Source organism: Falco cherrug, chromosome 6 (assembly GCF_023634085.1).
Source record: "Falco cherrug isolate bFalChe1 chromosome 6, bFalChe1.pri, whole genome shotgun sequence".
Classification (NCBI taxonomy): domain Eukaryota; kingdom Metazoa; phylum Chordata; class Aves; order Falconiformes; family Falconidae; genus Falco; species Falco cherrug.
In genome coordinates, this window is record NC_073702.1 from 38,003,544 (window position 1) to 38,075,632 (window position 72,089).

General features: G+C 43.1%; 1 protein-coding gene across 1 annotated transcript; it reads left to right on the forward strand.

The window, feature by feature from the left end:
• The first annotated feature begins 314 nt into the window (after nt 1-314).
• DACT2 (dishevelled binding antagonist of beta catenin 2) lies at nt 315-31,360 on the forward strand. The gene is given in 6 exon segments (XM_055714123.1): nt 315-492; nt 16,857-17,387; nt 17,390-17,814; nt 23,637-23,769; nt 25,217-25,504; nt 28,701-31,360. Coding segments are annotated over 6 exon segments (3,345 nt in total). The 3' UTR covers nt 30,491-31,360.
• The last annotated feature ends 40,729 nt before the right edge of the window (nt 31,361-72,089 follow it).

The window sequence follows — 72,089 nt, forward strand, 5'->3', positions numbered from 1 at the left end:
GGAAACAGAGGCGCTAAATAAGCCTCTCCTATAACCTGGGTGTGTGGGAGCACTGCACAGTAATTTATTGACTATTTTGCAAAACTCTGAAGGCTTTGTTTCATCTCAAGGCAGAGTGGGAAACTCCAGAGTTGAAGGAGACAACAGCTAAAAACAGTCACACTGGAAAAAGCTACAAAGGCGTAGGTGAGGGTGTATTTGTAAAACAATGTAATTGAAATATTTCAGCAGATAACTTTTGCAGACAGTTCACTTTAAAGCTGCTATGTGTAGTACCCATGTAGGCCGCATATTTTTTTCATTTCCTCCCACACATGATCATTGATGGATTTGGAGCAGTAACACTGCTACACGCCTCCTGGGATTCTTTCCCTCTTGCCGATCCCGATCCCTGCCCCGAGCGACACCGGGGACGCCGCCTGACGCCTTTGCGCCACCTGCTGGCTCCCAAGGAGCTTGGCAGGCAGCTCACACGGATTGCACAGAGTGCTGGTGAGATGTTTCCATCGAAATATCGATGATAATTGTCTTGTCCCTGAGAGGTAATAGTCACTCAGAACCCCAACTCACTTTTTTTTTGGCCCTTCCCCGTCCCCCCGTCCCCCCCCGCTATTATCATAGTCAGATTGACCTCCAACAGGTCACAGCCTATTCAGGATTTCTGCAATTTCCAACCCTTTATGTCACCTCCCTTTGGTTTTAAAATGTTCCAGTGCTTAATTACCCCAGTTTCAAAAAAGTATGCCTTGTTTCTAATGCCTTTTATCTCCAAATAATGTACTGTTTTTCCTCTGAGATGGAAAGGGGTCTTTAAGAAGCCAACACAATGAAAAGATAACGTTCTTTGTCTTTCCACAAAGACAGCATACAGAGTAGTCCATGCATTCCCAGGCTACTTCCTGGATGTGAAACGATATATAATTAAACACCTTCCTCAAAGCTGAAGAAAGGACCAGTGTCTAAAAATGTCACCTCCAGCTGCTGGATGCCAAAGACTTTGTGAGAGAAAGGCTCCTTGCCTAAAGGCTGGAGATGTTCGGCTGAAAGCCCCTTCTGAGCACAACCAATATACAGTGAAAGGAAGCCTGAGGCTACCAAAAACTACATTTCCAGATCTGCCAGCTTAATAATTGTCTAAGATATTTGATACTGGATTAAGGGGACATGGCCATAACAGTAACTATTTTGCCTTTAAAACTAGAGCCCACTTATAATTTGATTAAAATAAGCAAATGCTTTTGCAGTCTGAATTAATATACTTGGTACCCCAATTAAAAAAAAAATAGCTTATGTTCAGCTTGTTGTTTCTGGTGGGAGAAAAAAAAAAAAAACAAAAAAGGAAAGCTGTTACTGGAGTTTCGTGTAACAAAAAGTCAGCCATTGGAACAGCCACAGGGGAGAGAGCAAAAGTGCAGCTAGCTGAAATGCATTTCTGACAGTAACTAATACTGGATGCTAAGGGAAATATATATGTAATGGTGCAGCCTGAGAGTAATCCTTTCCACTGTTTCCACACCCGTTCTTCAGCAATCAGCAGCTGTGAGTTCCTGAGGTGATGGATGCACTCCAGCTACATTTAACAGCCACCAGTGGACCAATCCTTCATGATTTTTTCTAATCTCCCTTTGTCTAGCTATGTGAACTTTAGTCTCCACAGTATCCTGTAGCAATGAGTTCTTCAACCGAATTGTGTTGTGCAAAAAGGATTTTTTTTCTACTGCTTCTCCACTATCACAAGCGTAATTTTTCAACCACCCTATAAAGACTTCCAGGCAAAAAAGTAGCTAGAAACTCAACTCCCTAATGTAAAAATCCATAAAGAAATTAATCCTTTGAAAATGACATCTTTGCCTTTTAGAAATCTCTTTTTAAAAGGCAAGAACTCATTCCTTTTTCCTTGACAAATTATCTTTACCATGAGTTTGCAAGTCTAAAGGATCACAGGAGGAACACGCTGTCAGGAGGTCATGATTAGAGAGACGCAAAATGCACCAAAGCCACCTTCTGCCTGGGCTCACTGTATGCTGCTCAGCCACCTTAAGGACAGAACCAATAGTTACTCATGTGTCTCTGGTGCTACTAGGTGTGGGTTTGCTTTATGGATTCATACCAGAGATGAAAACCTTACCTTAAACCTGTGTGTGCTCTAACGCTTTTTAGGCATTAACACTCTTTCAGTGTACTACGCACACCCTAACAATTGTGTTTTACACATCAACACACACATATAAATGTATATAGATGCATGTACATAGATACAGTAGTTAGATTTTTCCTTTTAATTTAGTAGTTTTGAAACTATTCTAAATGGAATATCATTCAATGCCCATTGCTGCATATAAAACCCAGTAAACAGGGAAACTGTTATCTCCCTTAAAAGTTAGCTTGAATAATTCCAAAGCTTTTCTTGCTATTGTTATCCCTTATTTGGGATTACATATTTTAAATGTCGCCTTCTACAAATGAACACACTAGATAAAGTATTTTTCTTGCAATATTAATTAATCATGCAAAATTGCTTTTAAGTGCCATCCACGCTAAAAGGGAATTCATACAGCATATATAAATGTATTTCCATGTTGGTAAGATCTTTTATCTACAACTTGCACAGTTCAAAACAATGATGCCACAACATGGCACTGGTTGAAAATATTTGATGGAGCATTTTTTATTAGAATATGCTGTTACTGGCAAAAGAATTTTGTAGCATCTTGTCGGTTTTTATATAAAAGCAGTTATATATAAAAGATGTACATAACATTAAAATCAAAATAGAATATTTGTGATTGACTCCTTTCTGGAATATTGTCCTGACTTCCTCCTTTTGTGTTGTTTAAATTCACCAATATTTCATTAACCTAACACAGGCAGCTTAACTCTGCCACTTCCTACCTTTAGACTACTTAACTTCCCAGCTTTATTCAAGCAATAAATATCAAAGTGTGGCTACGAACACTGGTACAGTTTAGTTTCATACAGTCTATTTGGGTTTTCACCCACACAGAATTTACTTTGCCCTGGTCCTTTGATAGATGGTTGGCAACTATAGTCTCCCCAGACGCGGTGCAGTCTGGTATTGTGCCATTAGGTGTCACTCTGGACCATGCAAAAGAAGACCAAAGCCTGAAGGAGCATCTTCCCATCAGCAAACATAACCCCAGTTTCAAAAGAGGAGATACATCTTCCAGGACTGCATCTTACCCATGTGCCCTCCCCAGTATGCACACCTCGGCTTCCAACTCCGCGCTCCTACGCAGGCACTGGCGGTGCTAACACAACAGCACACATTGGAAAGCAGGTCAGGTGCCATACAGCAAAAACTCGGTCCTATCCTTTTATTTCATGAAGGAACAATTTCTAAGGTCCGTAGTTTTCAGTCACACAGAGACACTACGAAAAACCACGGCTGTAGGGTGTTCCCTCGCTCCCTCTGGAGGGCCGAGGGCAATGCCGAGCACGGCATCAGAGCTTAGAGCAAATATCCAGCAAATGAGTTGTTTGGTGGATCGGATCTGAAGCCAACTGACTAACCACCCTATTCCTGCACTGCTTCTTTTGTCTTCTGCTTCTTTTAGTCTTTTTGGTTGCTCTGCTTGTTTGTTTGTAGTTTTCTCCTGACTCAGTTGTTCCCAGTGAAGCATTTCATCTGTTTGGCAACTCCCCCAGGGGAAGCGGGGAGCAACGGTAACTTTGATCTTGTCGGAAGTAATAGCAGTGGCAAGGTGAGGTGCTCCCACATCTGCTGGGTGGATTCTGCTGATGCTGAAATCCTGGGGCAGGGGGGAAACCCACATACCGACTTCTTGTGGCAGCAGGATCAGAGTCTAACTGCACTTACTTATATTCCCAACCTTACAGTCTAAGACATCACAGAACTTTATGCACGAACTGCAGGGAACACAGCTGCCATGTCAAAACAGGACAAATTTTAAAAGCCCCCAGATTTCCTGCTGACATGACTGTATTGCACACAACAGCTGTGGAGTTTTGGGCCCATCCTGGCATTTCAGCCAAAGGGAAAAGTCCTGCTTGGAATAAGACTTTTGCCCATTGCCCCATAGTTCCACTAATTCTAAGCAGCTCACAAAGACCCGAAGGTGGGGCATCTTTGAAATACTTCATAATCTAATCACATTTATTTCATTTCAGGCAGAGCACCTCATATGTTGCAGTAAGATAAGGTTGGATTCATTTAAAAGGAAATGAAAGAATTATAACACCCAGAGGTTATTAAAGGTTCTGCTTTTTGTAGCAGAGGCATTAATACCCTCTCAGAAACCACACCGCATATAGACACACAGGGAAAAGCCAATAGAACAGGGGCTTTAGGTATAAGCCCTGAGAGCCATGTAAGTGAAATTCACTTTGAATCAAGCGAGAAGCATAGCACTGTCAGGCTGAGAGCTCACGTACCAGAAATGACAGCTTTCATTGGAAAACCTCACCCAGAAACCAGTGACATAGGGAAGCAATTCTTATCCCTCCTCCAGAGATGGGTACTCAGAGCACAAGTTCCTGGTGGTCACATCGCATGGCTGTGCTGTTTTAGGGGGCTCCCAGTGTGCCTGAGACAAAACGACAGGCACGAACACAGGCACCAAGGATGTGGGAGTGCTGCAAAATCTACCGTTCCAAATCCAGCCTGGTGTGTAAACATTGACTTGATATTAGCATCAGGTAGGAATTGTTCTGTGGGGTAGAAGTAACACATTTCAAACGGAGGCATTTCAAACTGAGGTGGCCCATTTTCCAACAGAAAACCGATACTTTTCAACTCCTGTCACCATCACCTTTACCATTACAAGGGGCAAGCTGCTGCTCTGCATGCTGGAGAAAGGATGGCTAACTTGCACCGCAACCATTCTCCAGAAAATCTGCTGCATGATTCAGCTGGTGTCCTTGAAGGCTCTGAGGGATGTCTGAGGCAGTTGTCTTCTCAGCCTGTGAGACAGTAAAGTGTGTCTTTTTGTCCCACCTTCTGCAATGTTAGAAAGAGGAGTGAGCATCTTCTTCTCCATCATACCCCCTTGAGTCTCCTCTTCTTTCCTCATTTTCCCACATTTATCCAGGGGACAACCAGAACCTCATCCCAAATCTCTGTCACAGTAAAGTAATGCCTGCTGTCTTCTCTGCATCTCACCTTATGTGGTGGACAGAAGAGACAATGCCATTCATTTCAACATGGCTTCCAGAGGACTATAAAGAAAACAGTCGTCCTGTTGCTGCCTTCATTTGATGTCCTGGGAGGGGTGGGTTACTGTCTTCTAGCTAGGATGGATCTGCAATGGAATACATTGATTAGCAAACAGGAAATGCACACAAAGAAAATCTAGTCTTCCAAATTTTCTGTAGAAAGAGCTTTACAGGATTTAGACAACAATTTGCTTCCAAAGGAGATTTGAGCATCTGATTTAAAATATTCTTTTCTGTCCAGATGAAATATTTCTTTGGGTCCCCACACATGCAGAGATACTTTGGTTTTTGCAAGTGTTTCTGTGTTTATCCTTAATCTGTACTGCAGCTGGTGAATCAGTGTTGTTTTACAGGTATTAAAAACATTCAGCAGGGTAGCTGCTAGCTAAGGTTTCAGACTCCTGATAACAGATGGCAGATGTTCTTCCTGGTAGCAACAACAGCTAAAACTCAATAGCAGCTGCCTCTGTTTTGGAAGAGAGAATGGAGAGAACTTGATCCACGCTGATGTTTGGAGAGGGCTGGTCTTAGGGCTTCTGGCATACCTAGCAAGGTTAAAAAAGCACTAATGTCTCACTTAAGGTCAGAAGAATAGGGCAAAAAAGATCTACCTTGCTGCTAAAGTCGATTTGGGCACTAATTTTGCAAGGCAAATTTTGGGTGAGGATTTCTGCCATATATCTACTCTGTTGAGAAAGATCTTCTGAAGAATTGTATCTACTCAGAAAAGAGAGGAAATTTAGCAGTGCTTCAGGGAAGAAGAATCTGGGAAGCAGGAATGGAAAGGCCTGATGGACAATTTCACCCTTGTAAATGGAAAGAAAAGAGTCTGTACTACTTGATCTTACTTTACTCATGCTGCTGCAGAAGGCACAGATGTGAGAGAGCTACGGTGCCTCCCCGGCAGGCTTGCACAACGCTCCCAGGGGACGCCCAAGCCATGGTGCAAGGCCATGAGCTAGCACCACAATTACAAACAGCACGGCTGTGCTAGAGCAGTGCTGAGGCACGAAAGAGCTCAGGGACACCAACACAATGACACTCACACAGTCCTGCTAGGACCTGAAGGAGTATCTCTGGACACGTACTGCACTGACATAGCAGTTCGCTCCAGATCTCCAAAATGGCACAGTGATCCCACGGTCAGTGAGAACAGAAAGAGCAGCAGTCTGTCCTGAGAGTGAAGAATGTCAGATCTGAGACACGAAGAGCAAACATGTGCAGATAGGAGAAGGACAAGCCACCAAATCCAAACATAACCTGAGCAATTTTTGGAGGTTCAGTTAATCCCTTAAGTGACTTCGGATTTCCTCTATTTTTCTCCATGTCATTCAGGATTCCTGACGGTGGTATTATTTTTTTTCTCTATAATCATTCTTAAACATCTAGCTGCGGAAACACTTTCAAATAGATGCTGCATCCTCAAACCCCTTCTCCAAGCTCCAGGTTAAATTAGTGTAGTGGGACAGGTGGTCAGGCAAAGCTTTGACTGAGATCTAGAAACGCCTGCCCCTTGCTGACCTAAAAGCAATGCTTGCCTTGTGGCACTGTCGTACTTTGGTTCTCACACCATTATGTTTGGCAGTAACTGTGTCATGGTCTACAGTGTTGTATAAACATAATAATTACAAAGGCTCCCACCTGAGGGGTAAATGCTCCTCTGAAATTCCTTTGCCAACTCTTTGGCATTGGTATTTCAGAGAACACATGTGCCCGCAACACCAAAGCACAATTATCTCAGTTAGCGGAACAGGAGCATGAACAGCAGCACTAGCAATTCCTGCGGTTGTGCTGCATCCACTCCCAATGGCAGCATGCCTGTTGTCCAGAAAACCTATTATCAATCACAGGAGACTGTTTTACAGGCAACAGGTCAAGCTCAGACCAAGCTTAATTCCCTGGACATTTTTCAAGCTGGATTCATGTATGCTCAAAGTGGACCTGGCTGAATATCTTTAACAGACAGATAATTTATATGTAGGGAGTACTGAGTCATTAATACGTGACATTTTCTAGCAGTGCCATAGCTGAAATACACTCTAGTGTTACTTGTGCTTCTCTAGGAATTAGAGTGGCATCCTTTGGGAGAACTTGTCTGCTGTCTCAATCCTGATGCAGATTTAACCCAGCACCCTCTTGACATAAGCCTCTTTCAATTCTATAAGCTCCTCTGCTCCTGCCCATCCTAGCAAGCCCTCCACAATACCTCTAAAGAGGAGTGTAAGAACATTCAGCAGGAGGTGAGTCTCAAGATACATATTTTATAGCCTGGCACAGGTGGGAAGACTACCTGGTATCACTGCAGCCAAAAGGACAGCAAGACAGGTAAGAGATGCCGTGTATGCTCACCTTCTTACATCAGAAAGACATGTGGGAAGAGACAAGGCCACGTGAGTCTCCTGTGCCAAGGGATGAGATGTTACGTATGGTAGTATGTACAGAACAGTAATACGTATTTCACACCACACCAAATCATCTCATGTCCAATGAACTGTCTCATATGTCTTTTTGCAATCAAATTATGATTAAGGACTACCTGGACATGGATTGAGAATATTTATAATACTTTAAGAGATTTTAAGAACCCAGTATTTTATAAAAAGCTCCAGTTAAAATTTCCTGTCCCCTGTCCCAGGTGTTCACATGGCAACGTACTTTGCAATTAAACTTGTCTAATAAAAATCCAGTTAAGAAGGTAACCAAGGAATCTTCATAGGCACCTGGCAATAAACATAAATTTGCTGAAAAGGAATAAGTTGTAGAGAGGATGACATAGCAAGGTCGGGGCATAGATAATGTGTATGTGTGTGTGTTTGTTCACAGCCTATTCACACCAAAAAAAATTGTGAACAGACATGTTAAGCAAAGCACAAACTGCACAGCCTCAGTAGAGAGGAATTAGAGATCAGCTATGCATCTCCCATTCATCTTCCCCATCCTGGAATGTGCAATATGTGCTTTAGCCCATCCCATTGCTGAGCACACAGTGTCTCAGTATGCTTGTAAGTTTTCCATTTGTTTTTTCCACGGCTCGCTAAGGACTTATAACTGCCCCGATCATCACCATGCTGCAAAGATGATGATGAATTCAGCAGACCCTACATGCAAATGGTAGTCCATGCAAAATGCTAGCTGATGGTACAGATACGCAACTGGAGTTTTGCAAACCTGCTGGTGTTGCATTACATGCTGAAAATACAGTCTCGCAGAATAAGCACCATCTTCCTGCCAGCACAGCTCTTCCTCTGCAACATGCCTAAGAGCAAAGAACCATTGTCTGTAAAGTAATTAAATTTTGTTCAGTAGCTAGTTTAGTTAACCTTTATAGGAAAGAAGTAAGTAAGAAATATCACTATTTTCATTTTCTACTGCTCTTTTTAGACATGACAAAATGAAGCAAGGCTTTGTTGAGAAAAGCCTGCCATAATATTGCTCCACTGATACGTTTAGCAATGCTGCAGTGGTATGATGTATACCAGTACATTTTCCCAATTTATAATGCTGAAGCAATCTCTGCTATGGTTTTATCACTGACCTAGCTATGGGGCCCAGACAGGCTCCAGCTTTGGGAAATGGAGACACAATTGAAGCTCTGTGATTAAGCCTTTCAGGGTAGACTCAGCAGGAAAGCGCGCTCCCCAAGGCATGTTTTGCGTATGTCTGCTCCTTCTTACAAACAGAAGCAAAGGAATAGTTGCAATGGTTGAAATGCAGGATCCAGTATATGAGTTTTCATATACTTCCATCCTAGTGAAAGGAAAGGACTTAACATTATAGGAATGAAACAAGGAATTTGATAAGGTTTCTTCTCCCATCTCAGATTGATGCGCTTCTGTGGGGATACACACATCTGCACTTTCTAAAAGAACTCATTTAAGTGAAAACATTTCCCAGTCGCCACAGTGCTCAGTGTGATTCTTACAAGCCATCGTATAAATCTTATGAGCTCACAAAACTCACAAAAATATCCCTACTAGCCATTCAGGTCAGTGGAGCAAACTGGATCTGCCCTATTTTATCTCTCCTAGAAAAGAGAATGTACTTTAAAGCATGCCCAATAAAATCACAGTCCTCGCAAATCAGCAAGTTGTCTTGTTTTTTCTGCTTTTTAGTGAAAGAACCCAAAAGGAGCAGGCCTATGAGCATCCAGCAAGCTAAGGGTGCGTTATCTGAATACGTTCAGTGCCTGTTAGTCAATAAAAGTACATTACCATGCCATTCTCCGCATTGCAGTCTAACCCCCACTACCTGCACAGATTTCCAATGCAAATAAATACAAACACTAGCTAAATCAGCATGCTGTGAAACTGTAAGAGAAATTCCTCTTTCTTTCGATGTTTCTCCTGAATATCCTTAAGCTAACTATTTTTAACAAAAGGTGTTTTGTTCTGAATGCCCTGACCCAGAATTTGCAGAAGTATTTGGCAAGATCAGAATTAATGGGTCTTTAGGCTTCAGTTTAGCAAGATACTAAGGCATGTGTCTAATTTTAAGCACAGAAGTAGTGCTTTTGACTTCAGTGGGACCACTGACCTTTTTAAAGTTAGGTGAGTGTTTACATATCTTGCTGAATAGGTGCCTTGGGGCTTTCTAACCATAGGTCCTAAAAACTTCTGCCATCCTTAACTAAGCTTGTCAATACATCACCATGAAAGGACCCCTTTTTGTCCCTCTTTTCTCTGGCATTGTGCATTGTGGTTTTTTTCTCAATGGAAAAACTATATGAGGTTGGTTTGCACTAACTAAACTTTAAGCTACATCTGTGCAGAAGAAGGGTAGTGCCCTTCCTTTATAAGACTTCAGAGTTAACCAGTGGAATCCTGAAGTAGGGCAGGAATAATACTCTATACTCTGGAACTGCACACTGGCATGAAGCTTCTCCTGTTGGAAACACATTCCTTTTTCAAAGAAGGAGACTCAGAACCTTACACACACCAGGTTTTGCTTTGTTTTTCAGAGAAGTATGTATGGAACTTTGAAAACAGAAAGATCATAGAGCGTTTCACACACATGCACACATATACACACATGAAAAATGGTGAAAAGACAAATCCACAAGCAAATGCTAGTTAAGAATCTAATGTGAAACATACAATGTGAAATATAAAGCATGGAAAAAACAGTCCTCCAATTGGTATAACTTTAAAGGCTTTGATGGATTAATTTCTTAATGGTGGACAAGTGAAGGAAGAAAACTGAGATCACTTGGACTAGAGGAAAATAAAAATTATAAATGATTAATCAACAAAACAGCAGAGACTGTGATTCCAAATATTTTTAGAAGACAGCTGTGCAATCCAAAAGTATTTCTGTGCATCTAAGAATGAGAGCGTACCCTGGAATGAGGGGTCACCTGGCAATCTGGCATACAAACAGAAAAGGTGGCAGCTTGGATATGCAAACATGATCAGTTATATTGAAAAACCATTGAAGGGAAAGAAGTTAAGGAAAAGCAATGATGAAGAGCAAGGACTGAACTGGGAGGAATGTCTGGAACTGTATTGCAATGTTGCTGGAATTCACATTTAACATTAATGACCAGGAAGAAGGTTTTGAACAATACTGTAATGATGTGAACTTGCTAAGCATTATGAATGATAATGAGGGCTGAAAAATATTGCTGCGGAGCCAAAGGAAATCAGAAGGACAGGAAGAAAGTGAGGTTCTGATGGGAAAAAAATACAAGCTATAATGTATGGGATTAAATATGAAAAGAAGGGAGGCTGTGAGAGAGAATTAGGTTATAAGGCAGTCAGTTCTGAATTTTCATCAGGACGCCAGTGAGGGAGATCAATGGGTATAAAAGAAGATACCACTCAATGTGAAGAAATGACCATCATTCTTCTTGGCTTCTGATGCAACAGCACAAGGCAGACTGTGCCCTGCTCTGTGTGCCTGATTTCAGGTGAGCATTGACCTGCAAACTGTTCTTAGCAGAAGCTGAGGTGAAAAAGCGCAATCAGCCCCAAGTGAGCACAACCCAGTGCAAGGCTACAAGCCTCCTTGTAGAGGAGGGCTCGTGCCGGCAGTGACAAAAGAGGCGCAGCCCGCAGGGGCAGCAGAATGACCCTGCTTCCAATTCCTCTTTGCCTGTGTCCCAGCCCAAGCAGCCAGCCTGGCTCCTTCCATCACAACCGAGGTGAGATTTTGAAGTGACGGGGGAGGGCTGCTGCCTCTCTTAGCAGCAAGTTACTGATAGCTCCTCTTCAAAAACCTCCCTACTCCTGTCCTGTGGGACAGCCTTCTGGCCCAGGTCCTCCCTTTTGGGTCTGTCCATCCCATGGCAGAAGCACCCAGCATCCACATTTGGCATCTCATTCTTAGAGAAGACAAATTGTTTCCTTTACTCCCAAAGTCTTACACCAACTTAGTGTCCATGAACACGTGGAGGTGCAGTGACTCTCTGATCACTGGCCCCAAGCCAACTGTAGTCAGTACATGTGCCCCCCCAACACCTCTGGTTACAATCTATTGTAAACTTAGACCTCTTGCACTTCAAATGGTTAGTTCTTCATGTTCCTCCCTGTTAGTTTAGAACATCAATGTTTTCAAGATCCTTTGCAAGAAGCCATTATAGCTACACCAAATTTTATCACACTTTTTCCACTCTCTATTAGGTTCCCACATCTCCTATTCTTTCTGAATACTGATGCCCTTAACTGTTTTCTGACTTAACTCTCAGGCTTTTGCCTCCAGATTCATCCTGGCTATGGTATGCCACTCTTTCTGCCTACCTGGATTTCTGGTCCCCACCACTTTCTCCATTTGCCTGCGTATTCATGCTTCTTGAGTCCCCATCTGTACAACATTGCTCATGTGCCTCTCCAGTTTACCTATCTATCCACAGATTTATGGACATGCACACATTTCTACATGGTCCAAAATATAGGCTTGTAGTTCCAAAGATTTCAGATGGAGAGCATAAACTGGAAAGAGACAAGAAAAAGCACTTTCATGCTATGCTTCTAACAGCCCTCAGCAGAGCCTCCTCCCTCCTCCCTTCCCTGCAACCCCCACCATTGTGCTGTGAGTGTCACAAGAGACTCAGTCTGCAACCCTGTGAAAAATAAACAGAAATAAGCACAAAACCAGATGGACATCTCTTAATCCCTGGTAGCTGAAGGCAGGATTTTGCTAGTGTTTTTAAAAGATTCCTCTTTCTAAAGACCTCCATCAATTCAAATCTGTTTTTGTAGCAGAAGCTGTGTGTCAGCTGCACTCTCACTTCCTTTTCCTTATCCATATAGTTCAAAAAGTCATTTTTTCCAATTCAAATCAAATTCTCTGAACTCTGCAAAGAGACCTTCCCACTAGTGACTTGTTTCTTTCTAATTAAATAAAATAATCCTTCAGACATGGGCTTTTAAGAAGAATGTTTTCAAAGGCAGCTGCTGTGCTAATTAGACAAAATGCCTGGATGATGGCAATTTACTTACAAGCATCTCACAGAGGGACATACAATCCTATGCATTCTCTGGCAAACAGTGCTAGTGCAGAAGTAACACTACCCAGGGCAACGTAAGGGTTTAGGCGACTTTCAGGATATTCTCAATGGTTGACCTTAACATTTCCAAAAAATGGCAGAAGGCTCCATCCCATGTCACAGAGGAACCCTGTACCACTAAGCAGTGCCTTGGATCTTTTACGTGAAAGGATATACGTTCAGTACATGTCTTCTGGAGCACACAATAATGATCAACAAGTATAAAAATTGCACTTTGCCTTATCTTGAACAGGATAATGGCTTGTGTCAGGCTTGTCTCAGTCCACATGTGACTGCTCTGCATCCTCCAACTAACCTTCTAAACATCTGCCAGATGTCAACAGCTTAGAAGATTCCCTTCAGCAGTGTCTCTACATGAGACTCTCAGTAGGATCAATGGCAAGAGGGTTGTGGAGTTCCCAGGAACAACAGCACAACACAGAGGACAGGGAGGATGGTGGGCAAAGTGAGGATGCTGATGCATGTACTGAGTTTCTGTCATGTCAAGAGGTAGTCCTAAACAAACAGATTCTTCGTCAGCTATTGCTATGCATGGCAATGTCAGTACAGGCTAAAAACACAATAAAATAAAGCTGAAGCCTATGTAGTAATGGTACCTCCACAAGGTAATGTTACCAAAAAACCCCTTTGAATTATTTTTCACCACAAAACATAAGCAAAGGTGGGAAGCAAACTGCAATTTAGCTCTTGAAGTTGTCTGGTATACAAAAGCATTTTGTGTACTCTGGACTTCACCCAAAGCAAACATTCAACTACTTTTAAACACATCTGGAGGTCAATAGAAGTTGTCTTACTCTTAACATTAGTCCCACACAAACTGCCTAATAAGCATTCACAAAACAAGGAGTAAAGTAATTTCTGTGGTCACATGAATGATTTGGCTTCACTTTCAAGTTCTACCACAGATTTCCTGTTCGATCCTGTGTAAAAGGGTTAACCTCTTTGTACATCTCCATTTGCCAAACAGGGTAAATAACACCTGCCTTCTTTCTGGTGGTTTATGAGGCTCTGAGGGCATGTCTCTACCACAGGTGCAGGCACACCCAAGCTGGCTCCATATGAGGAGCACAATTAGTGTTTTTTCTAGGGATTCAAATTAAAATGCCCAGTATTCAACTTACCAAAGTGCTGAGTTCTCAGAACTGCAACTAAAGTCAAAGGGAACTCTGTTTGAAACAATAAAAGAGATATATATTAACTGCGTACTACTAAGTACACTAAAAAAAATCAGGCCAAAGGCATCTCCAATGGGCACCTAAAACGAGCAAGCATTTCTGAAATGAAACTCAACACCTCCGGGTCCCTCCTTGAAAACAAAAACAGCTTTATACCTTTTGGGATGTTGTGAAGACATTATTCATTCATACCGTAAGACACTTAAAAGTGAGAATGCCAAGTATATTTTTAAAAAGCAAAAGAAAATTCTATCGGCAGCGCACAGCTTAAATGATCTGCAACAAATAAGGCGTGGGCTGGAACATGAGGACAGAGGACAACGAATAGTCGCCCACTGATCATCCATCTTTGATTCTATACACTTATTGAGGAATAGACCTGTGAAACAACACTGTGTTATCACATCATACAAATCAGGACCTAAAGTCAGGTTATGTAGACAGCTTGCTTTATTTCCTACTGGTTTGGTGTCTGATTTTGCAGCCGTGTAATTCCTTTACGACAGCTTTTTTGTAAAAGGATCCTCAGGATCTGTAGGTGGAAAACAGGAATCTTACTCCAACTCTTGCTTAAATCAAGAGTAATGTCTTTGAAATTAATGGAATTAAAGTAACATAAGTGAAAAGTCAAACCTTTTGGCTCCTGAAAAGTGCAAGCTAAATTTCAGCATTTGGATTCACTGTGCTAAAGCTAGGCAGCAAAACAGTGTGTTACTTACAGATTGCTACCTTTTTTTTAAGTCATCCTTAAAGTCTAGTGAAACTTTAAAAAGCACCAATATCAAACATTCTACTCTATCAGTCATTAAGAATAGCAGAAGTTTTGTCAGTCCCTACTATGAAGCTTTCACCTTCACTGCTACCCCCACACACACACACACATAATCTCACAGTTTTCATTTTGGGGGCATTTCACACCTTTTATTCTCTCCTCCAGAAATCAGGTAACACGAGCTATTTGTTATCTGAAAAGATTAAGTGACATCATAAGGGTTCTGGGGAAGAAAGTAATCAGTACAACACAGGGGATAATCAGGAAGATGATTAGAATAAAGATACTGCTGTGATATAGCCCATTTGGGATTTAATGTATGAAAAGATAAAAAGATGAAAGAAGAGGAAGAACAAAGAGCAAGGGATAACAGTTCCTTGTAAAGGAAGGAGAAAAAGAAAGATATATAACCTTATATTATCTAATTCTCCTAGCAACTATATACTAACTGGTATTTGTGTCAGTGACTCGTATTTGGTCATGTTAGAACATGGTTTGAATAAAATAAGGAACTGCGGTGTATGTCTGTTTTAACAAGTGCCAAGCCAAGTGATTTACAAAAAAGCTTCAGCTCCTCATACCTGCAATGGCATTTTGCAAGATTCTTGCCACATGCCACACAATGATGGCTGTTTGCCACCCTCCATCTGAGGGGTGACAGTTCATGCTGTCTTTTGTCAGCACCTTCAAAAGCATCTCAGTCTTAAACTCAGTTTTTCTTTCCACCTTGTAGGTGAAGAGTTCAGTCATCCTGGCACTGAGGCATTGCTCTGCAGAGGGAAGTTCAGCAAGATGAATGGGTAAGGAAGAAGAGCAGAAGCATATTCATTAAAGAGAAAGAAAAAAAACCCCAAAATATGCCTTAGATGATGTCATACATGTCATACCTCATACACACTTTAACTAAGCACTGTAGTGCTGTGACCATCAATCACTCCTGCTCCTGCAGTTCCATCTGCAGCTGGAGACATTTGTGAATATTTGTGCGTGACTTGTCACAATAGGACCTCTCTGGACCCCTTCTGACATAGTTCAACTTTGCAGTTCTCAAATCTTCAAGCTACATGAAAACTGTTGAAGGTGACATGGTGAAAGCAAGGCTTGGTCTTACTTGGATTATCAAATAATGTGTTGTGCAGGACTTGGTGAACAAACACATGAATAATTACACACACACACAGAGCAGGAGCTGGATTTGACAATGCCCTAGTACTTCTGACATTCCTACAGGTAGGGACTGCTACAGGGAAGGGTAAGCTGGCTGCAGTCTCTGTAGTGGATACGGCCACCCACACATGGTGTTGAAAGAAGGCTACTTGAAACACAGATGACAGAGCAACTGGTTCCCACTCACTCAACTCACGTAATCCCAGTACAAAGTCAAGTGGCATTCAAATGAAAGTATGCTAGCTTTTAAAGATAAGCCGCAGGGTGAACAGAAGATAACCATGGACAGATGGGACACATGTGTGCTCACTACTTCACAGAGAATCAACCCCCTTCCTGAAATTATTTCCATCTCTTGAGTGGGGCACACAGTGATGCCAGGTTCTGTGGGATCCAAATGCTTCCTATTTCAGCGTAGGCAGCAGAAAATTGAGTCTTCTGTAGCATGTCTCCACTGTGTTCACCACAGTTGGTATCAGAGCTTCTTCTCCCCCTCTGCATCACTGCAGACTACACATACTGGCTTTGCCGCCTGCTAACCAACTACCTAAGGAGCTGCCTGTCTTGGGAGCTTTAAGACAGGAATTTCTCGGTAGCAACAGCATCATAGCCTTGGATTTCCATGATCAGTTGTGTTTTCAGGTCCCATTTAAAGCAAATCCTGAGCCCTTCATAGTAGGGGGTCGGGGTTTTTTTCTGTTTTGGGGTGGTGGTGATGATTTTTGGGGGTTTTTGGTTGGTTTGGTTTTGGTTTTGTTTGGGGTTTTTTGGAGGGGGGGAATGGGGGGAGCTGAGCCACACCTTGACCTCACAAAACAGGTCTCAACCAACAGTTCAGTATAAGTGAGCGAACTTCTGCAATTAGGTCCCAGTTGACTTGGTTTCTGGAGAGCAGGATGAGGAGTGCCGGTGCTGTGCCTGTGCCTGACAGGGAACTCCAGCAATGAGGGGAAGGGATGGAGTTACAACGCCCCGGTTTTGTGAGGGAAATGCTCTGCCTGCCAGCACCCACCGCACTATACCCTTGCACCGGCTGCATTCGCAGGCGGCTGCAGCGCGACGGCGGGCTCGGTCCTGCCGCCCCAGCACCCCGGGAGCTCGCGCCCGGCCGCGACGGGCGCTCCCGCCGCTCGGTACCCCCGGCACCCCGTGCCGGCTGCTCGGACCCCCGGTACCCCGGCACCCCGTGCCGGCTGCTCGGACCCCCGGTACCCCGGCACCCCGTGCCGGCTGCTCGGACCCCCGGTACCCCGGCCCCCAGTGCCGGCTGCTCGGACCCCTGGCACCCCGTGCCGGCTGCTCGGCCCCCCGGTACCCCCGGCCCCCAGTGCCGGCTGCTCGGACCCCCGGCACCCCGTGCCGGCTGCTCGGACCCCCGGCACCCCGGCCCCCAGTGTCGGCTGCTCGGCCCCCGGCGCCGAGGCGAGGGCTGCCCCCGGGGCAGGCAGGAGCCGCCCCCGCGCGGGGCGGAGGGAGCGGACGGGCACTGGCTCCTCGCCGCGCGTATCCACCCCGAGAGGTGGCCCCGGCGCTGCAGCCCTGTTCCCTTCCCTCTTCCCTTCCCTCCCTCCCCCCGCCTTCCCTCCCCCGTCCCCACCTCTCCTCCAAAACCGCAGGAGCCGCCGCGGCCGCGCTTCACTCGCTCCGGTGCCAGCCGCGGAGCGGGGCGGGAGGACCCCGCCGCTGGCACGGCCCGGGGCGGGAGCAGCCCCGCCGCCTCCCCGCCGCCCCACTGCCATGGACGGTGTCGCGGCCCAGCCTTGACGATGCTGCTGGGCGCCCCGCGGGCGGGCGGCTGGGATCGCGGCCGGGTGGGCGAGAGGCTGCAGGCGGCCCTGGCCGGCCTCCACGAGCTCCAGGTGCTGCGGGAGAAGCAGCGGGAGCTGGTGCGGGCCGCCCTGGCCATGCCGCAGCGGCCGGCGGCCGGCGGAGAGCAGCCCCTGGCCGCCCACAGCAAGGAGCACCGGCTGGAGGCCACCCTCACCGCCCTGAAGGAGCAGCTGGTAAGAGACGGCACCGGACGGGACGCCCCGCTGCCCCGGGGCCCATTCCCCGCCGCCGGGGGCCCTGGCGGGCCGCGGTGCTGAGGGCGGGCGGGCGGAGGGGAGCCCCGCCGGGCCGCCCCGCACCGGGCTGCCTGACAGCCGGCTGCCCCTCGGCAGCCGCCGGCGCCGCTCCGGGGCCGGGAGCAGCGAGCGAGGGCGCCCCGCCGGCCCCGCTCCCCCGCCGGCAGGTGCGAGCGGCGGGGCCGGGGGTGTCGCTGGGGCGAGAGCGGTGCCCGCCCCCGCCGCAGCCGCTCTAACGGTCGCCGCCTTCCCTCAGGCGGGGCTCACCTGGGCAGTATTCATCGCCCCGAAATGCGCAGGGTTGCTAGAGGGCTGTGTGCCAGCGGCAGCGCCGGGGAGAAGTTCTTACCCGGCATTGCTCATTCATCGGAGCCCGGGAGCAGGAGATGATTAACTTCAGTAATACGTGTATCACGCCTTCGAGCGCTCAGCTCTTAATCGCAGCGGCCGTTTGACTGGGAGATCAAAAGACACGCAGAGTGAGATAGGCAGAAATAGGCTAAGGGCGCAGGGGGTTGGTGTTGGGCGTGTGTGCGCACCCACCTATGTGCCTACCCCGCTGTGCACACGCCTATGTGGCTGTACGTAAGTGTGCACACCTATGGCTGCCCACGCAGTTGTGTGCCGGTGGGGGTCAGGCCGTCAGGAGGGTGTTGGTGGGCCAGGAGTACTTTGTTCTCGCCACGGTTCGCGTGATCAAAAGAGAGTAACTGACTGCCAGGCCTTGTATGTGAAGCCTTACACCAGGCACTTGGGGGTTTGGAAAAGAAAAAACAATTCTGAATTGTGACTGAAACAAGTTTCATAGGTGAGACAACAATCAAAGGGTAAAGGACTTTAATCTCTAGTATGGGCAATTACACGCGTCAGTAAACTCGGGCTTCATTCAGACCCCTTTCCCTCCCTGTGCTGGTACAGGGCTTGGCCGTCAGTTATCAGTCGGGTGTGAAAACGACACGGTTATTCGCTGTCGGGAGGCAGCTCTATCAGGCAGCATCTTGGAATAAATTTGGCTTTAACCTTCACGGAAACCTAGTCACACACATGAAATCACAGCAGCGGGCATATCTTGATTAAAGTAAAAAATGCAGGGCCAGTGGACTGCCAACCACTTGATTACCTGTCATTGATAATTTTAACTAATGGCCCTATTTTATTTCTTAGGGTTTTTTTTAACTAAACGAAAGAATTGAAGGCATTTATTGCCTGTCTGGGGCCACTGGGTTAACAGAAACACCAATGACCTCTGACCATAGTGACTGTTCTTTTTTCATGTCGGCTGTTGTGCTTTAATTACTCATTTGTTTATATATTTTTCAAATAAAATATGAAAAATAGATTAGTTTGGCAGGACTTTACTGGCACTTTATAAGGCCTTCCAAGGACATGGGAGAAACTAACCATTAAAACAGAAGAAAAAAAGTGGCCTTTAATTGCTGCCTTTAGAAATTAAGGAGTCAGGAAGATGAGGGTAACTCGGTACACCGCAGGAGCGGGACAGATTTCACCAGTAGGTGCCAGTGCAATTATGGGAAACTTGTCTTCTAGGGGTGCCTGGGAGGGAAGTATCCATAAAGCTTGAGAGGGATGAGTCAGAACTACGTAAATCCAGGGGCTGGTTCTTCAAAAAAAGTGCAAATGCTTAAAGCTGTAATAAAAAAGCTCATCCGACTGACCCGTGGCTGCTGGAAGCTTTTCAGACTGGTGTACCTGGTACCTTCGCTGGTTTTCTTCGCCTGCAAATTGCAGAGATATATTTGAGTAGAGGTGCATAAACCCAGTTGAAAACAGGTTTTTCACAGTCCTGTTAGAAGTAGTCCACAGATCGTAGGAACTTGGCAGCCACAGCTGAAAACTGTTTCTTGGTGACACAAGCAGTGTATTGCACTCAATACCCTTGAAAATTATGTTCACGATCACAGAAAATTAAGTTAAAACTAAAAACAACAGAAAATGCAATGCAAAGCATTGCTCAGGGAGTGTTACATCTTCATTGTTGTTGTTCTTGGCCCATTGGATGGTAGACTGTGATCGCTGCTCTATAAACTTTTCAGATTGAGAAACTCATTAACAACGTAAATGTAGTTTTGTCTTGCGGTGTATCTTGATCCAAGTTTCAAGTAGGGCTTTAGCCTGATCACACTCTAATTCATAAAAAGTTTGGTCCTTTCAACATAACATAGGGAAGCTGTATCAGCTGGAGCTGGCTGAAGGCATCTCAGCAACGGAAACAGAGCAGACAAAGAGTCAAGCCAGGCTTCTATAATGGTAAGGTGAGAAACAGAGCAGAGGTAGTACCCTCAAGGAGTCCGGTGCCCCTAGCAGAAATGGCTGGAGCAGAGCCATCAAATGCCTCGTATAGATGCCACTTCATCATTCCAGTCAATTCCCCAACAAGCACCAGCAAGAGCCAGCAGCTGGCTTTCCAGCAGTCTGCTGTAGGCAGCAGGACTGCAGGCTTTCTGCTGCCTGTAGCTGTCATGTCCTTTTTTGCCCCAGCCAGTGTCTCTCTTTCTGGTGGCCAGGGGCTCTTCTGGCAGCTAGCTGCCTGTTACTACAGTGCAGGCAAGATCAACTGTCTGTAGCAGAAGAGAAGCAGCGTTATGTGATGCCATCTGCTGTCGGTGATTCCAAAGGTGCTAAACTAGTCTCTTGGCCAAACTATATCCTGGTGAGACATAGAGGAAAAAGGAGACATGCAAATTTGGGCTAATACAAAGAAAGAAATCTATGATACCGTCTGTATCATGGATGGCTAAGGCTGCAGCATCCAGTATTTTCTCAGCTGTTTCCTCATATAGCATATTTATAAAAATTGGTTGATTTGATTTGAATCTGATGATTTTGTTTTGCAAGCTTTCAGGTGTCTTATGATGTTATAAAAATGTGTTAAGGGACACATTATACTGAAGAGAAAAAACCCACCCAAAACTCTTGGTACCTTGCATTTTGCACACATTTTTTTCCCCTTCAGATAGTTTTTAAACCAGGGATATTTTTTTTTAAATATTAAAAAAATTTAAAGTTTTTCTCAACTGAGAGAAAGAGGTGTTTCCAGAAGGAATTCTCACTCTAGAGTAAGGGTCTGGGATAGGTGAGATTAACTTTCCTCTGAAACTAGCTGCTTTGCACCATCAGTTACAAAAAGACCCAATGGTGAATAGATTTTACATGTGCAAAGCTAGATAAGAGTAATGCTATCTTTTGTCCATTCCAAAATAGAGATGGATTAATAAAGTTGTCAGGTGTTAATCTACAACCAGTAAGTGTCAACCCCATCTTTAACTGGAGGGATTAATAGTTAAGAATAGTCAAGTATGACCAGCAGTTTTTGGTGCCTTGATCTGGGGTGCCAGTTCGTGTTCACATAAAGGAACCTGTTTTTCAGAGAGTGTTCTTCCTTTTGAAAAATGATTGGTATGACAATATCCCAGATTTGGCTCCCAAAAACTGTAGGACATCAATAGTACAAGTTGATTTGGAAAGTCTGGTCCTGCATTGTGCAGTGTACAGAAGTGTTCGCAGCTGCATTGCCCAAAGCAAACAGATGGTTTCACCTGCAAGGTTTTGTCTCATGTAAAATTCATGTTGTGAATTGAGAAAGAGTGTTTTTAGGGTTTATTGTTCTGGGTGCTGTTTATGTGGTTATTAGAGCAATAACAACCTCAAGCAAACACACCGGAAAAGTCATCCTCATCCAAATGGTTTGAGGAATGCTTCTCATCTAGGAGTGCATGAGTTGTTAACTGAAAGATCAAAACCATGAAGTCTGCCGGAAACATGAAAACTCGGTGGCGTGAGACACCATAAAAGGGTTAAAAATGATGATGTAAATCATGTGTGTTGGTTAACATGCTGTGAAGGCGCAGACAGAACCTGGAGGTATAATAAATAATCTTTGAATACCTGAGAGCCTTGTGGCCTCTCTGTCATTAATCAGAAACCACAGACTGAGGGATTGGCTGGCAAAACATTAATCATTAAGCAATTAATTCCAGCCGTGAAAACAAAACTTTGTGATTTCCCGAGTAGGTAGGATTGAAGGAGGCACGACATGTTTTTGCTTTTTCACCGTAAAGGAAATAAAGAAGTACTGAGGAAGTCATTCATCATTCAGATGGGGTAGAAAATCTCCTTTATTATCCAATTCTTCCCTTCCTTTTTGTTTATATGAAACTGGAAGAGGGAAAATCAGCACAGATTTTTCTAGGAAGCAGTTATGAGCCTCTGGAGCTCACTGTAAGATGTGCGACACTAACAAAAAGGGGCTTTATTTCTTGTGTTTTATATGTTCCTCCAGTTCTCCATAAAAGCATGCTAAAAATACCCTTTTATTCTTCTCAGCAGCATCACCAGCCGTAACTTGTCTTATGAGACTCAGGACATCTGTCTTTTTTCCTTGAATCCTACCTTCTAATCATTTACTGATTACCGTAGGACCTTAGCTGTCCTTGCCTTTAGTATTTATAGCTATGGAGAAACCTAAAAATGCAAGTATTAAAAGCTGAATAATCTGAATACAAGGAAAGTGGAGTAAAAAATGTGTACATACTGATTTTTATTTTCTGCATGTCATTTAATTTTACAGATACTTTAATTAGTTCAAGGGAGCTAGATTATATTTTTGTCATATTGGGGGTTGGTAAAGCTGCTAGAACTGCCACTTTTATTTTTAAATCTGAAACATACACATCATCTTAGTCATGTTTTTCTCACCATTACTGTGTGGAAGTCCAGCCCCTCGAGGGCTGTGAGCACAACTTTACAACCAACTTCAAGAAACCACCTTTCTGCAAAGTACTGTTGGATGGATGCTGAAGGGTGATATAATTAGAAGCTGCCTAAATAGCGACCGGGCCTAGATAATTTGCCAAGTGCCATGTGAGAAGTTTGTGACAGAAACCAACTGTGGTTCTTTGGCTGCTACCTAATGCCTGGCCATCTGCCTAGCCAAGCTGATGGCATAAATACTGGGGGAGCAACTGCAGGAGCTGTTACCTCGGATCAGCCTGGTCAGTGATTACAGTACGCAAAGGACCTTGTTGCTGGCTCCTGAAAGGTTATTCACAAGCTCAAGGCACCATTTATTTTAAATGCAGTCATTTTCACAGCAGTATTCAAATGCCACCTTCTCCTTGTGTAAAATGCGTGGAAATAATCTAGCCATGAGACAATCAAGGAAAATTTTCAGCAAAATAGATGGCACAATTTGTGCAGTGTACGCTTTCAACTATAAAGGCATCGTCAAAGCCAAGGGTTTTGCAGAAATGAGTGTGCTGCCTTTACTTTCTGTGACTGTAAGATACCTTTACATACAGTGGTTTCCTTTCATCAGGTGGCGTCTTAAGAGTTCATGCAAATAATCTGTAATGTTTATCTCGTCCTCTGCTCAGAGGCAGCATATGGCAAAATAACATTAATATGTTTATTAATTAAAAGATTGCATCCTCTTTAGAGATACAGTTCCAGCCATGTAACATGTAACAAAAGGTTAAAGTAAGTATATTTAGTATGAAAAGTTTTGAGAATGTGTTCAGCTGGGCAGAAGACAATATATGCTGAGAAGCAGAATGTTTTGTGCTTGTCCATTATGTCAGTCTTGTTGCAAGAAAGCCAATTGCAACAGTCCCTAGCTAAGAAAAACACTTTGTAAGAGCAGAATCTGTCCAGCACAGATGGCCTGAATTCATGCATTGCTGCTGAGATTCTAACTGTGATTATTTTTCATTTCCTCCTTCTTCCCTTCACTTGTGAATTAGTCTCGTTTGAGGAGACAGGATGTCGGCTTGAAAAGCCACCTTGATCAGCTAGACCAGCGAATAAGTGAGCTGAAATTAGACGTCAGTAAGACCTCCAGTGAATACTTGGATAGCGACAGCCGGCCCAGCTCAGGTAATGTGCATTGGGTCATTTATTCCCCGTGTTGTAGTGCTAGGAGAACTGAAGGGTGTCAACTGCTAAGCAAAATTCTCTGTATTGTTTGGTCAGAAACAGTGCCCCATGGCTGAGGTGGAGAGTAGCCCTCCGGCACAGAGCACACTCACATCGCTGGTGGAAATTTTCCTGCAAAGTTCATTTAGTTGGAAAATCCTTATTCACTCAAACAGCATTTTTTCTGGATTTTTTTTTTATTATTATTTTAAAATGGACATTTTAGCCACAAATGGAAAGAGAGGCAGACAGATTTGTTAAATTACCTTGTCAAGGGCAGAATGACCATTGGCAAAGTGGCTAAACTATTTGCTAGAAGTGAAGAAGATCAGCATCCATACCAATGCTCTGATTGAATCCAAGAAGGGTCCTGAACCTCACTAAAGCTTTGAAGATCACTACCACCGCAGTGCTCTGGCCAAGTTAATGTTTGATAGTTTATATAAAAATGAAACAGCTCTATTAAAAGACAGTGAGAAAAAACACCCCAACAGTTTGTTGACTAAAGCTGTCATAGACAGAAGGAAATTGAGTTTCAGTTTTCTGGTCCCATTCACAGAGCATGCTGTATTGCAGACTTTTACAGCTACGATGTCTGTTAAAAACGGTTTCTGTCATCTAGTCTGGGACAATGGGAATACTTCTTTTTAAACATAATTTTGAAATGCCTTAAGTCTTCAGTGAGACAAGAAATATTTTTTTTTATTTACAGCATATGAATTTGCAGCCTGGTACTTAGAGTGGGTATAGAAAGTGCAAGTTTCTGTTGAGTGTTTTAAATTCAGGACTTGTGTGCTTAGGCACATACACACAGTTCAAAAGGAAACAGCTTCCTTTTCTGTTTCCTTTATATAGAGAGGAATAATAAAAATTCCTATCTTGACCATTTTTAATACTTCCATAATTAATTGGCAAGGATCGCAAGACCTGGGGAGGGGACACAGCCTCTATTCTCTGCCCTTAGATGTTCCAGCTATCACAGACCTGGCAGCTCTGACCACAGGCTAGTTTTACTCTACTTTCCCATGCAAGCTGTGCTTGTACGCACCTAGCACAAGTTACAACAGTGCAAGACGGCCCTGTTTTACATCAGTTGCATAATAGTCCCCAAAGACATTCTCCAGTGAAGAACTGGGTGTGATGGTGCTGCACTTCACCCCATCCCACCCTCAGAACTAAGCATGCATGTGCGTGCCAAGCTGGCTCGGGGCCTAAGTAAATACGCAGAAGCCCAATATAAGTTGGTTGAATTAGAGTATACCTCTGTTAAAGTTACCTAAATAAATGATCATAAATTTAGGCCTGTGGCACATAGCAAACGATTTATTTTATTCTCTGCATTTTTCTTCTACGGAGCATGTTTAGTTACTGTAAATAAGAAATATCTTCCTGTTTATTTTAACTGCAGGATTCTATGACCTTAGCGACGGTGGTTCTTGCTCACTCTCCAATTCTTGTACCTCTGTGTACAGTGAGTCCATCTCCTCCTCCCACACCAGTCTCTTGCCGGGCTCTCAACACCCTAAAGCAAGGCTCACTGTGTTTGATTACCGACCCAAGTCTGCAGATGAAACTACTGTGCACACCACCAGCTTCCAACAGCAGGGAACCTATGTCAGCGATGGATGTCGGATTACAGCTAGCACAGACATTTCTGGGACTCCTGCCAGGTCCCGACCAAGGCCAGTTTCCACAGGTAATTGACTGCAGAACTGGATACTCATTCAAGAGAAGGGAAGAATCCTGGCTATTACTTTTAGGACCTAATATACCAATGTGTAGTCAATATATAGCACTCATTTTTAATACACAAAGTGAGAATTAATCAAAACCACAGAGCCAAACCATTTAATGTCCAACTTTCACTTGTCTCCATACTCAGATACTTTTAAACAATAACAAATATGAAGACATATGTATTTAGAAATGGAAGAATATTTAAGTGCATGAGATAAAATTGTGATGAATGTTGAGATACCTTTTTAATTTACCTGCTTGTGAAATCAGAAAAATTGCAGTATTTGAAGTACCTTGTGTGAAAGTGCAAGAATGTATGAAAAATGTAAGGTGAATTAAAAATTAGAGATGATGCATTTTACTGGGAAAGATTTTATAGAAATCTAAGGAGAGACACTTCCAGACTTAGTGCCTGTTTTCTCCATCTGTTGTAAAATGAGTATGATAATACTTATATATACCTTTCTGTATTTATCCAAATGAATGTGGGCTCAAACAGTACTCATAATTTATTATGTACGGTTAGAGATAACAGACAGGAAAAGTTAATTGACTGTCTAGGAACCAGTCATGAGCCCAAATAGTGGATCAACCATGAATTTACATCATACCTTTAGACAAAATAGATAAGTACATTAATATTCCAAATCTATTGTTTGCCCATCAGTGAATTGGCATCATACTGTGTCTTATTTTGGGTCCTTCCATGGCCTCAGAGCAATCTTGTGTTAGTGAGTTCATACAGTGACCCAGCCGAATGTGTGACAGTTCCATTATAGAAAAAGGGAAGCCACTGGGAACATCATTTCAAGTCCTGTCGCTGTGGAGTCCCCACAGCTCCTTGACCTGAGCTAGCTCATCTCTGGCTTGCCTGGAGCGGAAGGAAAGACCACCTGTTCTGTACCTATCTGTGCTGACCCACCTGAAGCGATGGTGGTAAATTATAGCATAAAAGCAAAGTCTCCTCAAGGCTTCTCAGAGGATGGGGATGGAGCTGAGCTTAATGATCCATGGCTTCCATGTTCACATTGCAGTGTGTTCTATCAGAAGCTTTCCTGCCTTGCAACATTTTGCTAAGACCCCTGGGGCTTTATGTTTTTTTTGGATACAGACGTAGACTAGCAGAAAAAGGGACAGTTGATGTTAAGTAAGTGGGAATGAGGCTACAGACCTCCTTCAACCATCCTTCTTTTTTCCACCACCACCTCCCTTCTTCCTGGCTACAACTTGTGACTTCCTTCAGTGTGAGAAACATAAGTAGTGGGGTAGTAGTGGTTGAAGTGCTGAAGAAACAGTTCCTGCTAAGGTGACAACATTGCAGGAGGTAAGGCAAGATGTTAGTTACTTCAGAAAAGCATCATTTGGAAAGGGGAAGAAATGTCTCTTTTCCTTTCCTTAGCTTGTCCCACAGGTAACTGCAGGTACAAACCAATTGCCTTTTTTTTTCCATGGCAAGTGGAAAGCTTGCTGAGACACCACAAGCACAGCATTCTTTTGACACCTTCCTGGTTTGCACAAGAGAGCACCACTACACATTGCCAACAATTTCCTAAAGAATTCTCATTATGAAAATACGCTGTTTGAGAAATCATCCTTACCACAGGTCTGTAAGTGCCTTAGGTAGGGTACTGCAGACAGTGCTAAATTTTGAAGTCTTTCAAAAGCTTCCTGTCACAGGACAGAAATAGTCACTCTAAGTGCAATATGTGGTTGGATTTGATGGTTGGGTTTCCTGGTAGAATGAAGCAGCCAGGAAATCAGCTAGCTAAGGATTTCTTGGCACTGAAGTCTGCACTGTTGTACAGAGAAACCCAGGATGACTGCAGATGGTTCCAGTACTTCTGGTACCAGAGGTAACATAGCACCATAGCACTCTATCAGATGACTTGTCTGAGTGGAACAGTCTTGCTTCACACAACCTGTCCTCTCAGTGCACAGGAGATGCTCCTGAGAGGAAGGTGCAGCAGTCAAGTGTAACTTGCAGCAACCTTGACAGTACTCAAAATTTAAGAGAGATGAACTGGTGGCCATAAATGCCATCTTCAGGGACTGAGCCTCCCATCTGCGTAAGTAGTTACCCTTAGATTTTTTTTCTCTGTCAGAGTAAAGGTTCTCTAGTACATTCTTCTATGTCCTTAAGGTTGACTTTAAAAAACCCACACACAGACTTAGGGCATTCCTGGTTTTCTGCCTTTTGATAAAACCTGAATATTTCTTTCTGAAATTAAATACTCTAAAAGTTACTTACTTGAGAAAGGCATGAGACTGGTAATGTTACCAAATGAAATGAGAGATCTGGTTAGGAGTTTCCACTGGATGTGGAATTAAGGAAAAGTAGAATCACTCCACTCTCTGGCCAATGGGACATATAAGTCTTAATGGCTTTCCTGTGTGCATTGGGTGCTTCTGTTTACTAATGCCTTACTAAAGCAAAATACAAAAGAAAAGCAACTACAGCTTCCAGCATTTAAGAGGTTAAGAAAAACTATAACCCAGTGTCTGCTTAAGTCCTCTTAAAACAGCTGTAGAGTACTATAGACTTTTCCAAGACACATGATATAAAAGGGTAGGAGGAAAAGCTGGAATGCAATTTAACCACTTTGAAAAAAATACCACTGGCTCTGCATGCTGGAAATCTCAGAAATTTCTGAGTTATAGTCATATGTCCAGAGGAAGTCTTTATCCTGTCCTGGGAGGAAGGTGTTCAAAAACTGTATCTGTTTTAATGGATAATTTTACATGACATTCAGCTTCAGGCTTTCTGGTTGTTGGATTTACTTTTTATGTCTGCTAAGAATTAAAAGTAATCCCATATTTTCATTTAGTTGGTTGAGTTCCTGTTAGTCTGTGACATTCTAGAACATTTTTATAAATGCACAGATTTACTGTCATCCAAGTGGCACAGTTTAAATTTCCTGCAAAGGCATGAGTTTTATTATTGGCATTAAAAGGCATTCTAATCTCTGTTATGCTCAGGTGAATAAAAGCGTTGGAGTAATCTGGTGATCTTGGAGGACTGAAACTGTTTTCTTCATTCATGCACTGATTTTAGTAAAAGCTAGCACACCCCTCTGAAATAGCACTTTTAGCATAAGCCAGTTTGAATGTAATTGTCTGTGATTTAATTAGGTTGTTTATTTTCATCCACTCTGTAGGTGACTTGGAAAGACTCATCCCAGCAGACGCTAGATTTCAGAAAGAGACAGATCCCAAATCCATGTTGCCTCTGTGCCAAGCCGGAGACATGCACTTGCTCAGCATGGACCCCAAATTCCAGAATGACTTGGTCTCCAAGAATGGCATTGATGTGTACCCTTACCCTAGCCCCCTTCATGCGGTGGCTTTACAAAGTCCCCTTTTCTCCCTGGTGGGGACATCCCCAGAAGCAGACCTCCAGGCTCCTCCCAGCAAACCCATGCCTAGTGTGACAGGTCCCAGCTTGATTAGGACTAGGCCAACCACTGAGGCCAAGCCAGGGGGTTACATCAATAAATTACTGCAGCTGACAAGATGCAAAGGGAACAGTCGGGCTGATGCCAGTGAGTGGGTTTCAACAAAGAGCCAGCCAGCCACAATGCACCAGAGACTCATTATAACCCCCAGTGCCGGTGGAGTGAAAATTAACAGCAGCAGTAGCCAGCTGGAAAAACAAGCAAGTTCTCTGGAAAGTAACAAAGCTGAAGGGAAGCTGCAGAGAGAGGTGCTGGAGGGGGAATGTGCCAAGCAGCAGGAGACCATGCGCTGCGTGAATGAAGAACAGCCATCCGCTCGGCCTGACACAGAGCCGTCAGCTGTGAATAGTTGTTACCCTGCCAAGTCAGCAGCAAGGGGCTCTCCTCTGGCAGAAGCAACGGACAGCAGTGTGGAGCACAGTTCATCCGGCTCACAGCTGTGCCAGGAGGACTCCAGCCCCAGTGCCTGGAACGCTAAAGCTGTTCCACCCGGAAAACTGCCCCTCAAAAGGTGTGGCAACGCCAAACTGGCTAGTGCTGGGGGTCATGAGCGAGTGACACGGAGTGAGTTTGTTCATGCTCAGTTTGTCCCTGCAGAATCCCACCAAGTCCGGGTCAAGTTTGCCAGCTCCAAAACAAAAGCAGTGAAGATAAAGAGGAGGAACAGTGAAAAGGTACTACGTCCTGGAAAGCCAGCCTTTTGCATGGAGAAGGCGAGAGGGTCCCACGGGGCTGCCAGGCTCCCTGCTGAGTGGAATCAGCCCCAAAGGCCACATGGAGCAAAGAGCCTCGCACGGAGACCTTCATACTCTGGTGACGTGACCGGCAGGTCGTGCTCTGAGTCTAGCCTGTTCCCCGTGCAGATCCGGCTCCCCACAGCACCATCCAGGCCGGAGCTCTACAGAGCCTCTGCCAATGCACTGTGTTCCCTTGACACAGACACAGCCAACAAGAAGAAGCAGCGCAAGTGGCAGTCCACGGTGGAGATCTCTGCCAAGGCCCACCTGGCCAGCCTCTCCAGCAGCTTTGGCCTGGGAGCACCCAGGCAGCCAGCAAGGCGAGCTGGGGTTCTGCGCACTGTCAGTATGAGGGCGCGCTCCAAGAGCCAGCGCCACGGCGCTTATGCCAAGAGCGAGTCGGACCACTCGGAGTACTCTGCCGAGTGTGCTTCCCTCTTCCACTCCACCATCGCAGAGACTAGCGAAGGGGAGGTCAGCGATTTCACAACTAACCGTTTTGGGGACAGTGAGTCCAGTGAAAGCGATTTGGATGGCAGCAGTAGCAGCAGCAGCCTTGCCCTTGACTATGATGAGGGGGATGAAACCGAGCTGATTTGGCCTGAAGGTTCCGTCAGACAAGCGGGGACTGTCCAGGCCGCTTCCAAGCCTCTTCCCCCAGTGCCCAAAATCTGTCGCATCAAAGCTTCAAAGGCACTAAAGAAGAAGATTAGGAGATTCCAGCCTGCCTCTCTGAAGGTCATGACCATGGTTTAAGGGTGAGCAAGCATCTGTTTCTTACAGTGAGACATCCTGCTGGCTCTCATTTGCAAAACAAGAGAACCCATGTGTGGAGAAAAGGACTTGCTTAAATGAACTATGAATAACCCCTGAATCAACACAAGCGATCTTGTTTGTTAATGCCTGGACATAAATGTCACTGTATCTAATTTCCTCTTTTTACATTTATTGTGTAAATATGGATCTGTGTATATTGTGTGATGCCTTTTTTTACTACGCAGAAGGGTCACCATGGTGAAAATGAAAACAACCTGGGCCGTAAAATTTTACAGGCTGGCTCTTGATGGTTTGTTGACCATATGCACCCACAGAATCAGTCCCAGACACAAAGGCTTCCCAAGAAGAGAAGCTCTTCCCAGCTGGATATTTGGTAGCATCCCTCCCTCTAGTGAGGAATTCTTTGCAGTCTGAAGTCTGCATTAACCATCCAGCTGTCACTGTGCTATGGAAAAGCTCTCGGTGCCCTCCACAATTTTACTTCCTGCAGATCAACCATCCCATACCTTCTCCCAAGCATCAGGATAGTCTATTCTTCTGTAAACACATACTATCTTTAATCAAGAAGTCAAATGTATTTGTGAATGAGAACAAGACTTCAGTTTACTTCCCGTTTTCAAAACTGAGAGTATAGGGTTGTTCTTTTTCAAACCTCCTCTTTATGATGTTCCATGTTATTGTTCATTTGTCGAATGGGTGGAAGAACATGAGGGCACAGTGCCACAGTGTGTGAATAGCTGGGACTGAGATTATAGCTTTGCCCCTGAAATTGCAAACTCAATAAATACTATTTAATGTACTTCTGAAAATTGTGCTTGTCTGACTTTGATGTCTCAAGAAAATTATTCTGAACTCCAATGTCATGTGAGGACTGCAGAGGAACTTTCTTTGGTGAAACAGATCTGTGTTTTCATGGTCACTGTGCAGAGGGGTTTGTTCTTAGTTTTTCGGAGAGTTGCTATAGCTCGGTCAGAACCTTTCAGGGTCCTTTCAGCCTCTACCTCAGGAAACCTGCTTCAGCATCTGCTTCAAAATGAATGAATTTTTAAAAAGTATTTTTATTGAGGACCGCATAGTGTTTAACTGACTCAAATTGATGCAATTTTGTCACAAGATACTCTTAATTTAAAACATGTTTATGTATACGTAATGTGTTTTGAATGCATTTGAGGGCCTATGTGAAGCTTTGAATCAGTTGCTAAACTGATGAAGCTATTTTTTTGTGTTCAGACAAGCAGTCCTAATTCTTTCCTCTGAGCACAGCAATCTGGAAGCTGATCTGAAGTTCACCCTGTGTTTATCAAAGAGCAGGTATTATCCTCCTACCCTGTTTCAGTGCCCAATCTGAATACATTCCTGGCCTAGGAGATGTAGGCATTACCTCATTCAGCCAAGTGTGCTGGGTCTGAAACAAAAGGCAAGTGCTTTGCAGAAACTGAGGGTAAAAGAGCGCTTGTTTACTCCAAGGATTCATTAGCAAATGAGATATTGAAAGACTAAACTTTCAGCCCTATGCCTTCTATTTTTTGAAAGCTACATTATGTTTTTAAACCACTCTAGTTTTAAGTAATTTTTGGAAAATGAGGTAGAGAAAAGTAAAAGTTACGTAGTCATTTAACTGAAGTATATGAGCTAGTGCATAACACCATCCTTACTGCAACTAGAAAAATACACATTTTAGTCAGTGGAATATGTTTAAATAGTTTTTTCATGGTCCCAAGAATATTGGATGTAATTACTCCGGTAGGATTAATGGGAGAATTTCACAAGTCTGGTGGTGGTTTCTTGTTCAGCATGTCAAGCAACAGAACAAACACAATAGTGATTTATGCCTTGTTGACTTTCTACACCACAAAAGGATTCTTTTTCCCATTTACACAAAAGGTTTTGTTTGGGGGAGTGTGTCAAAAGTTACATATGAACCTTTAATCTGTGGATTTTTGTGCTGGGGTGGGGTTTATTGGTTAGACAGGAATTTTGAGAGTGTTTTTTTCGTGGGAGAGGAAGTTGTTCCTAACTAGAAAACTGCTCTGGGTAGGAGCATTCTGAAACCTGGTAAAAACCACCACCCAGTAGCTCCCTGTCTTTTTGTCAGAGTAAGTTCAAACAATAAGTTTGTGGTCCCACAACTCAGTAAATCCTGCTTTAGGGCTGTTAATACTCCATCAGAAATGTTGCCAGACACATGATGAAAGTGCTGATCCAGAATGAACTCACACTGCCAATTCAAATAAAGAAAAATGATGACTTAATTTTGTACTGACAGGTTTTATGCCAGATGAGGTATCACTGCCTCTACAGCTCACGCTTTCTGCCAGGTCAGATAACGTCTCTCCTTCCACAGCCAGCATAAAGCCAACATAAAAGCATAAAGCTGGCACAAACGTCATCATCCTGTGCCTTGGCTAATTTGACAGAAATATGATTATGTGCCCACGCTTGATCCAGGGGAAACCTGTGGTGCTGGAGAACCCCAGCAATGCAGGGAAACGTGCTGTTAGGGGTTGAGGTGTCACCTTGTTCAGTGATGCTACTGAGCTGTGACTTCCTGGGCAGGGCAGAACAAGTGATGCCACCCCTCCCTACTCCGGGACATTGGACCTTTTCCCTACCACTGCCCTTTGGAAACACTGCTTTCCTCTGCTGGAGCAGAAACTGCATTGGGATCAGAGCTCTTGGAAGGAAGAAGTAGGACAGTGCAAAGCAGGGCAGGAGATTTGAGTGGTTGACCAACTGTACTGGCACCAAACTCATGATTTTAGTTCAGTACACTGGTAAAAATTAGTATGTTTTGTTGGCATGTACCCTGAGAATTTTGATAACAACTGGGTAGGAGTGTGATGCTTGTCAGTGCTCTGTCCGTTGGAGACTTATGGGCTAGCACTGCTGACAGCAGCCAGGAATACCTGCCTGCTAAGCAAACAGATCTGAAACATAATTAAAATCAAGAAATGTCAATAAATCCTCTGATGCACTACTCTTTCATATGTATATACTAAACATCATAAAACCAGCTCTCGGCTCCATATGAAGCCTCACCGTGAGAATAAGAGACGCCCAGCTTTACTCTTGGTTATGGCAATACAACATAGAAATATTCACTGTCTATTTTTCCTTCCAGAAGGAATCCACAAAATCGTTTTACTTTCCAGCATCTTGTACTATAAAGGCCTAAAAGAATGCAAAGAATGTCAGTTGGTGATTCAATTAGAAGTCTAGCACCAAACCTGATACACTTTAGGAGTAAGAAGTTTAGCACTTTCACTGTGACTTGATTAGCAAGCGTACAGATCTGATGGTTGTTTCAGAACAGCTTTATGCAGTGTTGCTGTAGCAGGAGCTAACATCTGTCATCATTGCTTCAGGCTCTTGTGAATCAAAATCATCCACTGCTGAAATCTATGCACCAGATCAGCAGTTTCCTTCTGTCAAAGGCAGACATTTACACTTTGGTGTAGGAGCAAATTGCTCCTAAACCACAAAGGAAAGAAATGAAAGGAAAAAAAGAGAGCATAGAGAGGGAATTAAGGAAGCTTTAAGAGCAATTTGCAGAATAGATCATAATCATGATTTTAAAAACTTCATTAATCCTTTTATTGCTCTAATAATTTTGGAACTGGATAATTACCAGTCTTCTTGGCTTTGACAGAGTCTTGGATTTTCAAGTCCACATTCAGTACCCAAACCATGGGATAATGTCAGAGAACTGATGTTTTGTTGGAGATGCCTTCCTTCAGACCAGATCTTCATTTGAAGTGACTTCTGGTCAGGCAGGGCACCAGTGAAATTGTCATGTGGTAAGTCTCAAAACCAGCTACAAATGATGCTCATGCTGGTGAACTTGAGTCCGGTGAACATTTTAAGGCTGTGCTGTAGTCTGTTTTATATTTGCTTACTCATCCTGGCCTGAAGCTCTGACGGGGTGAGAGCTGAAGGTGAGAGGTGCTCCAGGAGCAGCTGAAAGGCAAGTGACAGCAGTGGCTCTCTGGGAAGCAAGTTGCTGCCCTCAGGATGAGGCAGGCTGAGCGTGGCACCGGAGGGCTTGGGCAGTTCCAGCCCCAGCAGCCTTTGCTGGCTTCTTTATCACTGCTAGCACCCTAACCCAGCCTCAGCGCTGCTCATGTGGCAGTGCTGGCGTGTGGATGCTGCACTTGAAACAGTCACAAACCACCTGCACCCAAAGGCATGGGCTGATCACTCCTGAGCTACAAGGTCAGGGAGCGCCCCAGTCATTCCAGACTACCAACTGCAAAATCCCCAGCCAGGCAAAGATTGTTCAAAGGAAGCCTGAAGCAAAACAAGGCTTTTGTGACCACTGTCTCTGACAGGGAACAAGACAACAGCATGCTGGAGAAGGCCTGCCCAATTGCTACTCTGAAGCAACAGCAGCAGCTTTCATTTTCAAGCCCCTTTTGAGCCCTCCTCAACCACCCTGAGGCTGAAGGGGTCACCCCAGCTGTGCTCAATGGAAGAGAGTAGCTCAGCTTTTAACTACAGCAACCCCTCTGCCCTCCACACCACAGCAAACCCTTTGGCTCCTGCAGAGAGATGTAGTACCTATCGCTTCCTAACCATGAACTCGGCCCTCCTTGCTGAACAGGCTCCCCAGGAACCCGCCCTGAGATGAGCAGCTTGAATGGCCGCGTAAAGGGAAAAACATGTTAATCTGGAAAACAAGACGTTTATGTCTGAAACCTGCCTGTGAGGAATAGAAACACACCATGACACCAATACAGCATTTAGGCAGCATCTCCCATAACTTATACGGATGTGAAGGAGACCTGGGATTCCATCGTTAGCTGCCACTCTCTGCAGACGGCTATGGTGCTACTTCAGCTCCGGGTGAAGAGCAATCAACAGGAAAATGCTCAGCTAAGGGCCGTTTGTTTGATGCTTGCACTTCTCAGGTTTAAAACCACCGCAGTATGTCTGATTATACTGCAATGCAGAACATCAGCAGAATAACAGCTGAAATGAGCAGAAGTCCAGTCACCATCAATTCTATTAATTCCATGAGTTATCATTATAACAGAGCTTGGAAACTATTGTTAGCTAATGTTGATTTTTTTCCCCCAAGCATTCCAGTGTTTTTCTTTTCGAGGCTCAGCATTTGTAAGTGATGCAGTGCATCAAATTCACCCATGACATAATTCCTCGGAAGTCACTTGAGCTACCCCACAGATTCATTTATCCCCCTCATGCTGTTCTCAGGATGTCAGCGAGTGGGATGATTGGCATGACAGACGGAAAATAAGGATTTTAGATCTCACTTTCATTCTTGATCAGGCTGTAGGCTGTGGAAGTAACTGTGTTTATTACTGGTTTGCCTGGGGAGAATCCTGCTGCTGTGTCACATCTGTGTTAGTGGCAGAGCAGGGGAGGTGGTTAGGGCTGTGTATAGTATTGCACTCTGATAGAAAAATTTCATGTTTATATTGGTTTTCAAAGCACAAATTGAAAGCGTATCAGCAGTCTGGTGATACTGTAAAGCTACAAACCAAAACATGAGAAAGCCCACAAATTGACCAGGCAGGGCTGATCAGGCAATGTTGAACCCAAGCTTCAGACTTACAAGCCTGAAATGAAGAATTTCAGTCTCAGCAGGACACTTGAGCAGCTGGATGTGCTCAAAAGCTCTATCACATCACTCTGGGTGCCTAGTCTTCATCAGCATCCAAGATAGAGACATCAGGCTAACAAGTGGCTCTGAGAAATACGCATAACAATAAACCTTCACTCCTACATTTACATGCAATATTTTCTCTCCGTTCTTAGTGTTCCAAAAGTAGATCTAAAAAGGTAAAGGTCTTAATTCATTCTGTACAGTATTTTGCTTAAGACTACCTAACTTTTCTACAATTTCCAAGATGGAATGATATAAACACATTGACTCTTGAGGTAACAGGATGCATCCTTCAGCGGGAATGCCGAAACGAAACTTGCACCCACACAAGACGTTGTAGCATCAACAAACACTTTTCTATTTAACATATAAAAGTTCTCGATTTTGCCTGGACCACTGCAATGTTAAAACACAAATAAAATCTTAAATATTCTGAGATTATTAGCTCATTCATTAATGAGAGTCAAGAAATTCAATTATGAAAACAGTCTTTGAGTTTGACCACTGTCGATATAAAGAATTAGACAGAAAATCCCAGTAGTATGGCTTTTTATGCATTTTTTTTCATTTTATACTTATTCCCTAAAGAATAAAGTCAGAAGAAGAGAAGCAGAAGTTCATTTTCATGCTTTTCATTAGGAGGGTCGTCTGACTTGACCCTCCCTCGACACACCTGGACGTGCAAAAGGGCAAGAGCAGAGACAGTTGCAGTCAGGATGAAAATTTGTTTTATCTTAAACATTCAATGCTGAAACCATTTTTTAACCTATTCAATGGTAAGGAAGTGGAAAAAGTTAATGGCTAGGGCATACCCGGAGTCTCGTATTATGAGATCATTGGAATCAAACAGATTCCTTATCTCAGACACAATGTATGGCAAAGAGCTACATGAACAGAAATTATTTGCAAAGGGAAGGAGATTTTCCTGATTATATGCTAAGTGTGCTCACTGTGTTGCTCGCCATCCTTCTGTGCATAACCAAATCAATATCTCTTGTCTCCCCGATACTGCTGTTTCATGGTGACATTAGTGGAAGAACAGGATGCTTATCAGCTACACTGTGGCCTCTGATTGCTGAGAATTTCACCTTGACATAAAACTCTACATTTCTTAAGGACTGAAGTTTATGAAATTATTTGTTGGAATGGAAATTTGCCATACGTCTTCATAGCATTAGATGTATATACAGATATTTGGGAAGAGGCAGTTCAGTGGATGGGTGGATGTGGTTATGTCCACAGACAGTGCTTTGGAAGCAAAACAGAAAGGGTTTTGGACTACAGTGTATCTTGTCACTGACCCCGACTATATTTTCCAAAGAAAATAGGTCTCAGTACTGGAGAGGTACTGAGAACGAGTTGCTGCTGATTAAAATTAGTACTGTGAACATTTTCCTTTTTTGTTTTAATCACACCTACTGAAGCTAACGAGTTTGGGGATGGTTCTATCAAATCTGACTTTGGAGTGGGCTGAATTTCTTGAAAATAATTCCATGATGTATTTTGTTAACCCAAGATGCTCAAGGAAGCTTTGTGTGTGCTTACCTGATTTGCACCTGAACTCTGAATCATCTGAAGTTTATTCATAAATATCTGATAGAAAATTCTGCCCGTTTTTCTCCCACTCCCCCAAAACATAGGCATATGTTGCACACATACAAAGTACCTGTAATAAAATGAGTATGATTGTGGAATGGCTTTTCCAGCTTTTCCTGCTACATTTAGGTTTTGTGCTTTTGATTATGTTTGTATCCTGGGTCTCCTTTGTTGTCACTGGAGCACTGGAATTGATGTAATACTTGTATGCCTACAACCACAGCTTTATAACCAGAATTTATAGAGTGCAGGCTGCTTCCAGGAGGTCAGAGAGAGGTAACTATGAATAGTAAGCCTAATGCCAGCAGGCTTAACTACACTGTACCACAGTGTGAACTTTCATTTCAAATATTCAGGAGCTCACAAATCAAAAAAGGCTGGAAAATGACATATTGTCTCCTAGGTGCTCAAGATGAAGAGGACTTCAGAACAAAGAATCTATAAAGCCAGGAGTAGGAAGAATTCCAGAAGAGTTGAGATGAGAAAAAAACAATTTCACAGTCTGATGATAACTTACTGCAAATCAAGAGGAAAAGCCCTCCACAGATGTGTTAAATAAGTACAGAGGACTGAAACAGGCTGCAAGATAGACAGGGAGAGTGATAAAAGGGGACACTTTAAAGCTCTGTTATTATAGGATGGTTAATAATTTTCTAGCACTGTGGTTAGTATATAATCACAGCAGCCTCCCACATTAAGTAACATCAGTGTGGTTGTCAGGGAGGCATGTGTGCCATGGAAATGCGCTGGAATTAGAAACCAAGTATCCCAAACGTGTTTGCATCATCCAGAGCTGAAGGCACCCTCCCAAGTGCCAGCTGCCTGGGGGTCACCTTCCCACCGGGCTGCTGCGGTACCCCATCCCCTCCACCCAGCCTCCATCATTTCCCTGGCTGCTGTGTCCCACACCTGCAGCTGGGAACTTTCCTCCAGAAGAATTACTCTTTTTTTCAGAAAATTCATCAAGTTATAAAGATTAACCTCAAAGCGTGCAGAGAACTTTTAACAAGAAAATGTTTGGTCATCTCTCCACAATCAGCCTGCAGAAATGTACTGTCATGACTCGCGTTCATTCATGTGTCTCTGGGGGATGTAACCTGGGGACACTGAGGGTTAACTGCCCTAGATAGCAAGTGAAGCCACTGCAGAGAGGGATGCAGCCTGGGCTAGAAATCAAAACCAAACAGGCAAAGAACAGACCCTCCACTGCCTTTTATCCAGGTGCAACCAGGCACGTCACGCAAAGCAGACACCACGTGTGTTGGGTCTCACATTGGGCCCAAGTTACACAGGGATGAGTGATCCCACTCACCACACAACCCCTCAGCATCCTCACCCACCACACCAGCTCAGCTCCCTGGCACAAGTATATGTGATTTTCACCTTCACAGATTAGAGGAAGATCAAGCTGAACACTCCACAGGCAGCCAGGAGAATGACTAGAAATTAAATACAGCTGTTTTCACACAAACTTTTCTCTATACCATCACCTGTCATAAGATACTATAATTACAGCGCTAATTCCTCCCACTTTCCCCTTCACATGATGCTTTCCCTGACTTTTCTGAGATGGCCACCCCAGCCTGCTGAGGCGAGGCAAGGGTGTGCTCCAGGCTCCGTGCCTTTTGGTGCCTGTCTGTGCTAACATGCGCTGGGAAGCAGAGACATGACCTGCAGTCTCCTTTATCACAGCAGACTTTGCTTCTTCCTGAGCTGCCTCTCTCTAAATCTGAAGTTATACTGCCTGATTCTCTGATAGAGAGCACCATTTTTTGTATATTCCAAGATTAATTTGAGTGCAAATTGTCTTTAGTAAAAATGTGTTTTGTAACAAAACTCCATATAATAATGTGGTTTGCAACAAAGAGCCGCTGTTTGTATTTCCCTATGCATTCAGTTTACATCAACTTTCCAGGTATAAGAAGGCCAAGTCTGTATCCAGACTATATATGTAAGAATACTGTATATACTGTAAGTATACAGACACATACAACACTATAAGGAAGGCAGCTAGGATAATTACTGTCTTCACTAGACATGTGTTGCTAAGAGAAATCCACAGCATTGAATACAACAAATAAAGTATCCCTTGTAATATATAATATAGTCCTTGTATGTTGGGCCTGCATGGCTGCACAATGCTGCATCAGTTTTAATTGCTCTCATTTAGTCAAACACCCAGGAAAAGCAGCTTGTTCCTGTAAAGCTAAATGTCTTTCTTTGAGGTACAGAGCCTCCTATCTATGGTTTACTTGGCTTCCTGAACTAGCAGATGTTCTCTTCTTCCTTTTGTAAAAAACCCTGGATAATGATTATGGTTTGCTTTGAATATTCGTCTGACAACTTATAAAACTGTGATTAAAGAAGCAAACAGATAATTAAATCTTCCCTAAAACAAACCTGATTTTTAAAGAGACTCAGAGCCAAAACTATCTCTGTGTTTTAAACTCACCTCTAGCATTTCAATAAGCATTTCTGAGTTCAAGCCAGATTAAACCAAATCTCCAGAAGTATATAATGATTTTTCTAGTTAAACATTAGGAAGATTATAAAAAGAAATTGTATCTTTCCAGGAATTTGTCTTCAATGGAAATTATTCCATTATTTCATTAAAAGCTCTTTTTTTTGCTAGAAAACTAACACTTTCCATGTTGTCATTCTGAAAAAAACAAATATCTTTCTAGATCATCTCATCTGTGGCCTGTGGTTAGTAATGTGCAGGAGGTCAGACTAAATCCTCTTGCAATCCTTTTGAGCTTTAGGGTCTACTAAGTTTTATTCTGTTTCCTCTACTGTATATCTTTTTTAAGGGGAGACTGATCCTTAGATCACAAAGCAATTTTAAAATTTCCCAGTAAGCTGGGGAAAAAAGTCTTTTCCAATGCCTTGAAGGCAAGTATCAATGCATTTAGGATGGAATTTGTTACGTCTATCTTAAGCCATCTAAAATTTAGGAATCTGGGCTAAACCAGTCCACTAGGCACCTCGTATTGCCAGTAGAGTGCAAGTCCTGCTGCCGCCAGCTGGGAAATTACCTCATTCCAAACAAGGTCTCCCAAATAGGTGGGTTGAATGGTTTTCGGGAAGTACTGACTGTAAGGAGCCAAAATGACTCAGTTCAGCGATACCTGACTGTTGAATAGGTAACATCAGGTTAGACACGTTTGATTTCTGAGGGTGTGGGTAGCTGCTTTTGATTGTATACAGCTGTCATTGAGATATCTAAGGAATTGTTAGAAGAAATGGAATGGGATTAATACATTCTGGGTTTTTTATAAAGGAGTTATTTTAGACAATACTGGTAGTAAGTTTCAGGGTAGGCACAGCACATAAACATACAGATAGTACAAGTAGGGGCAAGCCATAGCACATACACAGTATAGAGGTGAGACGTTGTAGGTTATATCCAAATGCTGGGTTAATGTAAGAATAAAGAAATAAAACAGGAACCTATCAATCAAAAATTGTTACATTAAAAATCCCTTAGACCTGCACTTTTCTTTCTTCTTCTTCTGTAGAGAAGATGAATTATTTTTTTACTCCAGAGGACACCGGAGCTTGAACAGACTTGCAAAAACTCGATGATATCTAATAATGTCTGGAAAGTTGCAGCATCTACCTTTTTAGACATTAGCACATAATGCTGCGTCCTTTTCTTTGGGGCTCTAGTTACTGTTCTGTTCAATAATCTGTTTAAGAATCAAAGAGGCCAGATTACCATTCCTGTGCACCTTATGTAGTCACTTACATCAAATCAAAGGGAATTTGCACATAATTGGTTTTCACAGGCTTTGAAAGATCAGCTGATTTTTAAAATGGCTGTTTTTCATATAACTTTACACTGTTCCAAAGGCAAAGGAATGAAATCTTTTATTGTTTCCACAGAAAAAAAAAAAAAGGAGGTAAAAGAGACTTTCTCTCTGAATAAACAGTTAAATGATTAAAAAAAAAAAAAGAACCCAACTTTTATTCAGGGTAAAAATACTAACTAAAAAAAACAAAAACAAAACAATCTCCAGCTCTGTCAATTCAAGGCACAACTAAAGCTTCGTTCTCCACTTATATAAAACTGTTCAGTGGAAACAGAGAGTATGTCTTTGGTAGCCTGGATGCCTGCTAGTCCTAGATATACTTATCAACAGAAAAAGTGCCTGTTTCACAGGGACCTCTGTACAGCTATGACAATTCTAATTCCTTCATATTTCTGACCTGTTTGTGTACTGTTTGCAGTAGTCCAAATTACCAGATGCAGGATAAGAAGGAACAAATCCATCAAACCTCTGTAGATTTACCTAAATACACAATTTCATGTAATGAACCCAGAAGACCTATCACAAACATCTTTATGAAAAAGGAACTATAAACATCAAGTACTGCACCTCATTTCATTTACTGATACTTAAATGTGTAAACAAATAAACTATATCGACTTAGGCAAGCACACATGTTCAGGTTTTGAAGCCCTGTGACTCTCCTAGGTAATTTAAAGTAAAAACAAAAAAGCAAACTTTGAAGAAAAGGAGTTAAAAGGAGGAAAGCTTATGGCCTCAGAGACAGGGATTTTCCCAGCAGGATACTCCATTGGGTGGGCTGAATAAAGGTAACGTATTCTTTTTCCTTTAGTAAGAGGTGCACTTTCGTAACTTGTAAGGGAAATTGCTGATAGTTTTGATGGTTGCATTGCTGTATTTGTTTCAGCTCTGCAATGTAATCCAGATATTGAGAGTTTAAAAAAAAAAAAAACCACAACAAAAAAAACCCAACAAACTTCAGAGCAAGCTCCTGCAAGCTCCATGAGCTCTTCGTGTACATATGAATGGGAAGGAATAATTTTCCTGCATGCCAGAGGAGAAGGGTAGCTTTTGATGGCAGGTCATTCAGCTATAGGGTGCCACAGGACTTAGCTGTATCTTATGCAAGAGATAGCTTCCTCTGGTCTTAACTGAAAGCTCCCCACCCAGGGGGTCTGGCAGGAATCTCAGTAGCATTTCCATTTTGTTCAGCAGTCTGTATTTGGTCAACCAGTTCAAATGCACCTGTTTTCATAGAAACTGCTCTCTTTGTTCAGTGTACATTCCAGCACAGTGTTAAAAATCACCAAACATGGTCAAAAGGTCACTGCTTGTGTCTCAGCTCCACTCTAAGGACTGTCTGAAAACTGCCATTTCTCTCAAGTATCCTGCAAAGCGTCTAAATCCCAGTAAAGAAGCTGTATGTGCTTGCGTGGGACTACTGCTGAGGAGCAGTTGGTCAGTCAGCTTTGCCATCACACCAGATGCAGGTTTGCCTGGGCTAACCAAACCTCATCCCAGTCAGTAATTTATCGTCACATAAATTATTCTTCATATGGCTTTTTGGCTATCTGTTGGTCAAGCCTCTGCTCTTCTCCAGGCACTTCCCAGCTGGTCTGATTCCATGCTGAAGGTCTGCCAGCTTTGTTTCCCCACACAACTGCTTTTCCATGTCTGGACAAACCTACCTTTGGTTTCATTACAAGCTGTTGGATATGCCAGCCTCCATTGTAGCACTCCTTGAGGCACTGGCAGACTATGTGTGGCTTTAGTCGTATAGCCAGCAGGTGTAGGAACAAGTCTTCCCTGTAACCAACCAGGTTTTATATGTATTTTATCCATCTCTTCCTCTTCCCACGCTCTGTAGGTACAGATAACTCCACAATGCAAACATCACCGTACCCAGCTTCAGCACTCGCTGAAACGACAGTGTTTGGAGATGCTGGAGTGACATTAAAAGCAAAAGACCTAATAAAACCAATGACAGCAGCTAAACCGCTGTGCTCAGAGACCCTGCATTTGCAGGGCTGCTCTGACAGCTCTGCCCTACCCAGCGTTTCTCACGCACTATGAACCAGCCAGCTCCTGCTCTGCAAGGCCTGTAGATCCCAGCATCCCTCAACTGTTTGTTAAATTTTTGGCATCCTCAGCTTTTCTCATACATTTCCCTGGCATCTGCCTGAGCCCTTCTGTCACATGTGTTAGAGTCTGTGGGGCAGAGACCCCCTCTGCCTCTTTGCCCACATCTGCCTTTGCAGGGTCTTGCCTGTGGCTAGCACGTACATGTCACCCCAGTGAGCATCCATTAATAATAACAACAACAACAGCAACAGGGATTTGATGAAGGGTGAAAAGGGGCTGTTAATGGGGTAAGCAAACACAACAAACTTAGATGCACCTCACTGCTTCAGGGAAACTTGTCCTTTGCTGGTGACACAATTCTGTACTTCATACTCACACTCTTGCAGTGCATTTGCTGTGAGATGTAAATTCAAAGGAAGAAGAGTCCAGCTGCAGCTTGTCTGTAATAAGCTACTGGGAAGCTTCAGAAACCCCATTAATCATTGGACCTTTGTTCTGTGTCCCCAGTGTCCTGATGGCTCATGCCTCACCTATGAAGTCCTCTGGTAGCTTTACTGGCTGCCACCCTCCCATTCCAGTGCAGTACAGGAGTGAAATCCCCGAAAGTCTCATTTTGACAAGCAGAAGGATAGAAAATCCCTTAAAATAAGTCTGAATCTCCAAGTGGACACAGTTCACCTCCGTGCTGTCTCTGAGACCTACTGTGCAAACACCAGACAGCCCCACCCAAGCTGGGGAAAAAAGGTTCGGGGCTTTTAATGAGTGTCATGGCCATTCCTTCATTATTTGCCCACTCATGGACAAACCCAACTCTTTCCCGACTCTGTAGCAAGCTCATTGTATGTCTGCATGGCACAGAGTCTTTTCCAGTGCATAATGGTATCGCTAAGTGGATGCCTGGTTGTTGTTCATAAATTAAGCATCTTTTGTTTTTCCACCAGGAATCTTGGAGTGTTGCAGTGATTGTCTGTTATCTGTCAAGGCATCAGTCAGCAACCCAGCAACTCTCTGCTGGAGACTGCCCTGCTTTTACAATTAGCAATAAAAAGCTTTTGTCACTGCACAATGATGCTTCTGAGGTCTGGTTCAGGCTTTTAGGAGGGTTTTCTTAATCAACAATAAGATCAAAACCATACATATTCTGTTTGCTTTAACAGTGAATTGGAAAAGAAAATATTTAGCTCAAAGAGAAAGAAACACTTCTGCAGGCTGGAGTAATTATTCTGATGCATATAAATAAGGTTTCTGAACCTCATTTCCTACTTTTTCATGCATTGCCTCCTCATCTCTATTACTTTTAATATGAAATGTTTTGAAGTACACTTCTACAAAAGACATTAATAACTGAAATTGTAGTCTACACTATGTTTAAAATAAAGTTAACCAGAACAAGATCAGTTTCCCTTCACTGAGATGTGTTATTTATACAAACAACTTTTAGAAAAAATCAAGCACTTAAATGGACAAGCTGGATACAATTAAGGTCACTTGATCCTTTTCTAAGTGTTACTAAAGCCCACACATACTAATCATGAATCAGTCAGGGGACAGCAATGTTAATCCTAATTAAAGATCACTTATTTGAGTACATTAAAAATGCAATTTACGGCTACATCTGTCAGAGCAGTTTTAGGGACATTGCTAGCTCATGTGCAGCATTATGGCTTCTCATTTCTGTCAGCTATGATGGCAGGTTCTTATGGATCTTGTATATGGCAAAATATAGATTATACAAACTGTAATTCTGTCTTTGAAGAGCCTCGTATTTTGTGAAAGCTTAAATTTGTATCAGATGTCTGGGCCTGAGTGGGGCTGGAGAGGGATTTGACAGTAGCAGGCTTCATTTTCTTTTCCCCTCACTGCATTAGACTTGTGCCATGAAAAAAGTGTGAGTAGAGTATATGTACTAGGGGTGTAAATAAAGGGGAAAGGCATAAATAGCAAGACTAAGGAGAAATAACAGGAAAATTTCATTAAGATACCAATTAGTATATTACACCTGGTAAAAAAGTTCTATGGTAGGAAGGTGGGAAGAGGAAGGACATCTTTTAATTTAGATGTTATATACTAGAACTTGTCAAAAAACAGTCACACCATTTTTTTTCTTTCATAATGACCTGCAAAAGGAATAGCTACAAAAAAATTAATTTACATAGAACAACCTTTGCAAATCTGGTTCACGGTTTGCACATCATCTAGGAGACTGGTGTAAGTCATCTAAAGCTCTACTGACTTGGGACCATTAAAAAATCTGGCTTTCATGGGAGTATTGCACAGAAATATATTTTAAAAAGGAAGTTAAAAAAAGTTCTGCATACAACCTGCAAAGTTCTTTGAGACATCTGTCCCTTTTTATGTATTCCAAATTCTATCAAATATCTGTTGTATCCTGTGTAACTGTCACAGAAATTCATGTGAGAAAAAAAAAATTAGAATGCACTGCTTTTGTCCAAATATAAAACATCTTGTTGGGATTATAATGAGTTTCCAAGAAATACAGCAGCTTCAAACAGCAGCTGCAGTTTTTAAATCAACTTGACAGAGAAAAGCTGTTACTAAACATGGAAACTCTCCTCTAGATATACTGCATCCTGGGCCAGAGCCATCAGTCATTTTTCAGCTTGCAACCATTACCTGTACACATAGATACATATATGAATTCTGCATTTTAACACTTACTATTCCATTACCCATGCAAAATTTGTATAAATTTATTCACAGTTTTCAAAGTATTTGTATGTGTAAAGCAAGTTTATAGACACAAACTAAACTTTGTTAATTTACACAGCTTGTTCTCGCATGTAGTGGACACAGGGGAGGAAGCATTTGATGTAATTATGAAGAAAACTAGAACATTTAGAGCATTGAAACTGTATATTTCATACCAAAATCTTTGTCTTAGCAAAGTTGCATGTGAATTTTGTTTTGCCTCTACTATTTGAATACATAAATCAAGTAAGATTTTTCCTACATAATGTCCAGTAATTGGCTTTTCAGTGATGCATAGCATGTGATATTAGTAGTCAGGCTCTCCACAGAATCATAGAATCATCTAAGTTGGAAAAGACCTTTAAGATCATCGAGTCAACTAAACATAACACTGCCAAGTTTACCACTAAACTATGTCCCTAAGTACCTAAGTAGGTGCTAGGTGTCTAATTCTGGCAGATTTTGATTACTCACAGCTTTTCTTCATATCATTGAAAGTTCCAAGTCTTTGGGATCATGTCCTGGGATCAAATCCCAATAAAACAAAGGGGTTTGGTGTCATTAGGGTGACTGGTAGTGTATGCTGGGGATTATGTTTCATTATTCAACTGTACACCACAGAAAATGGTGACTTGTCATCATTGTAAAAGCAGGACCCAATAGAAAATCTTATGTGGTTGTTTCAGTAAACTTACACAAGCCAATAGTTGTATCATGAAATGAACTTTCAGCTTAAAAACACTTGATCTGCCTCAGGAAAAGACATGCAAATAAACAACTAAATCAGTATCAGAATGCCAATTCCAGGGAGCAAAGGACTTGGTCTTCAAAAGAATTAATGCTTCAATGGCAGCAGCAAATCCTCAGCTCTCAGATGAAAATAGGTGTGACATATCCAGTCCTTACCTGCGACCGTCTTGACCCATTTCCTTACCAGTTCTTACCTAACCTATTTCTTCTCAGCGGTCCAGTGGATCCATGCTCCCCCTCCTTGGTGCATCACTGACATGCATTTTTATCTGGGAAACCATTATTGTGTGTTCCCAGTGGGATTTAAGCACCTTGGGGTACACCAGCACTGCCAGGCAAGTGTGGTTGGAAACCTGCTCTGCACATTGGCCTTTTTTACTCCCCACAATGAAGACCCTCAAAACCTCACTCAACAGGATGCCTCACCTGAGCTTCAGCCCACCCTGCTCATGGATCCAACAGTACAGCCCCACCTCCCATCCACATGGCCTGGCAGGGGAACATCCACTTATAATCCCACACGCTTTGATGGTTCCCTTATTTAATATACCAAGGTCTGCTTTTCCTACAAACAGTGTGGATCCTCTGAACAGAAGGTACAAAAACAGAGAGGCTCTGAGCAATTTTAGACCTGTTTTCTATGTCGTGGTGGAAAAATAACATGAGTGTTTCAGGCCCTTTAGGATGCTCCAGATGGAGGCAGATATTTTCCTAACAAGTACTGATGAAGCAGGGGTGCAGCGGCCAGGCTCTTTACCTTATGCTGAACAGCTATAAGGTAATTTAATGGTGATCTGAGGGTCTAACAATGCCAGGGTTGACACTACAGCTGGGATTGCCCTTACATTTTTTACAAAGAAGAACTACCTGAGGCTCCTAGTAAATTATTAACTAATAAATGAAAAGCAGTTTTTGAAGTAGGAAAGGAAGAAGTTGTGACACCTTTTGAGAGGAAGCCCTTAGGCAGTTGAAAGGAAATAAGTAAGGACCAGAAAGGCAGAATATGGGTTTTGAACAAGCTTATTAAGAGATCATTATGGTTGTTATGCTAGATAGTGCTCCTGAGTTTACAGTAATCTATTTTAGTTGATTAATATAATATTAAATTCACACGCCTTCCTTTTTTCATCTTTTTTTTTTTTTTTTTTTTTTGTCTTGTCTGTGTAGTGTAGCAAGACATCAATGCTAGGCTGTCCTGAGGGTCACAAGGGACTTCTGCCTAAGCCTCCTCCCTCTGAAATTCTTCTCCCAGGTCAATCAGATGCTTTTCTTCTGTAAACAAGTAACCTCACTTATTTGGCATTCCCTGGCTGTAGTCCTCCTCCTGAAACTCAACTGTCTAAAGTTACCCCTGGAGCCAAATGTTTTGGGTAAGACTACGCAAGGCTGCTTCCATTTGCTAGTGAAATACTGACTGCGAAAAAGAAGTGGTATCTGAGAAAGGCATAGAGCAAGTGTGCTACTGCTTTACAATCTATTTTGTCTTTGTCCTTCCTGAAATAAATTAACCGTTGAGGTTTGCTTGATCAAACATGTAAACATGCCCTCTGGTGTTTCTGTGTTGCCTCTCCTCCTGGCTCCTCCTGTCCAGCCACATCCTGCTCTAGAAGGTACTCAAGCTTAGGGCAAAGACCAATAATTGTTGGTTTCAGTTAATGTAATCCAATGAATGACTCTGCTCTCTCGCCGAGGTGAGCACTGTCACTCCCAGGTGCTTGGCTTTTCTGGAGTGTTTCTCCTCCCTTCTCTCTGAGCTGGAAGGGCTTTTCTGTAACTGATGTCTTGAAGAAATTCAGCTAAAATTAATGTGTTACAACAGAAACCTCTGTTTTGATAAGCTGGCTTTTTCTAGTGGAAACAAAAGTGCCATCACCATTTACGGTGAGGAGAGAACATGTAAGTGCAAGTATGGGCCAGACAAAGTACTCTTGTAATAAGCAAGATAACCTCACTTCTCTGTTCTTTCTTAGCATTTGTACCACCCCTTGATCCTGACTGCAGACCTGAGGCTCTGCTGGAATCCATATAAACTCCTTTCTTTTGCTTGAACATAGTTGGGGTTTTTTTGGCCTGAGGCGGTAATTGTCTTTGGGCAGATGATTGTTTTGACTGTACTTAAATGGGTCTAGACCCCGTTGCCTTTCAGATGGGCTGGTCACTTGGAGGGAATGTGCAGTACATTTTACAGCAGTACTGTACTTCCTTTGCATCCTAGCTCATTAATGCAGTGGTCTGTGGATTTTGAAAGGCTTTTACTGTCAGGAACACCTACAATTAAAATGTCAGATTTTTTGCATTTTTTTAACAATGTCTTCTAAGCAGACCCACATAGATGCAAATACTTTTGTCCTCACTGACCATGGGTGGCTCTCATCTTCCTCCTTGGGAATATTTAGGTGCTCAGGGCACAAGTAAACAACCACGCAGTTCCTGCAATTTATAGCAGAAGTTAACGTCCCTAGCATAGCCTATGAGAGTGTAGCCTGTTATTAAGAGATTATAAAAGTGAGAAATGTTCCTGATCTATTCAAGCTACCTTCAGTAATGGCCTCAGACCTTGAAAAGTCTATGACGTGCACCCAGACAGCTTGCTGGGAGGGAGCACAGCAACTATGTCCGTGGTGACATTTCTTTCATTCTCCTTCTGGGGAATTTATGTGTTTTATATTTACTTACTTTCCTTTTTTTTTTTTCCACTCTGCTACAAATGTTTAGTGAGGGAAATTGCAATTGCCTCCTTCTGCCCTTCATTTAAACAACTCTGGTAACAGTTCTTTATCTGAAATGAACCTTCCAGACCAGTGTGAGACTGAATATATACACTGGATAACTTATCTTTCCTATGATGACACTAATGCTTTTAAAGAAAGAGCATTCTTTCTTATTTCTCTCCCTCCCTGTACAGAGAAGATGCAGAAGATCAAAGACTGGGCAGTCTAAGGCCTCATGCCAGTAAAAATGTGTGTGTGGATTTTGAAGTTACTTACTGAGCAATCTGGCAGGAGCACAGGAGCAGGGCCATCTTCCCTAGATTCAAAGTCCAGTCCCTGGCTATTGCAGCCACCACATCACATCATCCCTTAGTGCAGTGCACTGTTTTGTCCTGCTACTTCCACATAAAGCTGCTCCACCCTGAGTATCCCCTTATCATTACTTACCTGGTTTGTACATACATGTCCTTGTGTCAATATTTCCCTTTTGTTTAAAGGCTTAAGTGGATTATTTCTAAGATTTGGTCAGTCTCTTAGCTTTCCTTGAAAAAAAAATGACTGTGAAAGTCTTATAAAAACCAGCCTGGATCAACAGCATGATTATCTTTTAAAGCACACAAGGAAGGAGACTTTCCTGCATAGACGATAAACTCTTACATAGCTGTTAAAGTGTTTCTAAGATCACATTTGAGGTTAAATCAGACTACACCATAGTATACTAAGTTAAGATTGTGCATGAACATATGCAAGGTCAGTATTCCAGTTGTTATGTGATGCAGTGCCTTTGCTCCCTCTTCCTCCGTTTCAAAGCAAGTCAGGGGCAAGGAAAGGAGGAATGGCATTAAGATATTACCCTCATATACCCCACGCTGCTCTATAACAGACAGTTTTACAGGACAGGCTCAGGTTTCCTGACTCCACCACACTGACACCTCATGTTGCTGGAGCCACGTGATGCAGCCACAATTTGCTGTTGCATCATCCCATGTCAACGGTGTCTGCATTTATACCAGTGAGCCCAGCAGGACTAGGGCACTGGCTCAGACAGTGGCACGCGTGTGTATCAGGCTTTCAGGCTAGGCTTGTCCTCATGGTGACCCACCTCTCCCAGAAAAGGGATGGACATATTTTGAGGACACAGCATGGGCATGGGGTTGTTCCAAATAGGTAATTTAAACCTGAACAACCTGTTTAAGGATAGAAGAGCTTATCCATACTGTCCCAAGTCATGTGCCCTTTTTACTGGTCTGTTTAATTCACCTTTGAACTATAGCTACTACATTCAACTACATTGGTTGCATCAGCTAAGAAGTCCATTCTTTTCTCATTTATGATCAGATTTCTGAAAACAACTGCCTGCCTCCACAGCTGCAACTGCCTATGAATGCCAGAAAGATGTTTATTGCTTGGACACATCATTTGTTCAACCATCTGAGTTTTGCAAAGTATGAAACTGCTCTGAAAGGTTAATTTGTGGTTATCAGTGCCTAATTGCAGGCAGAGATGTGGAACATTAATTTGGAAAGCTATTTGCAGAGGTCACTCACTCTTCAGTGTCCTGCTTTCTTGTGCTATGTAAACCTGCAAAAAAACAAAGCAGGCCATGTTACAGTGCTGAGGTTGCAATAATGAACAGATGGGTGAGAGGCAAATTTGAAACAACAGTGAGTGGTTAACATCCTTGGCCAAAGTTTTTCTTCACATCACTGCAGACAGCACAAAATCACTCTCCATTCCTCTCTTTCTACATAATAACACTCATGCTCTTTTGAAGTGTGGATGTATTAAGAGAAACTCATCTGAAATAGAATTGCAAATTGTTGGCTCTGTTCTTCTATTCCACTTTATTTAGAGCCACTCAAGGCTTACCAAATTGTGGCTGAAAACCTCGGTTGGCTGTTCATTGCATCACATATCTCATGTGCATGAATTTGCAGTACAGCACCTTAGTGGTCTAGTTTTTATCCGCTTTATATTCATACCTTCTTACAGTGACCCTTCACACTGGTGAATTTTGCTGCCAGTTGTACACAGCAATAGCTTGTGCTTGTCCTTGTCCTGGTGAAATCAGTCATTCTGCAGTTTCAACTTTTTCCTTAGGTGTAGCAAGGTAGATCTTTATCTGAGAGATGAAAGTTTTTGCAAACTTTCAGCAGCAAAATTCTTCAATTCTTCTTATTTGGAGTATAGTCAAAGTAAGCTAGAAGCTGACAAAGTCAATCATCACATTGTAACCTACTTACCTGAAATATCATTGCTGATATCTATGTGGCCCCCAATCACAACAACTGCATCTGAGAGCCTTGCAGACTTTGCTGTGCAACATCCTAATTTTTGGGGACATATTATCCTTCCTGTTTTAGAAAGGAAATGCCCTGAGGCATGTTCACACTATTTTAGCCAGCAGGAGAAGATTCATTGTGTCTGCTCTGCAAACCAGACCAATGCTGCACAGTTGCACTAATACAGCTCCAGGCCCAGGATTAATAACTTGTCATTCAACAGGAATGTGATCAATTTGGGGTGCTGTCAGCAGCATCCTACCAGCATCTCTGCAGTTTCAGGTTTAGGGAGGCTTCCACTTTCCAGAAAAGACTCCCTGTAAATGTCTTCTGTGTTCATTTAATCTCAGGGCTGCTGTTATGGTAGCACAGACAAGCAGAGGGAAGCCAGGGTCAGCTCAGGCCGTGTTAGGAGGCAGCTACTCTGGGCATAACAAGAGATAATGATGGCCAGATATTCAGATGGCCAGAATATCAAAGCAGACCTTAGTATATTCAGTCATACAGAAATTAAGGTTTCCTATAAGTCAAGAAAGTGGAAAGCATGTGAGTATTGCTGGAACAGACCTGTAAGTTAAAATGGCAACAGAGCTTGTTGGCTGGAAAACACACCCAGGAACCCAGTGGTGCCATTATGGCTCAGCTCAGAAAGCCACAGCAGCCTCTCTGCTTGCTGGGAGCAGTCCTGTTCCTCACTGTCACGTCCCCTCATCTCCCTGTCCTTGCTGCAGTGAAGCCCAGCCTGGCCTGGGCAAAGGCTCGAGCCAGTGTCCTGCAGAGCGTGGAGCTAAGTGCCCCCACACGTACAGCTGGTGCAGAAAAGCCAGGGTCTCTGTGCTGCTTGGTCAGGAAGATGTTGAGGAGCCTGAGTACTTAATGATCATCTAAAAGTCAGTCTTTAAAATGAGTATTGTCTATTAAGCTGTAATTTTCAGGCAGACATATTTTAATAAAGATTTTATACCCAGGACTCTCACTGTTGAATTTCCACACGGAGAAATTCTCACTGTGAGTTGCCTGAAGCAGCAGGGTTGTTCCATTTCTACTAGTTCAGCCACAGTAACAACCACCACTGACCACAGTGAAAGCTTCTACAGATGCACTCCGTTCATAGACTGCCAGTGAGGAAACCAGAGTAAAAGCTCATAATTTCTTGCGAGGCAGAATGTGGTTTATAGCAGTTTAAAAGAAGAGGAGCCCTGGCTGGTGCTGCTGCTGGAGAAGGCAGCAAGATCATTCGTTCTGCACCAGCTTAGCATGGCATGGGCTCAGGATCCTGTGCATGCTTTTCCCACTTTAATTTAAAAAATAGTGAGAGAAGGGGTGAGTATTCCTCTAATCCCATACTGCACAGAGGTCTGTGGGCTGCCATCAGTGGTGCAGATAACTGGGGGGGTGGTGGGGTGGGGAGGTGGGGGGGGTGGTGGGGTGGAGGTAGCGGGGGCAGGAATTTCAAAAGGCAATGAAAGGTGAGATGGCAGCTCCTAAACATCTCCTCCTCTGCCAGGAATCAGCCCTTGAGCTATGGGTGATACACTCTTTGGAGAAGTACCGGTAGTCCTCATATGTTGATTCCCTGATTATCGGAATAGCCAAAATATGTTTCACTTTCCAGTTCTTTTAAGAGAGTTGAAAAAGCTGAGATGAAGGGAAAACTGTAACAGGATCAGTTTTAAAACTGAACAAGAAAGTGAGTCTCTGGTTGTAAATGTCATTTTCCTTTTTGTCTTCTCCATGAGGTATGTTGCCCCAGAAAAAGAATCTGAACAAACCCATCCAAAATCTCATTCATGAGAAAACAGAGGGGTGCTGGGTGGCACTGCTACTGCACAGTACTAACAGTAACCATAAACAGGGTCTTGGGAAAAAGACAGTAAACATTTGAAAGTTGTCAATTTCAGAAAGGACCCAAATATTTCAATAGGAGGTATGACTCCCTCCTACTTTTGCTCAAGTGGTGTTTACTTCAGCTAATGGCAATCGTCTAGCTATGCAGCCTTTTTGTATGTTGGGTGGTGAGCGCACAGAGCAACTGGGTCAGGGTGTGCCTCATGCCTTTTCCATGAAGTGTGTCTTTTGTTTATGTTGTATTGCCAAATTATGTCAGGGAAGTTGTGTGTCTGTGTCTGACATTGATTGGGACAGCCCCCTCCCAGCATGGTCCTCTGCGATTAAAAAGAATTCTTTTAAAGGTCAGGGGTGTGATCACGGGACAGCCTGACAGTACAGGGACAGCCCCCAAGATGGGTGCTCTCCTCGTTCAACATCATCTGAACCATACTGATGTAAGAATATGTGTATAAATACGCTAGCGTCACTGCTAGCAGGTGGAGTGCAGAGAGTTTGCCTTACCTCTTGGGAGACTGGGAGAGTTGCTTTTGCTGAATGTTCATGATGAGGTTTAGGGTGGGAGTAGGGAAGAAGGAGTTTCTTATCTGCACCTAAAGAAATAACTTAGATGAAGAAACCTCTTTGCACATCTTTAGCGTGTTACTTCCAAGGTAGTTTGGAATTTACGTTGTACAGCTTCTTCATCCAACAGATAGAGAGGCAGCCTCAATATTTGAATAAGTAATACAACTTCAATTCAGGTTGAAACTGTAATATTTTTCTATTAAAATCTTCAGAGTAATAACTCTCTCTTGTCCTGCTCTGTAGAGTTCCAGGATGCTCTTCCTGCTGTGTAGCTCTTCAGCATCTCCCTCCCTGAACCCCCCAAAAAAGGCTAGGAGAGAAGATGCCCCAGGCTCACCTTGCTGAAAAGGGTTTGGCCATGCACAATTTTCCCAAATATCTGAGCAGGGAATCCAGGCATGCAAGCTGCAAGGAGTTATAGCACACTCCAGCCAGACCAAGACGTAGATAAAGGACTAAGAAAGACCCACAGTCTAGATATAGCCAGAGACAAGGTTATGCATATCTCCATCTCACCTGCAGTGAAAATGAGAGCTGTGGGGCCTTTTTATCAGCAAGCAGGAGAGAACTTTCCCCAGCGAGTTCCACGAGCTATGTTAATGTGAGATAAAATGCCGGTTCCTTTAAGGAAAAAAATAGTTGAAGGGATAACTTCATCAACAAAGATAGTTGATAAGCATAGGCATGCGTACCTTCAGCTCTCTGAAAAAATGTTCCCTATAAAATGTCTGTGCAGCCTGCTGGCACGTGACATTGAACACTTTTGACATACATTTGTCAGTTTGTACGGCCATATGCACCAGATTTGAGACCTGGTATATGAAAGAATCTGACAAATAAGCTTATAAACTTATTCAGTTAAGCCACAGCAAGCCCTCACATTTGGTCACGCTTGTACTTCAAGCCTAGCTGGCACTGCTTCTTCCATTTAAAGTCAGCTAAAATCCCATCTGGTATCAGATCGGTTATACTACGTCTAGGCCTTTGATACAGTTGTACCTTGGGCACAGATGGGAGAAGATCCCTCATTTTGCAGATGGAGGAGAAATGGGGCACAGGAGAACATCCTGAAGGAGTCTGGTAACTGTGGGTTCAATCTCTAGCTCTAAATCCTACAATAAGACATTACTTACTGAATTACTATCTCCTAATTATTCCTTGATTATACAAATGAGAATCTAAATTTTTTTTTTTTTTTCTGAAGACTGAATCCATCTCAGGTAACACATGCATTTAAACTCTCCTGGTGTCAGCAATGTCATATAAGACTATCCCTTCACCTACAAATGTGATTTTAATGTAAGAATCTCTTGCTAATCCAGGACTGACCAACAAGATTACTTCAAAATGAGAGAAAACAGAAAGTAGTATAACTTTTTATCAGAAAAACATGCTTGCTCGCTGCTATGAAAGAGCAGGTCCACAAAAAAGGTTATTTTGATACTTTAAATCAACATCTCTATTGGATCCAGCTTTAGACATCTACTTAGATGCTGTATGACCAGTTGACATCTGAATGCCCCTAAACACCCAAGACTTTGTCCATGGACATGGAGAAGTCACATTCTGACACCACCAAGCTGTACAGAGACCAGGCAAATGCCTAAGGCCTGGAGGGATGCTCAGAGACTGCTTATGCCTGTCTGTTGCTTGAAGGACATGCTCTACTTCATCTTCTCAGAGGGTTCCTAATACCAAAGCATCTGTTTTCACTGTTTCCTCAGCTTAGGGCACTCTCCTGCAGCCTAGGAGACCCAGCATTAAAGCCCTATTTTACCTTGCTCAGAAAGGGGCCCAGAGCCAGATCTGGTGGGAGATGTAGCATTTAGGCTGTGGGAATATGAGGTGAGCTCTTCTTTTGAAGTCAGTCCACTCTTCAAGAATAAACATTAACGAGATCAGAAAACTGTGACTTCATAGCACAGTGGTTAAAGCACTTAGCAGACATGCAACAAGACAAGCCACGTGTCTCCCGTGAATCTTAAGTTACACAAACCAGAAACAGGTTCAGCCAGGAGGACAGAGTATCCAGCAATACAGAAGTGAGCACAATCCCTGACAACATGAAAAATCTGGACTCAAGGTCTTAATTCAGACTTGGTGGAATGGGGAATTCCTGCACAGCTCAGGTCCTTGCAAAGGAGAGCCCTCACCCTGTAATAGGCATGTCTCTTTTCCTTTTGAATCCTTTACTGAAGCTGTGGGTTGACGAATCACTGGTGGAAGCAGGTACCCTTCTCATATAGTCTGTGCCCATACCTAGGCACAGCCTACCTCCTTGACAAATCTTCCTGCCTAGCCTTGCAGGTCCTTGCCAGCTTGCTGAGGTCTCAGAGCAGGACTTACTGCTCTGGTACAGAAATCTCTGGAAGACCATGAGGAGGACCACACTCAGCAGAGGATGAAAAGCAGCAAAATACCCTTCATTTGGACAAGATACCTATTCAGCCTGCCCACAGCTGCTCAGCAGGCAGGTTGGAGTCAGTTCAGGTAAGCACGTGTGTTGCGATGTCAGGTGCAGTATAGATAGCCCATCTTCTTCTGTATAGCATACGGGGAGCTACTGGGCACAGAATTTCCCAGGCTGTCAGGCACAAAGCAGCACAGTGTCACATAGGGCTGCATGAGCTGGTTGCAAATGCAGATCTCTCCAGTGACAGGGATGCTGTGTCCAGCCAATTTACCAGCCCGCTTCACATGGCTATTTTTGCGTGGCACTGCTCCGTCTCATTACCTCCATGACTCCCTCTCACCTGCATCCAGGGATGTGGGGATGCTCCCGCTGCCTCTGCTCCGCTCCAGACAGCGGGCGCTGCCTGCCACGTGCCACAGCCCTGTAGGCATGTTCCAGTCTGTGCATTGAAGATGGAGGGAGCAGGCTGACATCTCGCTCCAGAGGAATTAGGCAGCAGAGCTTTTGAAAATTAAGTACTTTACAAGAACTAATCTTCTTCCTAGCTTCTCAGCAAACAAGAGTGAAAAGAAAGTCTGGAACAATTGTTGCCTGGACTTAGACAACAACTCCTCCCAGTCCTGTTAGGAAGCATTGCGCCCTCTGCGTGGGGACGCAAGTGGCTGTGTGACACCTGGCCATGGCACAAGCTCTGGCACTGCCTAACAACGACACAAGGGCTTCTCGGGAGTGCCTTCAAGCTCGGAACACAGATTATGAGTAATGTGACTTCAGAGAGACTTCAGTCAGCTTTCATGTGCTGACACCCTGGAGACAAACTGGGAGGGTTTGCCTGCCTTCGCCAGCAATTACAGTCTGGAGTCAATCACTTTTGTTAGCCTTTTGCTGTCAGAGGAGACAATAGCCACAGGCCATATTTTTAAAATGTCTTGTTCAGCAATGACTTTGCCTCAGGCCACCTTTTCCTCCCCGTACTCCCCCTCTGCCGGTGGGACACAAGGCATTCCAGCTGCTTTTCAGTTCAAAGATGAGCTTGAAAACTTAGCTGTGGTGAGTCAGTGTTCAGTGATTATTTTTTGTGGCCCGTTTTTTTTTTTTTTAATACAAAGTGCTGTGACGACATGTGTGTCACATGTGTGACATGTCACATGTGTGACTTCCTTTCCCTCCAGCCCCAGCCTTAGACACCCCTGTGGATGTTTCAGGTGGGCATCTGGCACATTTCTGTCCTTCTGACCCAGGTTAGCTTTCTTCGAGCCAGTCCTTAAGCTAGTCCTCGGAGACAAATATGGGGAATAGAAGAAGAAAAAGAAAAAAAAAAACCTCCTAAGATCCAATCATCCCCAAGGGTAAAGCAATGTGCAATTGGTAAGAAAGGTCACTGAGGGTCAAGAGGATTCAGGGAGGAAAGTGCCTTTCATAAGGAATTGCAAATGTTTACTTTAAACAAGTATTTAAAAAGTCAAGATCCTGAAAGAAGCCATGTGTTTCGATTTTAAGACCAATTAGTCTGCCTCATCTGCAGTTTATTCTGTGGACTTTTGGCCTTTCACTTCTTCTGAAGGCAAGGAGGCTAATGTGCCACACAACCCCTGGTAGGCAAGGGAAAGCTGGGGCAGCTGCCTGAAATGATTTTTAGAGATGCACTTGAGAATGTTTTTCAGAAATTATATAAAGATTGACTGCACAAAGGAAAGAGGCATTTGACTGTGCCTCTTTGGTGGAGGAGAGCTCTGGCAGCTGGCACACCACAGCGCTGATCTGTTCGTGTTTTGAAATGCTCTTTGATAAACGAGAGTCCTTCAGAACTCGTTAGGGTTTTGTTTGCATATCTAATCATTCTGCTTTTCCTCTTACCTTTCTGCAAGGGTTATTTGAAAACTTTTAACTTCAGGAAGGTGTTTTTCAGCATGTAGAATGTCACAAGAAACTTAAAATGTGTCATGAATAACTAATGTCACTCCATGAATCCCACTAGCAGCATTTTATTTGATATTTGGCCCCTGTCAGAACATGTAGCCTCTAAAACCAACTAAACACAAGGCAAAGCCAATATGAAACCGTTGCTTTCTTCATGTATAGGTGTCCTCACCGCACTCTTCATCTGGGTCATTGTTCATGTGCACCACAATCGATGCTAAATGCCCTGGGAGGAGGGACCAGGGCCAGTCTTCCTACTGCTCTTCACCAGTCCAACAAGATAGTCATGCTGCATAAATCAGCTGATTTGCACGCCGGGAGTGGGAAACGTCACGGCACAAGGCACTTAAGCACACAGCACCATCTCCGTTTCTGCAGCCAAAGTGTTCTGAGATTGATCGGCTGTTTGGGCCACAAGTCTTTTGAGTTCAGGTGCCTGAATTCAACCTCAGCCATGTTAATTCATCAGAACCCTTTCAGATGAAATCAGATGAAATCAGATGAAGTCTAGGGCTGAGAACAGAGGTAAAGTCCTGGTCCCATTCAAGTCAACAACAACATGGGAGAGAGCATGACTGGGGTTTCATTCAGCATTTTGCTTTCCCAACTGACAATCCTGTGTCATAAATCAGGTTGCACTTTACCACTCAGAGCAATCACTAGAGCAGGAACAAAATTCATAACAGAGCCTGAAAGCTCAGCTTTTAACAGGTTTGCTGAAGTTAAAAATTAATCACTCATTTAGGGGAGAAAGCCTGTGAAATGCCTAGCTTTCCTATTATTTGGAATTGAATATCTGAAACCTTACTAAAATTTGTACTAAAAATTGGAATGTGTTTTATAGGGAAATAAAGGGCAGCGATTTGTCTGAAATATACAATTCTTATGAAGCAGGAATTCACATAAACTGCAAGAAAAACCTGTTTCTTTTCATCATACTAAAAATGGAAAAAAAAATCTTGATTTTTCAGTTCTCAGCAAATATATCAGACCTACCAACATCTCCATTGAGAATTATTCTGTTATTTTTCCATCTGAGGAATCCTAAACTCACCAAAGCTTAAAAACCCAGATGTCTATAAATTACTAGATAAAAGGAGTCTTCCTGTAAAATGGATATTTATTACCTGTATAGAAACAGGAAAATGGAACTGAATTAAGGGAACAGCTCTTTCTAAGCTGAAGTTCAACTTAATACTTATAGAGTCTGACAGTATTGAGGACTGAAATTAAATGGAACAAAGTATGTTTTTATTAGAAATCCAGAGACATGTATGGAATAGTATAGTATCACCTAGCCATAAGTGCTCTGTGAAAATAGGGACAGTCTGAAAAGAGAAGAAATCCTCCAAGATCTTCTGGCAATGACATATACTTTTAATTACAGTATCTATTTCATCCTGCGTTCTCCATCTTATACCTCTGAGAGCAATGGCATGTCTGAAAGTGGAAAAAAGCCACCATCTCTTTAGGCAAAAATTACTCTGAAATCTTTCTTCTGAAACAGATGCTGACTTGAGGTGTTTATTCATTAAGGTAAAATTGGATTAATGATTTTCATCTTAATTAAAATATTAAAACAAACTATTGCAGAAAGATAGTTAGTCTGTAATTCATTCATTTAATAAATCAAGTATGAGATATTTTTGCCCCAAGTCACTTTAAAATATGTTCGGAAGCTTGCCCCCTTCATAAAATTGCATCATAAATCCAGCAGCTGTGACTTCCAGCTCAAGGAAACACTATTGTGCAAGCACTGAAGGTGATGGTGCTGGATAGTGCGTGGCAGCTTCCAAAGCAAAATACCTGAAGGGCTCATCCACTTGCCATGGACTCAGAGGAGGCCTGATGATGTTCCTGAATGGGAGATTGTATTCTGGATCACTTCTGTTAACACAGATGTTTCCTTTCTTGGTTTGCAGGGCCTTAGTTTTGCAATATTTGCATTGGCCTGTGCAGTGGGGCACCATGGGTCCCATCCTGCAAGTTGCCCAGTGTGGATCTCAGTAGCTCTTCCACTGTCAGAGGAGCTTTTCCAAAGCTAAGGTCTAGCTCTGTCATGCTTCCAAATAGACTGACAACCCTCACGCAAGGATGTTAAATGGGCAATTACAACTGCAAAAAGTTGTAATAGACTATATATATATATATATAAATACAATATATACAATGATATAAAGTAGTACAGGAGAAGAAAATTGGAAGTATTGGTTGAATTAGAAAAAATAATTAATATAAAATTATATGAATTGCAATGGGTATAAATACTTTGGGACTTGAACTGTGACGGCTACTGTTCATGGCTACATTCCTTGTTACGGACTGAGGCTGCAGACCAGACTGGTTTCTTCCCTTTCCTGAGCCTTTCTGCTGGTTGGCAAGGGGACACTCCAGAAGAGATCACCCAAGCAGTCTTTTATCTCCCTCTCTCATACCCATCAGCATTAGCAAGTCCAGGAGTGATGGACCAGCATCCTGTGGCAGCTGAGCAGTACATAGCCAAACCACTACAGCCTGGACCATGCATACAGAGCAACACATACTGCACAGGCTATGCTCATCAGTCCAGGGCTGTGGGATGTCCCTCATCCATGATAGCCCAATGTCACGGAAACTGGTAGACCATCAAAATGGAAGGGCAGTGGGTTTTGTCAAAGGGCAAGTGGTAGCTGGCAGACTTGGGCAGATAGTTCAGTTAGTAGCCACGCCAGGCTCCCTCAGTGGCCAAATCTAGCTGCCTAAGGCAAATAACAATGATCCCGAGTGTCAAGTGCTTACTGCCTCCCATCCAACCTGCCTTTGCTGTAACCATCTGCAGTCGGAAAGCAGGAGGCCAGGTCAGCAAGATCTTACAGGTCAGTGTGAAGGCATGTGCTGGAGCACGCCAGGTGCCACAGCCCAGTGGGTATTTTTGCTGCTCGTCTGCTCTGGAGTACTTATGTGTGTGTACTGATTTGGACTTCGCATAGATGCCTGAAGTTAATGAAAGTGCCAGCTCTTACGGAGTGTTCTTCTGACCCATAGCTCAAACTGCTTTACAAATAAAGGTTATCCCATTTTACTGAATGAGGCATGTAAGGTATGGGGAGGTAAAACGAGCTATTCCTGTCACTGGCAGGGAGGAAATTGGCCCTTCTTCTAAGCTGTAAGCCCTCTGCTTTCTCTGCCATACCCCGCTACCCCAGCTGTACTTCTTCACAGCACCGCAGGGCTCAGGTTCCAGCTACAAAGCGTTAAAGCATGTAAAATGGATAAAAGCTAATGTGACCACTTCGCTAATGACTATTGAAGCCACTGATAATTGACAGTCACTATCTGTAAGGTCTAGATGAAGAGACAAGCTTTTGGCACACACTCATGTTGTCATGGCATAAGTGTGACTTGCTGCAGTGAGTTCAATTCATTGCCCACTGCTTTGCTTTGAATTCTAGTAGCTCTTGCCCACAAACCTTATAGAAGCTATGCATAGATAATCTTTGGAGAACATAAAGGTATTACTCTTGGTTTTGAGTCTGTCCCAAAGTTCAAATGTATTACTATGCTGGCTCCCCTCTTCCTTATTTCCCTTACCTCTCGGAGACCTCATCTGCCACTTCTATTGTGTAGCTCTGGGCAAATCCAGCAGCGGTTTACACCAGCCTCTCTTCCCCAAGTGAGTATCCAAATGTGCAGGGGTCACTTTTGCTTCTCCACCCCCGAGTGCATGGACTTGCCCGTCATGGTCATATTTCTACCCTCCAGCCTCTATTTGCTCCACCAATCACTCCTGAATTATGGACCTACTTTCCTTGCTTTCTTCAGCTGAAGAAAGGTCAACTACTTGTAGTGGTAAATCTGTCTCACTGCTTCTGCTTCCAACCCTCCCCCAGGCACAGAGACTTGCCAGGCACTTCTTCATTTTTCCACACTCTTCTGTTAGCCACATCTTCCCAATCCCGGTGTTATTTCTACAATAAACTTGCAGCCAAGTGTTTCCTTGGCAACACACATGCCTTCCGCTATCTATTTTACAACAGGGTTGAATTGTCCCACAATAGCTTAAAGGCAGCAATTTAACACAGCTGGTGGCACAATACTTCTATTCTGAGTACATTTCCTTCACCAGAGGTAACTCCTGTGCTGATAACTGCGCTTTCATTCATCTGTAATGGCAAGTAAAAGGAACATATTATAGTGAAAATAGAAGTAAACTGAAGGCATGATGTGAGCAGTCAGAACAAAGCATCCCAGGAGCTGCACTTATTTTATATTACAAAATAATCAGTTACTGAACAGCAATCACTGAAGTACCTAAGTTTATTTCTTTTCATGAATGAAAAAAAGACATTGCGCTAACTCAGCTCACACAGGGGTGTGACAGCTCTCTGTTGGGTACTTAACGCTATGGCATCCTTAATAGTTGTACTTGTAATTCTCACTATTTTTCCCTCTGTACATTTGTTTATAAACAAGACAAGGTTTGCAAAGGCAAATTATATTTTTCTTAAGCTGGTTAGCGTACTAGACACAATAGAAAAACATTGAGTGCACACTCATACACATCAGGGCAAGCAGGTGAGAGAGTTATGCTGCCACAGGCTTTCTTTGGTCTCTAGTCACTCAGTCACTGGAACAGACAACCCTGAAGTCTGAATATGAGTATCCATTTTATCTGCCTTCTAATCACTAGAGCAGAGGAGAAATGGAGGGGTGTAGGGTACATGTACAAGCTATATACCATGTATTCCTTAACCTCAGAGTAATCCTTCCCTAAAGTGGAGGGAGATTTTTACTGTAAGAAAGCCATATATTTTCACTATACCCTCACATTAGCTATTTTCCTACTTTTTCTCCATTTCTCTTGGCTTCACCAGTTGTGAAAGAACTAAGGAAGCTTTATTGCACTGCTAATGGTGTATTTGCAATAACTGTAATAACAACTGTAATTTCTTCCTCTAACAAATTGTCTGAAAACAGCCTCCATTGCTTGTGTGTGAAAATCCATAAAACATTATTTGAGCACCTTTTCATGCAGAACAATTTCAGTCAATAATTTGCAAGCAAGATCTTTAGTGGGTTTTGCTGTTGTCCAACATCCAGTCTTGCCCAGTTGTTGAAGCCAAGTAAAACTTGCTGCCAATTTTTTTTTAAGACTATCATCTGCAGCGTTTCCTGCAGCCAGGACTGAGTGAGGGCTGCCAGTGCCCCCAGCTGAGCAGAAGCTTTGAAATGTGAGTAGCACAGCCAGCCAGGACTGGAAAGCCTTGCTGTGAGACTGGGCATCTCTAGCCAGGCTCAGCTAATGTGCCAAGTTGAAGCCTGCATGGAGCAAAGCTGACATTTGGACATGAAAGACCAAACACTTTTATAAAAGAAAGGCTTCAACTGGTCAGCTTCTGTCAAGTGTGTCTACACAAATGCTTGCAACACTTTTAAGTATCTTGGAAGGGCTGGGAGGATGTGGTTGCATTTTTCATCGGTGGACATGTCCTCGTCTATCTGTTATAAAGACTCCCAGGACTGTGAAACTGGTGTTCCTCCTTGCTTTCTTGAGTAAAGCCTTGGCACTAGTCACCTGAAAAAGTACTTGGCACTGTATTTTTTTGGTGACCATCTGCTGTTTTAACGAACACAACCCGTTCCTGTAAGTGGAAAGAGAAAAAAGGTAGTTACAAGTATCTGCATCAATGCCAATTCACTCACTCCTAAAAATATTCCCTGATGGGCAAATTCTGATCTGTGAACTCCAAGTTCACCAAAATCAATTCTACAATGAGTTGGTATAATGCAATATAAAGCAGAAGAACATGCCTAAATATATTACCTAGAAATATCGCCTCCATATCCTTAAGTATGAAATGAACTCTAAAACAAACCGTAATGTTCTTTACTATTGAATCAAATTGAATGAGAGATCCAAATAATGACTGAAAAGATGAAACAAAAAGTGTTCTGTTTTTTTGGTATACCCCTTTTGGAACCACTGAATTTATAATACTTGCCCACCTTGATAACAGCAGTGCATGGAGATTTATTGGTAGCAATGGATGCACGTGATTTTTATTTTGTTTATCTCCGGTCTGATAGGAAAATCAAGCAGAACCCTATTTACTTAAGGGACACGTACACTTTCTAGCAGCGAATTCAGCTGGGCAGGTTTTCTCCCCCTTAAAATGATAAATCTGGTGGATGATGGAGTCATCTCTCACTGATATCAAACCCCACTTACAAGCAACAGATGTGCTGATCTAAGCTTCAAAGGTGGGACACTAATAGTTTGCAGATCACCTTTTGTGCTGGAGAGGAAATAAAACTGAGGCTGAATATTAATAAAAAATGAGCATAGTGCTTTCAGAACCTGGATCTGCATGAAAACCAGGAAAACCGGTCTTTTCAGCTGAGCTGGTTCAAAAAGTCATTCCTTACAGATTTTTGCTTTTAAATCAGAAAAAGGATTGTTTGTTAGGAAACAGAGAACATGCAAGTATTTGAGGATGGTTTTGCCTCAGGGCAATTGGGATTAAGAATGTACAGTAAATCTACAGCAGTAGAAGTTCATTCACATCAATGGGAATTTTTCCATTATCAAACCAGAAAAAAGGAATGTCAGGCACCTTTTTCTTCAGCCATCCCCAGGAGTCTTTATGGAGGGCTATCAGCCTCAAAAAAAACTTCCATTCTCAAAGGGTGAAAATGAAAGGAGAAGAGATGTCACAAAAACATGGCATCTTGTGTGTGTGTGTGTCAAAAGCTTTAGCCGCCCCTTTTCTGCAGTGGAAACAACTAGAAAACACTTACGATGCCCGGGAGATCAGCCCAGGAGTGGCAGAAGGTGCACACATGCTCACACACACATGTACTGCAGCACTCCATCCTGCTCAGATCTCACCGCTCACAGCTATGTTCGCTTTCAAGGTCTGTCCTCAAAGAGAGATGTGGGCTATGCCTACACTAGTCAATTAAACAGTGCCAGGGGACATTCCTGAGTAATTCAACTGTTCATAGTGTTCTACTTGTTAGAGCAGTCCCCGGGACCTATGTGAACTGAGAAGAGCAGTAGGGATCTATTTGCAGTGTTTCTTAGAACTAAACAGGGAGGGTACCCAGTGCCGAGCAAAAGGGCACAGGACAGCTAGGCACAATCACCCGGCCACTGGGGTTGTTCATTCAGTGTTAGAGCTGTGGGTTTTTTCACCAGGCAAAGCTGCAAATGCACATAAAGAGGACACGTTTCTCTGTCACCAATGATGCTATGTGAGACTGACATCATTCTGATGCTTGGAAGGGTTAGTGCTGAACAGTAATGCACTTAATGTGCACTTTCAATACACCAGGTACTTAGGTAGTGTAAAGATAAATTACTTATTTGCCTTCTAAGTACATTGAAGCTCTCGGGATTAAAAAGTGCAATATGTAAGTACTGATTTTAGCACTTCGTTTAAAAATTATCTTGTGAAGAATCCTTATTAGAGGCATAAGATGAAACTGGGTCACTGTGAACCATGTGTAGCCTTCATTCTCCCTCATTATGGGTACCACCATGGAAAGTACTTTAGAAATGAGCAACATAACTGATGTTCCATGCCAGCAATTTACCATAGTACCTTCATTTCTGAAAATAAAACTCCCTTGAGAAGAGCTGTTTGCCTCTTTCTCCTCTAATTGTTGCTATTTAAATTGTTCAACCCCAGTCACAAAAGGTCACAGAGGTTACTTTCTTCTGTAACAGATTCATGAACAGATTCAGAACAGAGCAGACTCGGAACAGATCCATGCCCATGCATTTGGGAAGCGGAGTCCCTCCACACACACTCCTGGTTGTTCTTTGTCTGGTTTTTGTGCGTATCTGCAGCGCAAGCAAGGCTACAACAGCATCCCTCAATCTCTGCATTTACAATACTGATATGAAGAGCCAAGGAGATGGGAATGGAGGAATGAAAACTCACCTTTTCATCACAGCAAGTCTCTGGATGGTTTGGCTTATCTAAGGCACGGCCTGGCATCTCCCTGGGGAAGGTGCTTGTCTAAGGATGGAGGAGATCCCTGGCTTCCACTACCGTATGCCAAGAAGCTGGAAAGGGAAAAGTCTAGGTGGATGGTCAGTGTGAACCAAGATCAAGAGATGCAAGTTCAATTCCTGTCTATATTGTAAACTTTGTTCTTTGCTGACAGCGTGAAATGGGAGTGCAGGTATTGACCTACTTCAGTACAAGAGCTAGACCATATTCTTACTGCCATACATATTCAGAGGTATGTATCCTTATGCTCCAGTCTCAGTTTGGAGCTCAAGCGTTCCCTCCTGTAAGAATAAAATCTGGCATATAAATACAGGGAGAAGACCATGCATTTGCACAGGTTATAAATGACTAATAGCAATTCAGTCTTGCAAGAGACCAAGTATCAAACTGAGTGGTTGGTCCTTTTATTTTCTTATTCTGACTATGTTTTAATCAGTTTTCTCACATCAACATCTGACTCGCCTTGTTTTTCAGATGAAGTCTTGCTTTTTGAAAATCCCTAATTGTAAATCATGGACATGTTTTTGTGGTAGGCTTTAAAACTAAATACCAGTCCAGCAGTCAGCAGCTGATTCTTCACACACCATTACATCAAACTCTGGGCAGAAACTGTCAGCTATCAAAGAAGTTGTTTAGAAATCAATACGCCTTTGAACAAAAAGGAACAGGTATACTATTTTCTAGCATCTTGTCAACAGACAGTAGATCTGAATCACAAACAATGTGAGATAATCATCCAGAAAATAAACATTATGGTAGCAGAAGGAACAATTAAACACCATCAACTGATACCCAGTGCACATGGAAAAGGGTGTTCAAGGCATGTCTCAATAACCTCCTTCTATCAGGCCTACTGCAGGTTTGAAGTCTGCATGGTGGGCTTTTTTGGCATTTTTTCCCACAGCTTTTTTCTTGCTGTGAAGTCTGTCTGAGTTCTGAGAAATGTTTCGCGGTTTGTGATGATCAAATTCATTTAAGCTTTCCGAGAGAGGTATATTAGAGGAATACAGTAAACTATCCCTCACATTTTCGCTTGCAGAAATTATGAAAGAGAATTCTCATAGGGAACAGTGAATGAAATGGAGGTGTATCTCCTGGCTGGAATTTACAGAACATGGTGATGTATTTTTAAAGTCAAATCTCATATATTAGATTTCTCAGTAACAGGCTGTATCCCTCAGGATCAAACAAACACATTAAACAAAGAGCAAAGGCTCACAACGAGTAACAGGCTTCCCTACAAGCCTCCTCACTAACAGTACAAGTTACACAATGACACAATCCTGCCAGTACTACTGACAGTAAGTAAATCCCAGCCTATGGGACAGGTTTACCCAGCCCAGTCCTGACCTGGTGGGCACACAAGCTTGCAGTCAGGAGGCAGATAACTCGTCATTGCCCTGGTCACCTCACCCCGGTGGCGTGACTGCTGCCTCAGACCACAGCCTCACTCCTGGCTGTCACTGGGTGGATGTGCTTCTTCAACGGGGGAAAAGAACAACAAAAACTTCTGTAAAACCCAACAGCTTAAGAGAGTTCCATGAAATTGTGACTCTGCTGATCATTTCTTTTTGACACAAATCCAAACATCAGAGTGTGCTTCTGTGGTGCTAGTCAGCAGCTGTATCTTTGGAAAAAATGAGGGTTTGCCTGTTTTGTACACTACTCCACAGTTCTTCCTGATGCAGAGTACTGAAATATTAACCTGTCTTCTGTGAGTTACAGGTACAGAGAGTTTCTAAGTTGTGTAGTATGCTTCTTGCTTGTGATTAAAATGATTCAGTAAAAAAAGGCATGGTCTCAAGATTTGGGGTGGGGGTGGGGGTGGCACAGAGAGTTTTTCTTGTGAAAGATTCCAGACTGACAGCCCTAAAAACAGTTTTTCTTCTCTCTTCTGAGTGGGGAGGGGTGAGGACTGAGATGAGCTGTGGACTTGCAAGACTGTTACTGGTATAATGCAGCTGATCCTGGAGACAGAGGGTGGGCTGAGGCAGACCAGCTGGGGAGCTTGCAAGGATGCCACCTCACCCCTGGGCACTGCAGCAGTTAAGGGGTGGGCAGTAGCCACAGACCTGCACAGCCTTCTCCTACGCACCGCACAGCAGAGGTGGCTGCACAGGACCTAATGCATTGGCCGGGCATCAATTCAGAAATTCGGCAGAGCAGAGAGCTGGTCTGGTGTCTCCATAGTGAAGTGTTTTTCAGCCTGGATCCTTCCTCTCCCTCAGAGCCCATGGCTGGAGGCTTTTAAAATGCTTTACAAGTAACTAACCCTCCCTGGCTCACCCCTGTGCCTGGGGCTTCAAGCTTGCTGCTGCGTCTGAGGCAGGTTGCCAAGATGACTCCAAGCAGATTATTTTGATGCATTTGTCCCCTATCCCACATGTATGCGGCAGGGGTAATGCCAGCTCACAGGTTGTACTGTGAGGTAAAAATAACCAAAGGTACTGATGGGTTTTGAGAAAGTACCCCTGCAATATAGATAGTAGACACTCAGACCAGCTCACAAATAAAGGGAAGTGTAAAAGAAGCAAGATAACAGTGGAATTGAAAACCCTCCAAACTGAGTTTTCCAGGGCTACAAAGGCACTGAACCTTCTTACTACTTAATTTTAACTATTTGTAATACTTTAAACACTAGTTCTTTGAAAAGGATCTTATTTTGTCTTTTGCTGTTCTTTGAGCATCAGACACTGAATTAACTTTGCTGAGATGTCTGTGTAAACCTTAAGAATAACATAGCAGCTGGCTTGCTGATCTTGTTTGCTAAATTAGCCAGAAATCACTTGGTTTTGCTTCTTTGTTGTTATTCACCTACTGGCTTTAAGTTAGACTGACTACTCTTCACAAGATGCTGCCTCTGTCTCCACAGCACAGCAATGAGCACAGGGTGTTCTGGTCTCCCTCAGGAGCTTCAAGTCACCCTCGGAATAAAAATGAGGTTTCAGCCTACAAAAGGTTCTTATAGTCCATGAGAGAGTGTTAGAAGCCCTACAGATGTAAGGCATCCATTTGCACCTGGCTACCATCATAGCAAAAAACAGAAAGAATGAAAAATTGTGTATTGAGACTGTCTGAGGCACAGTCACAGCTCATTAGGAGAAGAACCTGCTTCCAAACATCTGCTCTGCTCCTGCCTATGCTACAATCCACAGTTCTGTTCTGATTAAGTGGCAGTTGGAGTGGATTATAAAAGATTAAGTGTTAGGCAAGAGAGGATGCATTGCATCCTGTAAATGGAGTGGCAGCTGAGGAGTTCATGACAGCAGCATGAGCCCATCACTCTTCCCACCAAAGGAAGATGAAGTGGAGAAAATTGGGGGTTAGTGGTGGCACACATGCGCTTTCATGGACCACAGCATTACCTTATTTGCACCCTCTTCCTGCTGCCTTCCTATTGCCAACACACTCCCCAGGTTTTCATCTGAACCAGACTGAAGGTGTCACCCGGGACACAGCTCCTGCTGCCCCTCTGCCCTGAGCCAGCGAGCATGGAGCAGCCAGGTCTGTGTCACTGAGCCCTCTCAGCACGGCCCTGCAGCCCAGCCACAGGGCTGGCATTATTGCCCAGCTGGCCCCACATTAATGCCCAGACTGTGCCTGGGAACAAGTGCTGGCCGGCACAGCCCAAAACCGCCCCTGGACCCTTTTAAGGATGTACCGGCTGAGGCCATCGAGTTCCAGGGACCAGAGCACTCCTGACTGGGAGAGACACAGCCCCGGAGGATGACAAGGAAGGGAGGTGGAGGATGGCATCACTGAGGCTGTCATCACTACCACTGTCCCCAGCTACATACCTGTCAGAGGTCAATCAATCTGTCATACCTACACACATTTCAGAGCTGCTTTTTGCTCTTTGCATGATTTGTGGGCTGCCAGGAGTGGCTGCACACTGACCACGGCTGTTATGCTACTGTCACATGTGATACAGCCCCTAAGTACAGGTGCAATTACAGCCATAACCTCATTATAAGGTCAGTTACAACTTCCGGCACAATTCACAACTGGTATTGCTCCTGAAATACTTGCAGAAGAAACATTTTTAAAAATTCTATTCCTTTGAAAATACGGCTACAAATTCAAGAACGAACCTGATTTCACAGGTATTTTGACAAACCAGAAATCAATTCCAGCATCAGACACAAATCCAATAAAACTACAGATATCTACAGAGGGTTTTAGATGAAGCGGTTTCAGATGTTTTATGGTACTGAATAACCTTTTCACTGAGAATTTCATTCCTTTCAGCAATAAGAGTATCTAGTTTCTGAGTTTCTCTTTTTTATCCTTAGATCTCAAAGATGGTCATGGATAGGAAACACTTAAGCATTCACAGATCATGTGTGCTGTGTCTGGAGAGGACTGAACACATCATGTTTCTACCTTAGTACCTATATTGTAAAGGTGCAGGAATAATCATGATCTTTTATCTGGAAGAAAAAAGTGTAATAAGATGTGCTCAAATAATGTCCTTAACGTGTACTATAACTTTTCTTGTTTGACTTTTCATGTCTTAAAAAAAAACAACCAACTTTTCATGTTTTTAATAAAGGTTAGTAAGGGCTTCATCTTGATTTAGTTAGTCATTTGGTCAGGTTTGGCATAACATAACAGGAACATACTTGCAGCTCATTTTATGTACAGAAATGCCATGTACACACAACTCCAAGCCGTGTCAGTGCAGGGTATGAACCCTCCTGGAAACTTTTTTACTTACTTATTTACTCAATTTGATAAATTTGAACTTCTTGGGAAATGTCTGTGAGTTGCATTTCTGTAGCTGGCTGAGAAATTTTTATTATTATTTTATGGATGTCCTTGTCCTGGTCTAATTCGGGCTGGGAATTCAGTTGGGTCTAGCTGTGCGCAGAAAGCAAGAGGTGACCCAATGTCTGGAAAATGTCAACTTGTTGCCACGCTCTATGCTGTAGCAGGGTAATGTATCTCAAAAATTGATGAGTATGATTTAGGAAATGGTAACCTGGGAGGAAGTAAAATTGCTGACCAGCAGCTGCTATCACTGACAGGCATGCCCAGCTGTCCCAAGCAGCCCAATAATTCATTGATGTGATAGTATCAGCAGATGTTTAAGACTTCTTTTCAGATTTCTTTTAACAGACTGATGGTCAAATGAATGTCTCAGATACCTGCCAAACCTAATTTGTAAGAAGCTGTGTCACAGATAAGTTTTAAGACTAATTTAGTCCTTTATTGAATTTGGGTTTTATGACATATTTCACTGGAAGGTTCACAACGGTAATCTCGACTGTTTGGGTTGTTTCAGTCTCC